Source organism: Pelmatolapia mariae, linkage group LG13 (assembly GCF_036321145.2).
Source record: "Pelmatolapia mariae isolate MD_Pm_ZW linkage group LG13, Pm_UMD_F_2, whole genome shotgun sequence".
In the NCBI taxonomy this organism is placed as follows: domain Eukaryota; kingdom Metazoa; phylum Chordata; class Actinopteri; order Cichliformes; family Cichlidae; genus Pelmatolapia; species Pelmatolapia mariae.
In genome coordinates, this window is record NC_086238.1 from 4,187,627 (window position 1) to 4,259,715 (window position 72,089).

The following is a 72,089-nucleotide window of genomic DNA, read 5'->3' on the forward strand; positions in this document are numbered from 1 at the left end:
TGTAATAATTACCATTTCAGAAACAGATCCTTCTGATCAAACTGATCCCTGGAAACAAGTGGTTTACAAACACTGTCAAGAGCCAGACATCGGACCCCTGTCACTGCCAATATATAGACACAGATCTGACCTGGCCAATCCCACTGCGATGAAGATACTTTGTATATGTAGTCATATTGTCAGTGCTTGTTTAACTCTACTCTGATTTGGCTATGGACATTTCTAATCGTTAACCTATCAAATACACAGTGAATGAGCTGTAACAGGCATTTTAAAAAATAACAAATATCAGTGTGAGCAGGAGCATGTCAAAAACACAAGTGGAACAGTTAGAATATCTGAAAGAATTTTATGTCAAAGATCTGATACCATGTAAACTTATATTGACAGAGATGGGAAATTAGACTGAATACCTGTAAGAAGGTATGATCATATGAAAGTAACACAAAGACTTGTGATAAACTGAACTGAACAGGTGCTCACATGTAGCCTCAGACCTTATTCTCATTAAATCTTCAGTGCTGAAGTTTAAGCTGAGATCAAGACATTTGAGCAAAAAAAAAAAAAAGCGAGAGAGAGAAAATAAAATGAGTTCAGTAGGGAGCATCATCAGCCTATGAGGACAAACTAACAAATTATTTAGCTTCATCACAAATATTTGAGTGTACAGAGTAACTTCTTTGGATTGCTGCCGGTGTAATCGCAGCAGCACATTCGCCACTGGGAGAACCTCGATCATCAAACTCGATTACGGGGCATTTGGGTTTTTGCGTTAGATGAGTTGAGATGATAAGCTTTATCTGAAATCGGTTTAAAATTTCATATCAGTCCAATTTTGTTTACAGGCCTCACAATGATTTTTATTAACAGTCTGAATTAAAAGTGCAAGCGCAGGGTGAAGTTTAAAAAAATATATAAATATAATTATAATTTAAATATAATATATGTAAACTATTATTATTATTATTATTATTATTATTATTATTATTATTATTATTATTATTATTATTATAAGCTTAAATTGCCCTCTTAATTTTCTCACTATCCAGGCGAGCCAGGTTGGTGCCGGTCCCCTGACGATTACTGTCAGTCAGCCTAATGCCGTAATACTCTGAGAACTCGGCTTCAGGCGAAACCAAAGTCAATTTATTAAACTGAGGGAGGACACAGGGCGGAAACAGGAATGAGGTTTCTCTTACAAGAGCCTTCATCTGTGGTGATGAACCAATTTCACAATTACACTATTAATTTAATAATTTATTAATTTAATTTTAAAAAAGAGAAAAAAATAGAAAAACAGCAGCGACTGCGATGCCTCACTGCCTTAGCGAGAAATATTGACAATGGATTGGATGGATGGTGGACTGTGGATTGGGTAACTTACTTAAATGATTTCGACCGATAATGCCATTTTAATTTTACATGCCTGAGATTTGAGGTAACTGCTGTAATTTATTTTCAACCTTTCCAAAATTCTAAATTTCAAGTAGGCCTATGACGAAACTGCTCCTATTAAATCATATTAACAACAACAACATATATAATAATAATAATAATAATAATAATAATAATAATAATAATAATAATAATAATAATAATTCTGTACACTTCATACCATTATTTTACAGCCGTCAGCACCTCATTTCTTTTTGGAATCTCTCCGAGCTTTTTAGTTCTGTACTGATAATATATGATGAGGGCATGATGATGAGCGTGTGTGTGTGTGTGTGTGTGTGTGTGTGTGTGTGTGTGTGTGTGTGTGTGTGTGTGTGTGTGTGTGTGTGTGTGTGTGTGTGTGTCAAGTGATGTGACACCGAGTGTGGGTGTACCTGACAATCGTATCTCTAATGAAGCGGTCCCATGGTGAGGCGATAGAAATCTACCAACTGGTCAATCTTTGGTTCAGCAGTCAGTAACACGCACGCATGTCCTCGTGAACCTGAGTCCAACTACAAACCTGAGTTTTTGCGCACATCGGGCTGCTGCCGGTTTCTTTTAGGTCGTCCTATCATTTCAACAAGTACCTCACATCACTCACTTCTCCTCAGTTAACTATAAAACCTCCTCTCCTTTTACCCTTAAACACCTTTCACTTTCACATAAGCTCCTCTCCTTACAGCCATACTCTGAAAAACAAAAATGTAATCGTCATATTAAAATGATTACTTAGGTCTTGTCTTCAGATCTCATCTGTCAGTCCTTGAGATAATTTACTCGCTGATGCACTAAACCTCGTGAGTCAGATGACTGAAATACAGACGAAAATATTTGTCTCACCGGTGTGCTGATTGAAGCCGTTTTTCTTCTTCGATGTCGCCTGCCAGACTTTCCTTCTTCTCCGCTCTTTGTCCCGCACACTCCACTGCGCACACGACCACCTTATTTCCCCATGAAGCGGCTGCACACCTTGAGATTGTTTGCCAATCTGTGCGCTCCTGCAGCTGCTTCCTCGCCACTCATTTAGATATTCATAATCTTTTTCATCACATGCATAATCCAGTTCAGCTCAACACATACTTCGCAAAACAATTATAAGATTTCTTTAGTTGCTATTAATATAGAAATGTCATGTTTATTGAGGTCTAAAACTGATACGACGTATTCGAGAGTATGACTAGACAAAGTCTGCTTGTAAAACAAATAACTTTTTAAACTTTATTCTAACGTCTTTTTGTTATTTTAAATACCTCTCTATAGAATACCGGTTTGTGAATATTATAATTAACAAATCTGGTGATGGTCCACTGCACTCCCACATCAGCACCTTAGAGTTTAAGTCTCGTTTCAATCCTCGGGAGCAGAAATAGTCTGATTCACTTTTGGTCATATTTATATTTTTTCGTTTACTAGAAGAAAAATATACTTTATAAAGAAGTGGCAGCATTTTCTTTTTCAAACCCCTCTAACAATCTGTCACTTGTTGACAGTTATTTCACGTCTTTGGAATAATGAAGACACTAACTTTAAAGTTCCAAGCATTAAGGAGATCTTGATTGATTTGTGAGAGCTGCCGGGGACATGAAGACAAACTGCAGCAGGCTCCGTGCACTCTGGCGCCATCCTTCCCCGGGCTGTGGGATCAACGCCGCTCTTCTCATCCACGCTCCTCGCAGCTTTACGCTCTTTGGCTGCCTGAGGTGTCTGTCAACGTGAAGGGGAAGAAAAAAGTGTTTTAGAAGGAAAAATCTGAGCAATTCTTCTATTGGTAGGCGGGCTGGTCGTGAAGGGAACAATCAGGTTGATTTTGCCAGGGAGCCACCTCAAAGCATATCGGGTTACTTTGAGTGACAGCGTAACCATGGCAAATAATTTGACTAAGGCTATTGTCTTATCCTCACCATCCGTGGGTCAGATAACCGACCAATCAGAGTTCATATAATCGCTTGTCTTGCCAGCTTAGAATAATATTATTAAAACGAGCCAGCGAGTCCGGTCTCCGGGAGTAGTTTATGTTGAAACGGCATAGAAAAGGTGGAGGACGGTGGAAGGAGTAGCAACTTTCTTTCTTAGCAACTTTATGGAGAATAGTCGCCTGGGGTTTCGCATGGCTGAACGGACTTGAGCTTATTCCATAATACGCAGTTGGACTTTGCCTAACCTTGGGCACTTTTACGTTTTAGGTAACTCTTTTGGGGACTTTTTGCCGCTTATGGACTTAATGCGTTTTGATTTAATGAGACACTGAGAGGAGAGACGTGGAAGTGAGGTACAATATAATCTGTATTGGTTTACTTGTCGCCATGTCCATGCTTCCGACGTTTGGTTTTACGCAAGAACAAGTGGCTTGTGTCTGCGAAGTCCTCCAGCAAGGGGGGAACATCGAGCGTCTTGGGCGCTTTCTGTGGTCCCTCCCGGCGTGCGAGCACCTCCACAAAAATGAGAGTGTTCTCAAAGCGAAAGCCGTAGTTGCTTTTCATCGGGGGAACTTCCGAGAGCTCTACAAGATCCTGGAGAGCCACCAGTTTTCGCCGCACAACCACCCGAAGCTGCAGCAGCTGTGGCTCAAAGCGCACTACATCGAGGCAGAGAAGCTGAGAGGCCGTCCGCTCGGCGCCGTAGGGAAGTACCGCGTCCGGAGAAAGTTCCCCCTGCCCCGCTCTATCTGGGACGGAGAGGAGACGAGCTATTGCTTCAAAGAGAAGAGCAGGAGTATCCTCCGAGAGTGGTACACCCACAACCCTTATCCATCCCCACGGGAGAAAAGAGAGCTGGCCGAGGCCACGGGACTCACGACCACGCAAGTCAGCAACTGGTTCAAAAACCGACGGCAAAGAGATCGAGCGGCTGAGGCAAAGGAAAGGTAGGAGTATATTTACTTCTTAAAACAGACGCTAATCTCAGATTAGATTATCTTATTTTTTTTAATCATTGTCACATCAAGCACAGCATAGGAGGTAGTTCCAAACTGTTGCTGAGTCACGGACTGCCACTGCTGACTCTGTACGCAAAAATAAATTTCTGACCTACATCTGGAAATTTATTTGACTTAGATAGCATGGACATATTCTCAGATCTTATTCAATCGCCACAAACTAAAGTTGCACTGTGTGTATTTCTGTGATAACTGTATAAGCCCCTGTTAAAAGTTGAAACGCACGAAATGAAAGACGTGTTGTCAGGTAAATTACAAGGTTATAAAAGTTGCTTTTACCCCACTTTTATGTTTTAGTAACCACACTGATTATAACATGAAACTTGACTTTCACGTTAAGATCAGAGAAGAAATATATGCAGACTACTGTGAATGACAGACACTGGATGAACACATGGTATATGCAAGGAAACATATCAGAACACGTATGAAAGATGTTTTGCGGTGTAATTGATGTGGCTTGTTGTCTGGCCTTCATATCAGCCAGGCTGACATTTCATTATGAGTCGTTTGCACATTTCAGAGTTTGGAAATTATACAGTCAGGCATGTAGAGAGGTGTGGGAGATGTGTTTTTGTCAGGTGTTCACTGGGTCGGTGTCTTCTTTCACCCCCTGGCCACTAATTCGGGCTGAAAGCTCCACGTAAATCATGTCTTCCCACTGAGAAAAGCCTCACTGCAAACCTATGAACTATGCCATACGCAGTACGTACGCGTTTCAGAATGATTAGGCCTGTCATTTATTTAGAGCTGTGGACAAGCTCTCCTCGAGTGGCCGAGGACTTGCTCAGGTTGAGCTTCTCCACAGGTCACTATGGTTAAATTAACTTGCTCTAAAAGTTTCATGCAAGTTCAGTAGTCAGATGGATTTATTATCTTCCGGTCACTCTCTACTACTGATATTTAACATAGCGCTTCTGTAGTGAATTGAGCCTCTAATTATTTTTGCTGGCTTAGTGATTGCATCTGGGCACACGTGCCTCAACGTATTCTCGTGTGAACATTAATAAATAACCAGACTAAGAACTGATACATTAATGAGATTATTATGGCTGTTGTAAAAGTGTCACAACCCAATAAATATTCTAGTAAACACAACAGAATTGTGTGTGCCACTTTAATTCAAGTGTGTGTTCATGTTCATATTTTTAATGCAACGTTAAACATGTTAAGCTACAATTAGCTGGTGTCTTTGTTCCTGTAGGTTTTACTCCGAGATATGAAAATTTCAGTAAACCTAAATCTTCCTGGTTATTATGCACTTTTTCGCAGATGTGTTGTAATTCCGCATTTGTACCAAACTGATGTGTGACTTTGGTTTCTGTTCGCAGAGAAAACAACGAGAACTCTAACAGCAACAGTCACAACCCATTGACTTCTTCTATTAATGGAAATAAAACTATTTTGGGGAGCTCGGACGACGATAAAACACCTTCTGGGACTCCGGATCACACGTCTCCGAGTCCGGCTCAGCTCCTCGGCGCAAACCCCGGTTTACCGTCCCTGCATGGCCTTGCGCCCCCGCCGGGACCCAGCGCAATCCCGGTACCCAGCGGCCCAGACTCGATGCACCATCACCACTCATTGCATCATGACACCATACTGAACCCTATGTCTTCTAATCTAGTGGACCTCGGCTCTTAAAAGCCGTCACTGAAGGGAGACGGAGAGCGCCATTTTTTGAGGAAAATAATTTACGAGGTGGTGTGAGTTAAGCTTCAAGCACTTGCGGCACGGTGCAAGGCAGACAGACTGGAACACTGCGAAAACAGCCACCGTAACAAATCATTTAGTCTCATATTCAACCTTTAAAATCTTTTTCAACAAGTGGAGAAGGGAAAACCTGCCAGTGAGCGCAACACCTCTTATCCCCAAACTGAACGAGCCCTTGTTTCGGGGATTTTCTAGAATCAAGAGTTCAGAGCAGAGCACTTAAGAACTTTCCAAATATACTTAAACAGGACCCTACCGAACTTTTTTCCCCCGTTAATTCGCTTGAGGAAAATATAATTTGGAAAAAGTAAGTAAAAGTAGTAGTTTTTTGAGATGGCTTGTTTTGCTGCAGGGCTGGGGATAAAAAAATTGATAAAAAGAAAGAACAGAAGAAAAGAAGGAAGGAAGGAAGAAAACTTTACCGGAATGTAAAAACGTAATATGTTATATTGTTGAAAACAATAACAATAAAGTGTCTTAATTCTTGTTACTATTAGCCTACAGTTGTTATTTTAGGGGTTTAGATTAACCTTTATCACCAGACTCTATGGGCACAAAGTTAAGGGTACCCATCGCCTTTCTGTTTACATGGGGTTTTTAAAGAGAGCCATAAACGGTTACTTTTGTTTGTTTGTTTGTTTGTTTGGGGGAGGGTGGGCTGATGGAGTATGCCAGTTAAACGTGTCTCATAGGGGCCGTGATAAGATAAAATATTCTAACCCCTTGATATTATTGTTATAATTATTTGCATTTTAATTTGGGGAGAGACTGCATGTAAACTCTGCGATAAATGATGAAACATAAAACGATTCACCTATAGTTTCATATACCCTTTACAATAAAAAAAAAAAGAAACACGTGGAATAAAGTCGAGAATTTCTTTGATTCTGAATGATTCTTGACATTTTCTTGGCATTTTTTGTCTCTTACGGGTCACCTCCTTATAATATTATAAAACCATATAAGCTGGAGGACAAAATATATAAAACTTTAAGAAACATTTTTAGAGAATCTGCAGGTAAACGTCGATATTTACAGTGTTACAGAAATATTGCTTGAACGATAGTATTTATGATTTATGATAATTTGTAGTTTCAGTTGAGGATACTTAGACATTTTTCCCTCCAGCTCATTTATGTAATTTTAAATGCAGAACAACGCACAAACCATGTATTCAGCCTTATTTCCTCTGGCTTTTTAAATGTGCTCTGAGCCACCACTTCCCAACGTTAGGAAAATACATGATCGGATAGCATTACTGAAAATCAAAAGCTGTTAGCCTCTGACACATATATCTCCTGCAAGAAAGGGGATATTGTGTTCTATGTGTGGGCAGACTGTCGGGTCGATATCCCGGGATTATCTCTCTTCTAATCATAAACGCTGCGAGGGAACCTTAAAGGGGGAAAATGCAAAGCGGCATCTGTTGCTTCCCACGGTTGCAGTTTTAAAAAACAGATAGATAGATAGATAGATAGATAGATAGATAGATAGATAGATAGATAGATAGATAGATTTTTCGATTTTAAGGACATGAGGTCAAAGTTCATCCAAGCGATTATTGCCGATTTTTTTTTCTTTTTAAGAAAAGCTCCACACGCAGTCCAATGTTTTGTAAAAAACAACACTCGAAGCATGTGGCATGTGGCCATGGCAGGCAAAGCTGGGCGAAATTTAGACGTGCTTCTCCAACTGGGAACCCTGACGTTCGAGTGATGACACCTTATCTTTCCGCGCTCAGTCCGGGAGAACAAAAGTACCGTAGTGTTTGGAGTAGGGAAAAAACAGAACTGGAAACGACCGCTGAAAGAAGACACTTTGTTTGAACAGCTTCAGCCGCGCAACACCTCCAGCCTCCCTCCCGCCCCCTCCTCCCCTCTGCTGCCTGATCAGTTCGTGCAGAATAAACCTAAAAAAACATCTTTTCTGCTTTCCACATTTCCATTATGAGGCTTTAGTACCTCCCCTATTTCAGGTTTCGACAGGCCGGCGCGTGCTCGGTGTATTTTCTGGTGTCTTCTGTATCTTCATATTAGAATATAACAGTAGCTTATAGTTTCATAATTTTCTTACATATTGCGTGTTTATATTGATAAATGTTACACATTATGCCTGATATACTATAATATTATTTTACAATATTACTCGCATTTAAAAAAACAAAAAAAAACAAAAAACGATGCCAGCATATAGTTCATAGTTAAGTGGGTGTTTTGGTTCACATGTTAATGGGTTGCAAACATTTTTTTTTTATATTTGAAACAAGGGCGAAACACTCTTTTATTCGTTAATAAGTTATCCTGTAGACCCAGGTGGCTCTAATGGGAGTGCAAATATGAGAAGTGCTCTCAGAGAGTCCGCGAACTGTCTGTAAATGTGAAAGATCGGTCGCACCTTCCTGGGAACAGCTTCCTGCGCCTGAAGGTCAATTACATATTCAACACAAAGCCCACAGGTTGTAATTAACGAGGATTTAAGTACACATGGGTCTATTCACAACAAGCCCAAAACAGCGGCTTTTGAGGAGACATAACACTGAATGTTTGGCCTTTCACCAAACCAACCCTACAACCCTACAAAGAGCTGTGATTTTCGTCTCCTCGTTCTTTCACTCTCTTGTTTCCCATAAGGCTTGAAATGTGAACTTGAACTGGTATTATGAGTGCGCCATGTGTGCCCGGGAAGTGGAGGCTATTAAACGTTTTTTTTTTTTTTGTTTGGGGGGGGGGGGGGGGGGGGGGGTTGATAGAAGATGAAAAATCTGCCAGCATTGAAGAAAACGCCTCACGAGGCGCACTGACTTGATTCTGCTAGGCTGGCTTATGGGGGTAAAGACCCTCCAAAGCAACAGATGAGAGATGAAAAACTGTTAGACAGATGTATCTTGTCCTGGTTTCTTCATCTGTAGGGTATTTAATCGCCTGTCAATTCACCACGCAAACAACGCCGTAAAATAGAAGCGAATGCCACTTTGCCCCAAGACCAAAATCATGAAACAATCAGGAGAGAATGCTGAGTCTTGGCCTCGTAAAGATCACATCCATGCACTTTCACAGCAAAAGGCTTGTACTAAGCAGAGCTGTTCTGACCTGAGATCAGTTTTAGTTGTTATTATTGCATCTGCGCACTGTCATTAGCGCAAAAGGCATTTTACACACGCGTTTTGCCCGATTTAGCGAATAGGGTGGTGAGTTTTATTTATTCAGTTTGGTTTTCTCGATTAAAACAAGAAGTAAAAAACAGAAAAGCCAAAATACGGACTCTTTGGTGTTAAAAACCGCAGACTTTGTATTAAACATTAAATACTTAGTAGCGATTATTTATTTATTATAATCATTGTTTATATGTTTATATATTTTTTAACTCTTTTCCACAACTTTCACTAACTGTGCGATATAAAACAGCACTGATTTTGTTTTCAATTTTCGAATGAAACAGTCTGATTTGAAAGTTTCTCAGCTGTTAAACTAAAATTGAAAAAGTTATTTTCTCTTTTTAAAAACTGATTTATCAGCTCTGTATTCGAGCCGTCCTTTACCTATAATATCACAAAAATAAGTAACGGCGCAAAAAACAACGCGTTACCCTATTAATCAATACGCACTGATTGTTCTTGATGCTGTCACACTCTTTAAAATAACTAAGAGTTTCATTAAAAATATATCATCTCCACCTGTAGATTTTTATGTTTTGCTCGGTTTACAGGCGGTTTGTCTATTATTTTATAGCGCAGATTAGGAGGATACATTTCCATTACATTTTCAGCAATCTGAGAAGAAGCGCTGTCGTCATTTAGGACTTTGAGTGACGATTTCTTTCAAAATTCATCATCGACTGAGATTTTTTAAAGAAATATCCTTCAGATAAACACGCGATAAAGATGTTCTGCTCGTGTATTACCAAACTATTGAGAAGATAAAACCGCTGAATTATTATTGTATGAGTTGTAATTAAATACTGCGAAAATGTATTTTGTTACTATAAAAAAACAGAAGCTTTAAGATTTAGATTTTTGTTCTGCATTTCTGTCTCTTCTCTGTGGATGAGTTAATCAAACCTATTTAATCCACATACTTCACCATATCTGAATATAAAAGGTTTCTTTCAATACACATTTAATCCGGAACCTTTTGTTAAGTGATGTTAACACACTTAATAGAAATGTCAGCTACAGAAACGGTGGTTATAATGTGACACGTTATTGGCCCCAGTGGGGAAATTCTCTTTTCACTTAGACCCCCTTCAGGGAGGTCAGAGGTCAAACTTTTATGGCAGCAGCCTCAGAGCTGGAAGGGATTCACTGTTGTTGCTCAAGGAAACTTCAGCAGAGCAGATAGGCTTAGACTCAGGTCCTCTGAGTCATGAGCACTTTTAAAATGACCCTCAAAAAAATTACGGACAAAATGTGCAGCAAATGATGACCCTTTGATTTTGTTGGCAATTTGAAAGTGTTTGTGTGGCTATGAGGAAGACAAAATACAGAACTAATATATTGAAACAAAGGATCGCATTAATGTAACCAGTTAATAATTCACCCCACTTGTTGACTGCAACGGTTGGTAGCTGTCCTAACAAGTGTGTTAGACAGCTGGGTTTTACATCACTGATACACTGCCACTGTAATGTGGAGTCTAAATCAGACAGCAGAAAGAAATATCAATTGCATACACAATTACATCTTTCTTCTAATATGCACAGAAACAAGAAAAAAAAGTTAAATCTTTAAGCATCCATATGTTTTGAATGAAGTCATAATCATTAAAAGTTATTATTACATTTTGCATACAGGTCTGTATTCTTTTCAGGGTCTAGTCTTTTTGATTGAGTTTAGTATATATATTTTTAGTGGATACATAGTGTACACCATATGGTTCACATCTAACAAGTAAATGATCCCTTTATTGATCCTGAGGAGACACAAATCCCTCGGTGGTTACATAAGGAAGGACATCCTAAGTAAAAATATGTCAAATAAAATATACTGCACTACCTGCTGAGGTGGCGCTTTCTGAATAGGACAAGAGCCGAAAGTAACTTTACTGGATCTAAACTGTCAGACTCAGTTAATAGTTAGAGAAGAGGACATACCCTTCCCTCTCTTCTTGTTATAGATGACATCAGACTGTTCATCAGTGCACACAAAAGAGTCATGTGGAATGGGAAGAACATATTTCAGAATGAAATTCCTCTTTCATAATCTGAAAACCACCATTAAAAAATGAATGCAAACATGTGTCACTGTCAGGAAGAGGAGAAGCTGGAAAAAAAAAGAAAAATAGAAACATTATCCTTCACCTTTGATAAGTTTTACCAAACGATTTTGTGTTTTAAGTATAAATATAATGCATGGCCTGAATATTATTTGTCGGCATTTAAAAATGATATGGATGTCAACATAAATCATTCCCAAAGAAATCTTTGTTATTTTATTAAAATATTTTTAAATTGCATAACTGGTATTATATTTAAAATAAATCTCCAATGTTTTATGAATGAGGGAAGTTTTGGCCTTCTTTTAAATATAACATTGATATTGATAGAATCTGAGATACTTACTGGCATAAATTGTTTTTAGAATACTTGCCCAGGTAGGACACAGAGATTAAAGTTCATCGTCAGTGTGGTGGTGGTTTGTATAAAAACGTCCTCCTTCTTCATTCCTTACCCAAAATAAACATGACTAGTTGCAACAAAATCAAAATGCGAAGATTTTAACTATTTCTGATGTTGGTAATGATTAATATGTAGGAGCATTTGCGAAAAAAAATGCAATGCATATTTGGGATTATAATTAGTTTGGCTGAATACATTATTTTGTGTTGTGAAACTATCTATAACTTCTAAAATACTGAAAAGCATATTTGGACTTTGGAATAAATGCTGAATAAATACTAGTACAAAAAACCCCATCAACACTGATAGAGTGAGACCATTTGATATACTTTGTTTTAGAATGCATCTTTGTGTTTTGTTTAGCTATTTTTCTCTTTTAGTTTACAGCACTTTGAGCTCATCGCAGTGTTAACATTATTGATGAACCCATTGATTTCACCTTCTCCTCAGCCATTATGCATTTTTGGTGTATCAGGTGTGTCCCATAAAACAGGATAAAACTGTAGGGGGTCTGGGGAGTGAGGAGGAGGAGGGGGACGGCGGGGTGCGCGGTGTAGAGTTACGGTCAAAAACGAGAAAGAGAGAGACATGGCGAGGGGAGTACGAGCATTAATGCACTCCCTGTGTGCTGGACGCGTACTGTTACAAAACACACGCTCTCACACACACATAAGCGCACTGCGGGTGCCTTTTGCTCAAGTAAAAGGTCACCTGGCAGACCGAGTCCTGACTTCCATCCTGAGACCTGAGACAAGGAGAGGCATATCAGGAAATAAAGTTCAGTTAGAGTAAACCACTACACTTTTTCACTTCAGTAACACACAATTAAACGGTACAAAGTGAAAACAGGAACACTATACCTTAAATCCCCTTTTCAGCACTTCCAAAAGATATACAGTACAATGGGTTTTAAAGCACTACAGGATTCCTGTTTAATGTAGATTTCTAAGAAAGCGTAAGGGCAATATTTCACTATGTTGTTGATTATGTTGTTGATTATTGTGCAATTACACACGAGTCACCACTAATGCATTAAGTAACATGTCATAAACCAGTTATGCACAGAGGACATGATTTAAAGAGTTGGTTTGAAAACTAAAAGAACTTATTTTAGGAGGTTTCAGTCTCTTTGTTTCACTGAGACAGAGGAAACGGTTGTAGTACTAATGTATATGAGTGTGTACACTACAGGGTTAAAGAAGGCTCACCTGGGCTTTTTGCCCCTACTGTAAATTCCAAGATAGAGGACAGACACAGGCTATTCTGATCGCATTAGGTTCACTCCGATAGCTTTTCCAGCTATTGTCACTTGACACCATTCCATTAAATCTGTCCAGCTAAAAGATTAACAGCACCATTCTTTATGCTTTCACTGGGTGTTCACTCTGAACGCCAAAGGGCAGGTTAAATCATGCACAAGATTTTCATAGTGTGCTGTGTTTTACGTTCAGCCTATCTAGCCTTTTTACTTGATGTTATATCAGCTAGCAGTGCATGGTGACACAGATAAATTATAGTAAAACAAGTTCATTAATCACAGCCCAGCTTTTCTGTTTTGTTAGTAGTAACCAGCTTGTATTATGATCAAACCTGTGTGTGTCTTTTTTAGTCCAGTAATAATTAAATGGTACTTTTGTTCATTATTCATTTAAATTTAAAATACATTTACATTTGTGAGATGAGAACTTCTGTGGGTAGATGCAGGCTATACTGCCAAGTCCATTAGTACACTCTGATTTTAGATAGCCGTTCTCATCATTATGATGCATATGATCACTAAATTTTAATGGTACAAAGTTGAAGACTTTCTTATACATTGCTTTGTTTACTTTATGTAACTGTTATGAATGGCCAAGACATCAGTATAGGACAAATTCTGCATATTATTCTAGTGTATTCGGTCTCATCAGACAGCTAACCGTAAGACAATTGCCATACTGAGAGAACTTTGTATCAACTTAAATAAATGATCTGACTTCAGTAGCTTTGAACTTTACCAGCATGAATGTGGGTTGCACATATCATAAGATAATCTGGCTGACAAGATAGTCCAATTTTTAAAAGTAAAAATGATTGTTAGTTTTCTTTTTGTTGGTGTATTTTAACTGAATTTTGTACATTGCCCAATTTGCTGTAATTTGAATCATGTTTTCCTGAATATTGCACAGAAAAGGATGACAACTAACACAAAAATGAGTGAGTGAAAGAAGTGAAGATGGGTCTTGACACGGGAACAATGTTATGCTTTGTTCAAAAAACTATTTGTTGCTTTAAGGGATTAAAGGTTGTGCAACTTATTCATATCCTGCTCAGAGTCTGTCTGTTCCAAGTCAGGAGCAGGAACTTCCTTCTAATTTCGATCAGTCAGTATTAGTGTTGATTGTGCACACTAGACCTGTATGTCTAAGTGTGTACAGTGCAGGTTTGTCTGTTTCCAATGAAACACAGTAACGGGTTCAACCTGCCAGACTGTTGACTCACCTTACAGTATGCATGAACATGCTTTGATGTTGGCACTGTGCAGAAATATGAAGGAACTTTTCAGAAACTGCTAAAAACAATTTGCATATGAGTAATGGTGCACAGTACATTATAGCATGTAATTTGTAGGTTATAGTTTTAATATTAGTTTAACGATTACACTGTGGCTACTTTCCATGCTCTTACTTCATATCATTTCTGTAAATGTAATCACAAACTTAAGCATGGTTACAAAGAAGAGAGAAAGAAGAAAAAACAAAAGACAGCTTGTTGCTTCTAATATGTCTTCCATGCACCAGAGAAGGGGAGCTTCTCAAAGTTTCACTAAAACACTCATTGCCACAGATTCACTCCACTCAGTACTGTGCAGATTTGTCGGAAGAGTAACAAAACCTCAGAACAGAAGTGATGAAGGATAACTATTTGGCTCTCTTCAAAATTTAGGGGAAACGACTGGAGCAAAAGGCCTGGAAATCATGACCGCTGCTGCCACCTAGCGATCAGTATGTGTAACCGCATACTGATCAACATAATAGACCATAAAACCAGTGCGCAACCTGGATACTCCAGCAGATGGGCTGAAGCGCAATAAGCAGGTAAAAGCATAACAGCAAAATGAGGAGTACTGGGTACTCCTAACAAAGTACCTAGCATGATATAAAAATAAATAATAATAGATATTAATAATAACTAACAGTTAGGTGAAAACTGTGAAAACAATGACACGTCTTCATCAAGGTCGACAGGTGAAATCATTCATCCATCCAACTGTGTTTGCACAGAGTAGGAAAAGTAAGTATCGTTTGCCCTATTTTGCATAACTGTCAAACACACAGGAAACCAAAAGTTGCATGAGTATTGCAAAGCAAACATTAAGACAAACATGATTAAGACAGCATGAATGACCAACAGTAGTTTTACAATGATACCTGTAGTTAACTACACATTTCAATAATATGTTTGTTTGTTTTTTTACTAAGCCTATTTATTTGTGGCTATATTGAACTTTTTTTAGAATATATTTTCAAGCATGCTATGCAGCTAATATGTAACTAGAGCCCAAGTGTGACGTTTACTTTTAGGTTAAGTTAAACAGATTGAGCTCATGGGCGTGGTGTCTTACTGCTGCACAGAGATACACTGTTTTGTGATAACTTAGAGTTATTTTGAAACATGGGCAATGTAATAGTAAGGGGTGATGCTTCACAATGACAGGCACATTTTGACTGGTAGAACAATGGTTTTCAAATCCACATGTCTGTACAAAAAACGGAGGAAGACATAGAACTACAGCTTTCTGATTCTCTATTTAGCCTTCCCCTTGTTTCTCATCTCTCCACTCTCTTCCCCATCTGCCCAGTTCTTCCTAATAACTTACACTAGACTGGTCCCCGAGCTGTGGACTCATCTTGTTGTGATTTTTTTCCCTCACCCACAGCAGTGGCAGCTGCTTGAAGTCGTTTTTGCTTTGTTGCCGTTAACTTGCTGCTTGATTAGCTCCTCTGCTGCACTTCAAACGTCCCTGGGTTTCAGTCAAAGCAATTTTGTAGTGCGAAATGCAGAAAACATGCCACGGGTATAATTTCACTACACAATAAGAGGTAGACGTAGATGGGGGGTATGTGTCAGTGACCTTAAAGCTTCTGTATACATCATTTGTAATTTATTGCACACTTGACTTGACACACACACACGTGTAACTACTGGAATGGATCTGGAAGCCATGAATGCCATTAGCAGCTTGAATAGACCGCAAGAAATGCTGCATGTGCTTTGAAGTAAATGCATAAAGTTTGATGGTGGAAAGCTTTACATGTGATACATTTTTAGTGAAAGTGTGCTGGATCATTTAATACTTTTTGTTTCCATCCCATGGTTTATCTACAATTGTCATCTCATGAATAAAAGGAGCGAGCTCATGATGACACCTTGTGGTTAAAGTTGGCATCTCGTAGCAATTCATTGTCTGCATAATGACTCATATCCATACAACAGCTAATCTGGAGCATCTCATTCCTATCTTATTCCCACAGGTCCATTTAAATCCAAACCAGGAAAGGGAAACAGGACATCCTACTGTAGATATCACCATGTGATTACATGGTACATGGATGCCAACTAACAATTGCAGCAACAGCCATAAGCTTTGGCTTTATGAGGTCACAAACTGACTCTAATACTGCTATTTGCAAAATATATTGATTGAACCTATCCCGCCCATACATTAACTCCCCATAATAAAATCTGGTTTCATGGCAATTTGAGTTTAAGATTTAAAAAAAAATATACTTCCACTTCCTTACACTCAACCAAAGGAAAGAACAGTTTATGTAACAAAATCAACATATAACACTTTAAATGTTTTCGGAAGTATTTTTCCTGTTTGCTTGTTTTTGTCAGGGGTATGATGAAGCTGAATGGAAATCTGACTGCTACAAGACATGCGCCAGTGTTGCATGCTGAAATAGGAAAGATCATGCAGCTCCCTTATAAAGCTATTCCCAGGCAAAGAATCCCTCCGGGCAACTTCATGAATGTTCCCAGTAATGCAAATGGAAGCAGTTTAGAGTTTTCACTCCACTTAACAAGAATGTTTTTTCTGGTGGATGAATCACTAGATGGCAGTATAACATAATGAGACAGCTAGCAAATATATAAAGTTACAAGACGCTGATGCACTCATAGAAGATGGTGTGTATATATTTTTTTTTCTCACTCATTCACATTTGAATGAATGAATGAATGTGAGGAAGTGCTATCTTAATCCCAGAGCAAACACTATCAAACATCTCACACATCTCTCTTCCCTGGGGGCTAACCAAAATGCTAGAGAGGATTACATCAGGGAAATCAGAAGAGTGCACATTTGCGCATCGCCCACTGACACTGTCACACCAAGAACAGACACCACTGGGTTAAGCCAATTGACCATTTACATGGCTCTCAGCCTCTCCCTTTGGCCTCACTCGATTTTCTCCAACTGTTCACGTTCAGTTCTGATGCTGTTTGCAAATGTGTGTGTGCATGTGCATGCATGTGTGTGTGTGTGTGTGTGTGTGTGTGTGTTCCTGTCTAGCTATCTTTGTGAGGACCGAAATCTGCATTCTACTATACTTGCGAGAACCAACAGTCACTTGTGAGGACACACAACCTGGTCCTCACAAATTTGAAGGCATTTTCATTTTTTGAGGCTCAAAATGTGGTTTTAGTGTCAGGGTTACAATTAGGTTATGGTTAGGGTTAGGGTAAGGGGGTAGGGAAAGCATTATGTCAATGAAGGTCCTCACTAAGATAGCTGAACGGGGTTTTGTGTGTGTGTGTGTGTGTGTGTGTGTGTGTGTGTGTGTGTGTGTGTGTGTGTGTGTGTGTGTGTGTGTGTGTGTGTGTGTGTGTGTGTGTGGACGGGTATTAACATCTTCATGGGGACCAAAAATTGGTAGTTTACTATACTTGTGGGGACAAACAGCCCTTGTGGGGACCAAAATCCCGGTCCCCACGAGTTTGAAGGCATTTTTGAGCCTCAAAATGTGGTTTTAGTGTCAGGGTTACAATTAGGTTATGGTTAGGTTTAGGGTAAGGGTCAGGGTTAGGCATTCATTTTTGATGGTTAGGGTTAGGGTAAGGGGCTAGGGAAAGCATTGTGTCAATGAGATGTCCCCACAAGGATATAAATACACACATGTGTGTGTGTGTGTGTGTGTGTGTGTGTGCGTGCATAAAAGCAGACAGAGAGAAGATACAGAAACTAAAGGTAAATATTTGATGATGGAGTAAAGAAGAGAGCATATTGCTATATCTGTTGACAGATCAATACCCAGTCATTTTAAATAGTTTTTTGAATGAATGATTTTGGTTCATTCTTTAGCTGAACCAAAATCACTGAACTTCCTTAAAAATGTGAACTTGTGAAGGGTTTTTGCTGTTTCGAACTGTAACTGCTCCTGCTTCATCCACCTCCACAGACATACATTAGGTCTCTGAGCTCTGAACACTTGGCCATGTTTTTTTTCCTCCTCTCTGTCTCTTATAGGAGCTATGCAGCTGCTGTTGCTTGATGAACTGGACTGAGTGAAGGGAGTGCAGAGGACAAGGCCGGTGTATGCATCAATAATGCATGTGTTTTGGAGGCCACCTCAGGACAGAGGCCATTTTTAAAAAGGGCGCTTTAAAGGTGCTCCACAACCGAGTCATGTACAGGAACTTATTAAAAATAGAAAAAGTGGTCGAACAAAACAGCCAGCTTCAGTTGAGGGCCTCTACCACATGAGCCAGTTATTAACAAGCAAGGTTCATGTTACACGAACATCTTAACTAAATGCTCTCTTAGATGATAAACTGTGAAGGATAAATTTGAAACAGGAATTTAAATGAAATTTAATTTCTTCTTTTTTGTTTTTGTTTTTGTTTGCAGATGCTTAATCTCCCCCCCCCCCCCCCCCCCCCCCCCCCAAGAGCATCTGTACCAAGTAAAACCTTTCAGCTGGAATCCCAATGTGTGTTACAGAAGGTGGAGAGTGTAAAATGATAAGTATACATGCAGTCATGCAGTATGTAGTTAGATTATTTGAAAACAGAATGTAGTTTTGTTTGTTTGCCTAAATTTATGTATGTTACATTTTTTTATTCACATTTCAATTAATATTCTATGGACTCTCTGATATAGACGAAGTACATGCTCTTAAAAGGTAACTTTTAAGAGTCCACTGATCCAAAGTGCATTTTTTACCTCCAGGCTCTATTTGCTAATATGTCTATAAATGTTGGATGTATCTCCATCTAACTGGTTGAACTATAAATCAACTCTAGTGACCCCAGATAAAGGTTGCTTATACACTCACGTCAACTTGAAATCCAGCCGAAACCGCTTTAGGATATATGAGTGAGTGCAAAATGGGAAAGTGAAAGCGATTGCTTATGGCATGCAACATGGTGGGATGCCCTTCTCCTCTTGCAATGATTTAATGGCAGATTCAGGCCTGGTTGCCGTAAGCATTTCACTGTCCATTTACAGTGAACCCTTCTCTGTTGCATACTTTCTGTCCACCCCCCACCCCCCAGCTCCTGCTCTCCACAATAGGGGAGTTAAACTCTAAAAGGCCTCGCTCCAGCGGACACCATTATTCTCCCTTCTCTGTGACCACCACTACCAGTTCCCCTATTTCTCACAGACTGGTCAGTCATTTGGCTCCTTGCCAGTCTCTGTAAAATTCTGGGTATCAGTTTTGAAAAATTAACTAGGGATTGGTGGTTCCATTACAGTCCCTGGCATCCGTATCCTTGAGCATTAAATGCAGTGTTCCAACATTGTTTGACTTTCATGCTATTAAACTTTAATGACTGCATCCTGTACAGTGTATATACACTATGTGTGGGGATGATGTGACTTCACTGGCCTGCAGGGATGTTCATGCCTACTATGACATCAACTAGAGCACAAGGAAGGTGCACTGATGGGGCAGTTTGCCTTTCTGATGTACACTGATAATAAAATTGTTGTAACAAGAGACATCTTGTTACAACAATTCCTTGGAACTCTGGTGGCTTTAATACAAACTTGGGCAATCAAAGATTCCAACACAACATTTACATCAACAATTAAGGCATTCTAGATTTTAAAGAAATCTAGACTGTCTCTATATAAAGCACTGCAGCAGTTGTGATAAACTTTGTTTAAATTCAAGAGAACCTTGAATTTTGGTGCCTTTTTTCTTCTTCTTTGGAGGTGCTTGACAAAAAGGTAACCAAAGCTTGGGGTTTTATTTTATTTTTTTTTATTTCACACGATTCCTCTAGATGGCAGTCAAGGAACACGTTTGGCCCTCCGCTCAGCTCTTCCTGGCCACCGCTTTCCACTCACAGTATGGACTTTTCCTCTGGTCGGCTGTTTGAGAGGGGGTCGTTGGCATCCAGGGTAAACCTTTCCAAAGCTTTGTAAATGGAGGTTAAATTGATAAGGACACCCAGGCATCAGTCAATCCCCGACCTTTTGTTCGGTACATGGGCACAAAAAGGAGGCGTGTCAGCGGGCAAGCTTTACTAAAGCTGATGCTTTTATCGTGTTTCACATATTAGTCACATATGCTAATCATTTATTGCTCAATATATATTTGTATAACTATAGCCTCTTTGCGCAGACTCTTGTGAGCTGATGTCTCTGTTTCAAAAACAGATATAGGTTATATAGGACACGGTATAGTCGGGTCAGCGTTACCATTTTATTCTTTTAGCTTTATTTCGTCAGAAATACCCCAAACACTTTGAGCTCATCAGAGTAGACCCAGCATCTTTAACTTAGATATCAGCTTTTAGATATACAGTGTCCCTTTGACTAAATTGCTTTCTCGTCATTGCTGGTTTTGGAGCACTAAACAAAAACACATGCCAGAATTGTTTTTGTTTTGATTAGCTTTTGAGAGATGTGCGTCAAAAAGACAAACCGTTTAGTTTAGCCTATGATGCAAAGTGCCTTGTGTGGCATTAGGCCGAAATAGAACCTCGTTTACGGTTAAAAGGGACAGATATTTTTTCATGCATTGCCATCCCAAAACCTTAGTGGTTAAAGAAAAGGTTGGGAGTGTCGGCCTATGAGGTGTCTAAGCACAGCGGAACCGGGTGTCTGTGTCCAGGTTCATTCAGTGCTTTCAGCGGCCGACCAGTGGGCAGGAGCTCCAGCTGACAGACAATAGCCTTCAGCATCAGACCAGGGAACAATCACCAATTCATGGAAGGAAAGGGGTGGGGGGGAGTAAAGAGGGATGTGTCACCGAAATGTACCAAGACCGAGAGTACATACGGGAGGGAGTGTGTTTCACAAGTTTCTTGCGAAACAAAAATAAAAAATAAAAATCCAGTATTATCATTATTATGATTTTAACCAAGTACGAATGAGGAGGAATTTAACCCTTCGGTGTGCTGAAAGACAAAATAAACCAACTCACCCCCCTCTTTAATTTGTGGCACATGATGTGTATAATGTCTGTACGTTCACGGCGCATTTCCCATTGCATGCATCAGTGCCGTGTAGTACCGTGCCATGCTAAGAAGGCCTGAGAACGGCGGTAGAAAACACAGGTGCTGGGGCTCCATTTAAGCTGCTCAGCCCTCTGTCCACTCGGTGTGCACAAGCCGAGAGATCACAGCCTGCACCCAGCGCCCCCACCCCAACACGCACATACAAACAGCTCCATACGTGCCGGGCGTATATACACGCGCGAGAGGGGTGGGGGGCTCATATTCGCTTGAGTAAGCTAGATTTGGGTTGCTTTCATGTTATGCTTGTTTTAAAAAGATGAGGCTTGTGCTATAGAAGTCCACACTAATAAGCATTAGACTGGAGTATTTCTTGACACCCCCTCGCCTCACATGCACACTCACTCCTCCCAACCTGACTGTGAAAGAGAGAGTATGAGCCCATCTGCCCCTCAGTAGCCTTCAAATTTAAAAAAAGAAAAGAAAAGAAAGAAAGGGGTGGGGGTGGGGGGTGGGCAGTATACTCACCGACGACCTTTTATCATTGCTTCTACCTTGTGTGACCTCCAATTTACAATTTAATGCTCAAAAACTTTTTTCCTTTTAATGTTGCTCTCAATTAAAAAGTGTGTGCGTGTAATAAATGACTTGCATGAAGGAAACTGTGTGTGTGTGTGTGTGTGTGTGTGTGTGTGTGTGTGTGTGTGTGTGTGTGTGTGTGTGTGTGTGTGTGTGTGTGTGTAATGAGGTTTGGGGGTCGATCAGTTTGCAACAAGCAGCAGGTGCATGGCGCCGGCATTGGTGAAATCAGCACAATTTACACACCTCGTGCACAGACGCATTTTATCAAAACTACACCATATTAAAATGTCTCGTCAGACCTGCCTGCTTTTAACCACGCAAAATTATAAAACCGTCAATCTCATTCACCTATAACCTAATATCAATACAACTGAATTAGCTGGTTTTTTATTGTACTTACATAACACATTTATTAATGCTTACATGTATAGGTATTTCTTGTAATCTGTCTATTAAAATGTTTGGAAGGATAGTTGTGTTGAACTGTGATGGTAAGGTGAAAAAACAACGTGTAATCAATGCAGACTCAAAGCATTTGGCCTTTGCAGAGATGGCTAATTGCAGCTAATATTTCACATAAAGCCCCGGAAAAAAAAAGAACAGTAGTTCCCCGTCTAAAATACTGAATGGCAGGTCACGGTCATACAACTATAAATTACCACTCGGTCAAGAGGAATGCTGGGAGCCCTGCTTCTTACCTACTGAAGAAAGGAGGCACAGAAAGTTTAGTCCAAAGGCCCCGTTCATTCCTGCACTGACAGCCGTGCGGCTGAGGCTATAGGAAAACTGGTGCTCTTTGGCTGCTGCATGAATACACACCAATAGAAAAGTTGTGTTCAGTTAACCGGTGAAATCCGAGAAAAAACGGGGCAGGGCAAGTATTTCTCACCGCCAACTCCGGTCTAATAGCCCCCTCCTTCCTCTGGTCCCCTATAGTTGCGTTGACAGTGTCTGCATTAACTTATTTGTACATGATGTTATAGTTGAGAACGAAGGGAAAGTTCAACTCTGACCTCTAAGCGGATCATCGCGACGCAAACAACCATCAGTTCAAACACGAATCAATTGTATTTTGTTCAGAAGAGAACCCGCTTTGCTTTTCTCCCTGTAAAGGCACTTCAAATCTGGAAGCGATCAAAAATAATCGTCTTTACGTTGTCGACGTTCATGCCAATCTTTTCTATTTCCTTTTTTTTTTTTTTTTTTTTTTTTTTTTTTTTGACAGACGCAGTATTTTTCCCCACATAAATGCAAATCGACTCCAGGAAGCGAAAAGAAAGGGGGGAAAACATGTGAATCTCCATTGTTGCCGCACTTGTCTCACATTCTCGTTTACTCTCATGTAAGTATCACACACAGAGATTACTCCTCGCTAAGTTCTTTTGTCTTGTGATCCATATTTGAGTTGACAGATCACGAACAAGAGCTCCCCCACTGTTAATGACCCCAGTGAGCAACAGATAGACTCGCACTTCCAGATCTTTTTTTTTCTTTTTTTTCTGCCGCTCCTCTGGCCTACATATGTTTGCAGCTAGAACAATTCTGTATCTGTTTACATGGCTCTCATTTACATTGTTTAACATGCTCTAATGGAAAACTCACGGAGATTTAATTAATATTGACTTGTTTGTCTGTTGCTCCTATAACACTATACCGTTCAATTACGATGATAGGTCTCTAACACACGATTTGCTGGAGTATTTACTGCAAACCCTTATAAATATTCTCGTGGTGATTAAAACTGCAAGTATAAGGGCTACGAAGGAGTGTAACTGGCGACTGTAAAGTTTGCATCCTTAGCTCACTTAAAAAAAAAGAAAAAAGAAAAAAACACTACTTCAAAAAACGCTTGTATTTCTTTTTAAGTAAGTTAAGTTTATGTGCATAAAACAGCGTTTTCCAGGGCCGTGGGTTTAATGAACGTAATGTTGCGCAAATGAAGCCCATTCATCGCTTGTTTTATATTCATGTGTCCCTATCTGTGGCTCCATCTCTCAGATACAGCCCTAATCCTCGTGTCCTCCTTTGCCGATAAAAATGCTCTTCAGTTTACGATTAATTTAATCTCAATCATAGCCGGGACTTGTCGCAGCCAATAAAACTTGTGGAGTGCGTAAATGGAGAGGCGGGGGGTGCGTGATAAGGTCTGGTGGAGCGGCGGTGCCATGTCCCCACGGTGCTCTTGATAGGGCCTATCTGTCTCTTGCAGGCCGGTTTAAGAACCGGAATGGGTTTAAAATATGATACAGATTTACTTCATCTACGATCGACTGCCAGTGAGTGCGGCTGGAGATGCTTTGTTTTAGCCAAGCGGGGAGCTGAGCCTTGCGTTTGTCTGCGTCATGGCCTCGGTTACTTCAGGATCACAGACCTATTGAGTCGAATGGCGGAGGCTTTTGACACTACACTTGTTTTTAGGTCCTGCTTGGTTTCTGTCTGGTGGGGACTTTTGCATGTAGATAGCTTTATGTGGTCACTTCATCCAGTGGTCTGATTACATTTACTCAGTGTGTAAAAAAAACAAAACAAAAAAAACATAACATAGCCCATAACTTTTTTCAAGCCAAATTTCACATTTAGTGGAGAGAATTTCATTAAGTCCAACAAATATCTCAAAAAACTGCTTTTATGTTTTTTACAATCCCCCTGTCATTGCTTTTCTAAATAAAGTCATTAGAAAAACACATTGAAGTAGTTCCATTGGGGGCGTTTTGTGGTGTCTTGGTCTGTATTCAAAATTTAAATACCTCCTCACATTTTCCGTGGGCACACTCATGATCATTTGTATCTAGGCTTTCACTTTTTCTTTTTCTTTTCTTTTCTTTTCTTTCTTTTCTTTTTTTTACAAAAAAAGAAATAAAAACGGAAAGAAGTAAAATATCCTGGTAGTGATCTGCGAATCATCTGTAACACCACAGGTAATAACGGGTGCTGGAAACAGGAAACTTTAGTTCTCTTATTAAAATCAGAGAGAAATCTGTCATGATTAAATAAATGGAAGTTCACACTGCTGGAGTCCTCTTCGCAGGTTTTATGCCAGTGTTCAGTTTCTGAAAGTCCTGCGGTTTCTCCGTACCAAACAGTGGCTACTGTCATACTTTCTGTTACTAAAGACACCACCGCAGCACTCACAGACTCGATTCGTATCACAGAGTTGCGTGTAGCACATTTACATGGGGAGAGCCTGAGCGCTGCTTCTAGGAAACAAATCTCTGAGAAAGTGTTTCCACCAAAACTGCAGTTCGTGCAACAGTGTCCTGTGGCAAATCTGCTCTAGTCTGCAGAATAATTGGTTGGGGATTTGGATGCAAAGGGACTGCAGGAGAGAAAGCCTTTTTTTGGAGGGGGAAATGGTTCTCGTCCGAGGAAGAAAAGCTCTTTTCAGGGGCCACAATGGGAGATTGGGACAGGGGAGGAGTCCCATCGTGATTAGCCCATTTAATGGCGCGTTTACTTAATTTCTGTATTCACTAGCAACGGTAAACAAAAGGGGAAATAGCACTCACATTTTTAAGTGCTGCATGACGTTGACATTTGCCAGAATTTGGAGACTGAGGCAGTCATATAGGCGATTTTGCCTGCATCATATACGTTTGAGCCAGGGGTGTAATCATAAAATAAAGCAGACGTCTTCTTTTGGAAAATAAAATTACAAACTTAAAATTGAATTACAGCGTTGTGCCGCTTTTGTCGCTGCACACGACCAAGCTGTCTACGCCAGGACGATACATATAATTAAATCCTGAGTTAACACTGTACTTGAAATGAAATCAAACTAATTTTAGGTGAGACCAGCCCCCTGACTGCATAACCTGCTCCGAGGCTGGATAAGCCACGATGAGCATTAATGCTTCCACAATCCAATAATGATCCAATATGAACATGTGTTTAGCCACTTATCACTGTCCTTATCCGTAATCGGATGGAAATACAGACATCAACATGCAAAGAGGTATAGCAAAATGAATAGTGCGTTTGATCTTTAGAGTCGTAACTACAAGACACATAATAACTACGCGAGGAAAGGAAAATGACATTGGCAAAGGCAAATAAGCGCTCAGAGTGACCCCGGTGGACGGAAGAGTATATATATGTTTTTGCTTTTGTTTTTTGTTTTTTGCCATTAACAACCCACCAAAAATCAAAGAAAACCAACAAAAACGCCTACAGCACTTCAGTTTTAAGTTTTGACAAATATTTTATGTAGGAACACCAAGTCAAGAAAAGTGAGGAAGGGATAGAAAAGAGGATGACACGGGGGAGAGCAATAATTATGTACAAGCATATTTCTACACGTATATTACAGACCGGGAGAATGATCGCATTATTTGAGATATACATAATTCAATATAAAATTTCGAAAATAAAAATAAAATTCTGATACAGTCATAAACGGTTCTGTTCGACATTTTTTGACCATGTACCCCACAGGCAGTGACAGAAGTGTATTAAAAAAAGGTGCTTACGACTTAAAATGATTGTCTGATGAACACAAAGTAAAAACAGGATTGCATCTTGTCTGCATGGCGGCTGCTTCACCGTCATATCATCATCATCACTTGGACTAGAACCGGAGATGGGAAAAGGTGCGACGAAAACACCAAGACGATCTGTTTTATTCCCTCTGATCGATGTTCCTGATGGAAAATCTTGCATTCAGGATTATTTCCCTGATTACAAAATCAAAAATAAAATAATAAAAAAAAAACCATCATGCAAGTAGTCTAGTAGTATGGTGGTGGTGGTGTGGGGGGATGAAGAGGAGGGGGAGGCGTGGGTCCTTTGAAAGCGCTTTTTAATAATAAAAAAAAAACAAAAACAAAAAAAAACCCGACGTGCTTTTAACTCTTTTTATTTTAATATTTATATCAATCGGTCCTTTTTTCATCCGCGATATTTCATAGTCTTTTTTCTTCCTCTCAGGTCCATTTTCCCTGTAAATATTTCTCTTTTTGTTTGTTTTTGTGTGTTTTTTCTCCGTATCATACATCGCACTCCGAGTCACTGGATGTGACGGACAGGATGGACGTCCCAGTATCAACTCTCTCTGTCATACTGGAAACGCTGGTGGTGGGACTTGCCGCGGTTGAAGGCGACTCTGCCGAGCTGTGAGGGGTGAGACCGGCCTCTGAGAGGGACCTCATACCGGCTGGTCCTATTGCTTGGTGCTGGAGCCTGGAGAAGAAAAGAAACGAGGAGGGGGGGAAAAAAGAGAAAAAATGAGAGAAATGGCAATTAGACCTGAGAATGTCCCCCTTCCCCTCCTCCTCCTGCAAAATAGGGGTTCAAACTCGCCTTTCTTTCCCCCTGCCGGCCCCAGCCATGCATGCGTGCTTTTATCAAATAGCCAGCTTTCAGGGGACAAAACACATCACTATTTAGACTACCAAATGTTGGAGGAAATGTACTAGAGCTGTGTTGTTGTTGTTGTTTTTTAACTTTTTTTTCTTTCTTAGAGATCAACGTCCTAGTCAACACTCTGGAATATAACTGATCCATGTTGCCAGTGCAGGAAAGCTTCAAATCCAACTTGCTGTCTTTGATATAGGCAGTTTGAAGACATTTTCCATTTGGAAATCTATGTTACTGCTCTGAGTTTGTTCAGTGTTTATTATTGTTTCTTCATTCTGCACACGTGTATTCATGCTCATCAACAGGACTTTGCACGCCTAAAACCCCAAAATAATTATATATCATTGTTTGAAATAAAATATGGGTATTCTCACAACGACAAACTGCCGTGAGCCTTTGGCACAGATGTGTTTTAGTCTGATGGTAGGGGACGTGTATGAATGAGTGACGTCGAGATCCAGGTTACTCCAATCATCCTAAATGTTTATCTCCAATCCACTCATGATAATAACTCCATCGCGTGGGGATAATGTCAGCCTGGAAATATATCTATTCATTTAGCAAAAATATTAGAGTACTGTTCATATGGCTTAGTGCTCTCCAAAGTATTTTCTAATCAATTATGGCATTTCAATGGAATGATACCACACTTAATGTTATGAATACAGCCTATGTCTTCAGATGTTTTTTCTCTACGCATGCTCAGATATCAATAATATCGTTATTATCCTTTGAGATAATCGTTGAGTTCAACAACACTAAGCAACATTTGATGTTAAAACGCTTAATGCTTGAATTAAGAACTTACATTGATCAATACACATAAATAAATAAATACATTTACTAAATTTAACAATTTAATATGTGTTTAAATGTAAAGATAAGACGATTTAACTTTAGAATAATTATTTGAAAACAAAACACTGTTCTGTTTTTATTTCAGCTGATTGAAATAATTCACTTGGTTGTTTACAATTTTACAAGCGAAATAGTTGTGAAATTAAACAAATCCTGCAGCCAATGGTTTTTCTAAATATAAATTCAATAATCTTCATGTGTTGCTAGAATACTTCCACTCTTGTAAAAATACAAACAAGGTGTTTCTGTTTAAAAAGAACTCGGCTCAATTATCTCTTATCAAGATTGACAACAAATGTAGTTTGTGTTTGTATTATTTTATTAGTCAGTTTTTTAAAATTCCAAACTTTAGATTAATTGTATTTTTCATTCTTAAATACAATTTGCATTCAATTTAAAATACATTAAAAATTATCAATCTGCAAAAAAATGTTTAAAAGCTCATTTTTAATAATAATAATGATAAAGCATAAGTTTTTATGCTTAGGAGAACTCTGGAGATCTACAAAAGGAATATTTTCGACGTTTATCCGGATTTGATAACAAAATGTCGCCGCAGCGCACTCCCTCCACCTGACAGCCAGACTTATCTTTTTCCTAGACAGTCTCCAATCGCAATATAAGGCTTTAAAAAGCTCGTATTTTCTTTTGAATGTGCGTTAAAGACAAACTTGTGTGCATACTCGTGTTTCGACGGTATACAGAAAAGTCACTAACCTGTTTTTGGCAGCCGCAGCTCTGTCTCTTTGCCTCCGGTTTTTAAACCAGTTTCCGACCTGTGTGGGAGTGAGTCCAGTGGCTTGAGCCAGTTCCCTTTTCTTGCTGGGATTTGGATATGGGTCCTGAAGGTACCACTCCCTCAACAGGCTCCGTGTCCGCTCTTTGAAACAGTGCGTCTTCTGCTCGCCGTCCCAGATGGTTCGAGGCAGCGGAAACTTCTTCCGTACCCGGTACTTATCGACAGGTCCGAGGGGACGACCGCGGAGCTTCTCGGCCTCCTGGTAGTGAGCTTCCAGCCACATGGCCTGCAGTTTGCCATGAGAGTCCTTGGTGAACTTGTGGTTCTCCAGGATGTGGTAGAGGTCTCTGAAATTCCCCGTGTGGAACGCCACCACGGCCCGAGCGCGCAGGATGGACTCATGCTTGTTGATCGCCTCGCACGCTCCCGGAGCCACAGGCAGGGACCAGAGGAAGCGGCCCAGCCGTTCGATGTCCCCGGTCTCTTCCAGCGTCTCACAGACGCTTGCCACCTGCTCCGGGGAAAAGTTGAGGGTCGGTAGTTGAAACATGGACAAGTCTTCTGGAGACCTGGTGGTGGGAGCGCTGTTCGCCAGGAGCAGAGGGCGATCAGCGAAGTTTGGCAGGAAGAAATGGGAGGGATAAAGCTCTAAAGGGGATCTGAAAACCATGGAAATGACCTGAGAGAGAAAGAAAATTATCGAGAAAAAGGGAAAAACCGAAAAATACGGCAAGTAAAAAAGATTGAATGATTCAATGGCTATCGCCTAATGACACCAGCCTCATAATATCTCCCCCCTAAATCCGCCGTTGAGTGTAGCATTGAAACATTTTGTTTCCCTTTTCTATTGGTCTTCTTGGTGTCGTTGTAGCGTTGTCATGGCAGCCCTGCCAATCACTGTCAAGCGTGCCAATCATTAGCCAGTACGTAGCGCGAGGCTTTCACCACTTGTGCAGCACGCACGGGGGGTTATCAGAGTCTCCGATCTCCACAGCAACCCTCCCACCGCATCGCGCGCATCAGGCACAAGCCAATGCTCGCCTATCTGCTGAATGGAATGAGCAATTAGAGGGTGGAATATTATTGCGATCTTAACGAGGCTCGTTAAAGCTAAAGAAGATATGTAGACTGGAGATGCTTAGCAGAGACGGGAAGGGAGGGAGGGAGGCAGAGGGAGCTTTAAATGGGTGACAAATGGACAACCAATGACTGCAACTCGGGAATACACGTTTTGAATAGAAGCGAGTCAATTTGCACATTGTTTTTGTATAGTTTTTCCTGTAGTAGCTACTTTTTAGAATCTTTTGATCACTCCATTCATTTTTGTGCGACGGAAATGAAGCGTTAGTCTTCTGGGTTACATTTTCCTTTTCATAGATACATGTGATCGCTTTACATTTTCTTGTTGTTTTGAAAAAACAAAAAAAATATGGTGTAGTCCCTTAAGCCTTTGAGGGTTTTTGTTTTTTGTCTTTTGTTTCTGTTTTTGTTTGTTTGTTTGTTGCCCTGGATCCGTCGATGGTTTAAAAAACTGCATGTTTGCAATTTTATGACATAATCTGCGCATGACTTTACTCGGCCTAGCTGTTCTGTGTGGTCACTTTGTGATGGGTGGGTACTTGTCCGGGGGTATACTGCAGTGATGCCGCTCCCCCTCCTGCTGTCCCCGGCCCTGCCTCTGGGACGCTGGGTGCAGTCCTGGCCCCCTGCCCGTTGCCTTCTCTCCAACCAACAGAATTTATTGTTACAAATTAAAATCGACGCGCAGCATTGTGTTGATTGAACAAAGATCACGGCATTGTAGTGCGAAAACTAATTTGCCAGTGGCATCGCCCTTTTAACAGTTTATCGCGTTTTTTATGGCCCGGCCCTCTAATTAAAACTATTAGGCTAGTATTGGAATTACAATCAAATGGCAACATGAAAGCTTCTTGGGGACATAAAAGCTATTTCATTTATTTGATCTAGTGGTAAGGACATGATCAATGTCCACATTCAGTCATAGGACTCGGCTTATAGTGGTAGCCACGGCGGTGTGATTTTCATGTTTATGGCTAAACCGGCTTCATATTTAGACAGAGCTTATAGGGTGTTAAAATAGTGTGAATTCAGTCTAACACGAACAGTGCTCACATTGTGAAAGAGCCGTATACAGGGCATAGAATCTAGACTTCGCTTAATCCACCCTCAGCAAAGCTGACATAATGATCCTAAGCCGCCTTTCTACAAAATCATTCAGGAATTCAAAACGTTCCCTTTCCTCTCTCCGAGTTGCACATTCTCCCGGCTGACCAACGACTTCAAGCTTGGAGGGACAGTGAGTACCTCAGTGTGCATGTATAGTCAGTGCTGCCTGTTTATGTCCACCACAAACCTGACCTGACGCGCTTAAACAACGTGATTGCCGCCGAGCAATTAGCCAACACTGGCGCACTATTACGCGTTTTAGGTAAAGCAGTGCTTTAACTCGTGCGAACATGTGCGTGCAGGAGTGGGCTGCGAGTGTCTGTGTCTGGAGGTGTATGTGATGCAGAGTGGGCGTTGTGATGATCTTGCAGCAGGGTCAGGCGTTTGGTTCATGTGTTACTTCTGGAGTTTGCGCGCGTGTTTGTGCGTGTGGGGGCAGGGTAGAGTATGGGATCAAACCTGTCCACTGCTGTCCTATACGAACCTCGGGAGGACTAATTCCAAGTGGCACTTGAATTGGTCCCGTTGGAAAGCTCTGTGGACTGGAAGTAAAGGCTGGTATTTTCATGCTGGTGTTAAAACTAACCTCCTAGCCTATACCCCCTCCTCTTTCTCTTTCTCTCTCACACACATATACACACATGCATGACCCCAACATGAAGTTGAGAGTGCGGGCTTAGCAGCATTTCTCCAAATATGCAAAGCCTCCTACCTGACCGGGTTCCTGGTGTACCAATTTAGCTGATCACCATTCAACCCAAGGCTGCAGGTATTATGTAGCATTATGTTTTGGAGGAGCCTTGTTTGGGAGTAGCCCTCGCAGGCAATTCGGAAATCACTCTTAGAAAAGACTAGAGGTGAAATGTAAAACCTGAATGGGGATTGAGGGAGAAAAGCCACTGGTAATTCACATTCTTTTACATGGCTTTTGTTTACGTTAAGCATGTAATTAACACCTCCCAAACAAGTTTATTCACCTGCCGTAATTGTGTGTTTATCCGAGAGCTTGCTGAATGTTCCTAGCAGCGGGGGACGAGAGCTCTGAATGCACATTGAGCATTTAGCGTCTTCTCCGTTTACTTACAGCCTAAACCTCCAAACAAGACAACACAAACAGCATTTTGCATGCTAAAAAACTGGAAATATGCTGGTCAAGCAGGAACAGGCGTCCGTGTCTGTTAAGCAGCCGGATCTCGCTTCCCATTGCTTTTGGCTGAGCGTTAAATGGAATGTCAAACTTTGTGTAGAAAAGTTTTGTATAAATAAAACAAGTTACTACTGTGGGGTTTTTTTTGTTTGTTTTTTTGTTTTTTTGAAGTTCTTAATATAATAGGGTAATACTGTTCATTGACCACGATATGTTAGTCTTATCGGAACATATTGCGTCTAAAAGTGTTCGTTAATCTCCAATAAGTAGTTATTTTTCTTTTTCTGTCTGTTCCAATAAGGGGAGCAAATAAACAAAGCTGATGTTACGTCACGTTTGGGAGTGAGAGAGGGAGAAGGGGACCGGATGAGAGAAAGAAAGAAAAGGTGTTGACTGTAAAAGGTAAGAGGGAAAGAGAAGGCACGAAAGAAAGGGTCTTGTTTTATTTTTTGCTCCCTCGTTGACCCCGGTTTGGCAGAAGCTTCCCAGAAAAGGCAGCACACCCCTCCCTGGCAAACACAGGAGAGGCACATGTGCCTACTGCTCCATCCTGGATTCATCTCAACATTACACAGACACATTGGAGAAATGACTGGTACGTACAAAAAAAAGGTTTTCTCTTTTGCTTTTCTCTTAGAACAAGGCAGTCTAGTTTCTGCTGAATTTATTTTCGCACGCGCCAGAGGATGCATTTATTATTATCCTGCCAACAGAGAAATGCAATTTTATTTTAATCACGTGGAAACTCAACGCTTGTGTTTTTCTCTCAGAATATTAGGAATTACCTTTCCCCCCCACCTTGCTCGTTCTTGTCTCCTGCAGGGCTGTAAGCTGGCTCCAGTCCACGAGCGGTTACCATTTGAGCTTGGAAGCTGTCGTTGGAGATGGCACCGCTTCACGGTTATTTCACTGGTCAGTTTGTCCAAAAGTAGGATGGAAATCGAGCTGCAACGTCTGTAAGTTCCGTCTGCGACGTTGTCGACTCGTTATTTTTGCGGACAATTCATTTATTTAAACAAAAATATGGAATTAAACAGAAAAACTTTAACAGACCTTGATATGAGGTTAATCTATCCTTTAGATCAGAAAAGTTACATTTGGTGTTATCTGACTTTTCTCTCACCGAGAATCGGGGAGATCTGTCTTTGCAGAGCTGATGTGTGATGCTGTCGGGACGGGGCGCACAATCGCCTCCATCCCATTGCTGGCTAGTCCAGGGTACGGAGTCGCTGCTTTCTCCCCACACTGTAAAAAGTATCAGTCTAAAGGTGTCATTTAATGTAGCACTGAGTTTTAAAAATACGGGGTTATTTTTGGGAAAATGAATGTCTCTATCATACATTTGGGAGAAGGATGTAGAAGGAGACATCTCGATCTGATATAACTTTGTCTGCCTCTGTTTAAAGTTTCTCGTGAAAATTTTGAGTTAGTACAAGAAATGCAAAACTCCGCTTTCTTTAGAAATATTATACCGCTTTCTTTAAAAAAAAAATGCTACGCATAAAATTTGTGTCACTGGATTTTTTTTTTTTACCTCATCTGAGGAAATTTTTATGAAATGAAAACAAATTGGATATTTTTTGCAGTGCAAAAATACGATTAAAGCATATAGTCAGCAGCTTTAACAACTGCATTCCATTTTTTAAAACCATTAAAAAAATTAATATTAGACCTGCATATGTGACGCTGTTACGATTTGGTTCATTCCATAGTGAACTCAAGCGCCAAAACAATTAAGTCGGTTGCAATATCTTAAAACAGCCACTGAATAACAACTTGTGATCACATCAGCAATAGGCAAAACCTCTGTTTACGTTTGCAGATGCATGCACGACGCACAATAGTGTCTAACTTTAAACTTAAAGAAACAGAAAAACGCCATGATTGAATTTAAAACATTTTTTCACCGCAAATGTCACTGATCTGTAAACGTGGCTCCAACTTTAATAGTAAAGCTTTTACAAAAGTTTTAACATCTCTCTCTCTCTCCCTCTCTCTCTCTCCCTCCTTTCTTTTATTGTTTTTATTGTGTGGTCTCATTAGGGGGACTTCCTGGCAGGGCTGGGAGCTTGTATCGGAGCTGTCCAATCAGTGTATTTACACGGGTTGTTAGCGACAGTTAATGAGGGCTCCTCCCCGGGCCGGTAGAGAAAGGCGCCTCAACATTAAGATTTACCTTGTGTCAACTCGTTACTTCTAATGAACCTCCATGCAAAAGCCTCCTCGTTCTCAATGGAGCCGTGCGCCCGGATCTTGTGTGTGAGACCCTGGAAGAGTGGAGCTGCAAGCCGGCCTCCCTCTCCCCCACCTCCTTTTCTTCCGCTCACTCAGGGAGTGTTGCTTTTTCTCTGCAGGCCCGGTTCTATGATGCATGCATGCAGTGTGTATGTGCGTGTGCACATGTTTGTGTGTGGGTACATATAGCCTCCTCTTCATTGAATATGACGTTAGGAATCCAAATGTTTTCATTATATATTTAAATTTGTGCAAAAAGGCTTTTCTCCATGTAGATTAACACATATTGGACTACAGCGTAAAATTATACGTAGGCTATATATTTATTTAAAATGTTTTTAATCGATAAAGAAAAAAACAGTCATTAGAAGTGTGTTCTGAGACAAGACATAGGCGTAAGAGGGTGTTTGTGTTTGCGTGCACGTATCACAAACCATATGTCTTCTATTGTTTGGTGAATGAGGCTTGACATGTCAGCTTATTGCCCCTGCAGAAGTAAGTTCATTTATAATCACCCTCCATCCCCCACGAGAGCACCGAGCACAGATCGGGCTCTGGCCCCTCTGTCCACCCCTCGTCTGGCCCCTAGTGAGGCTTGTTGAGCCGCATCAGCAACACATCACTGCCCCTCAATTCAGGTACAAACTAGAGGAGTTTGGCAGCTCCCTGAAGTGGACTCCCCTCTTGCTCTTCTAGACCACAGAGACACCACTTAAAAATCAATTAGACTCGTCTAGTCTCTCCCTCCTCGCCAGTCATTATTAAAAAGAGAGAGAGAAAGAAGGAAAGAAAGAAAAAAAAACAGGTGGGAACACCAAATTTTAGGAAGGACTAAAACCAAAATCCAACTTTTGATTCTTCGTTTGCGAAAGAAAATTTGCATTTGTACCCTCTAGCTTTGAGAAGTGGTTATCTGACAGACTGTAAGATAAAATAAACAGAAAAGTAAAGTAAAATATGTTTGCACACGATAATGTACACCTTTTTTTCTTTTAGCCAAATCTACATCCACCAGCAGCCAGCATGTGATAAAGTTGCCCAAACTATATTTTCACGGTTGTTGGCACTTTGTCACCTGCTGGCAAAAGTGACAGAAAACAGTTTGATTTCCATATCTGTTATAAAGGGAAAAGAAGGGTTTTAAGTAATGCCATTACTTACACAATCCCTTTCTTCATACCGTCAACATCGTATTTAATGCGCATTTTCTCATGGCGCCCTTTCTAGCAGCGGTTTAACCGCTCAGGCGCCTGGTCCTCCGTGTTACAGATGTGCGGCAATATGACACAGCGCAGCAACGCTGGAGGAGGCCTCGTGTTCACTCTTCCAGGTGGATAGGCTGATTTGGAGACAGAGACACAGAGAAATAAATATAATGGCTGCATATCGAATGCATTGCCCCAAGCGCTACATATGATGCTCACCTTGCCTTATACGTTTTCCTATTTTTTTTTTTAAACAGCTGAACAATTTTTTAAAGCAAAGCAAGCCCCTACTCTCACAGCACTCTTATCTCCCAGCACCTAACCCCTGAAGAATCTTCATTAATCTGCATGTGTAGATCTCAAACTGTATTCGGTCCTGTATAGAGCTAACGGTATAACCAGATTGATACTTTAAAAAAAAATATGTACAGAATTACATTTAAAAAAAAAATCTGACTGTTTTGGATTTGCCTGTCTAGACTGATTAAGCGCTCAGTCTCTGAGATGCAGATAGGAGTTGCGGAGATGGCCCTTTAGCCCGGTGTCACAGGAGCTGACAAGCTGTAATTACTGTGGCTGACAGGTCGCTCTCAAAGCTTACTAATGTGAGAGATGTGGATACCACAGACAGCATGCACACAGTCGAGGCTACTCAACACTTTGGCCACGTAGTGCCTTTTTAACCCCTGTTCAGATGCTGCTGGGCTGGCCACATGCTCCGCAGATGACCTTTTCCATTTTAACATTTCAGTAATGAAATAGCCACTTATTTGCGAGCTAGTGATATGGTAGTAGAGATGTGAATGAGAAAAAAATACACATAAGACGGGTGAAAAGTTCTTTAACTTTCATGCAGTTATTTTGTTTTCAATTAAGTTACACTGATTTGACAACTATAGCTATGTAGCACTCCTAAAGAAGAATATTTTACACCCAAATACATGATCATTTGAAGATATTATGTAATGATGCAGCTTTCACCTCCAGCCCCCAGTTAATTTTTCATTGACGTAATACAGGTAAACTCAGTACATCCATAACAGAAAGTTTAAATACTCACATACTGAACACGTGGTACTTTTGCTTTAATACTTTCATTTTGTGCTGGTTTTTTTAAAAAAAAATTAATCTTTCATTTTAGAGGGAAATCATGCATGTTTTATGTTTTTATGTTTTACTTCCACAGCAGTTATACAGCAATAAAATCCCAGTACATCAGTGATAAGTGTAATCTAAATAACTGCAGTATTACTTTTGATAGTTAAAACATTGTGCTAAAACCTCTTTTCCACTTTTACAGAATAAAACTGTAACCACAAGATTTTTTACTCAGTGAAGTACATTTACATTGTGGCTGCTTGAGAGCCTGGTTAGGGTTCTTTATCTATTTTATAAGACAAGCTTTATAAATACAGACAGGTGACATATTAAAGAAAAAAAACATGAACTCTTGACCCTTCAGTGAGGGGACTGGCAGCTCTGGTATGCTGTGGGGTGCGCTTTACTGGCACGATCTGGTTCCACTTGTCCCCTTAGAGGGAACATTTGCAGTATATTAATACAGAGTTGTTTTGAGTGAACACTTTTATCTTTATGACACAGTTCTGTCTTGATGCAAGTGGACCATTCCAGGATGATGATGCCCCCATCCAAAGTTCATGAGAGCTCCCTGGATGGCTTGCAGAGTATGAAAATCATACGAATCATATGCAGTTGCTTTCACAGACATCGACTGACAAAACATCAAATGAGCAAAGAACTTTTGGAAGAACTGTGGCCCGTCCTTCCAGTGACTTTAGACTTTAGATGTCAAGAACCTGAAATTGTTCTGGCAGCACATCGTGGTTTAACAATCTAAATTTTGTATTTTCCTTTAACCTGTCATCTACCTACATTGCATTCCACAATATAAGATGCTGGATTTTGCCATACGTTTAACCAGTATGCAGTGCTCCAGTACATGTAGTTGCTGCCTCTCTTACAATAGAATAGCCCTTCATCATCAACAAAACCTACAGAGCCTAATTTCCTCAGTGGATAAATACTCTAATGCTTCAGTTTGTAATAGAGTAATGTAAGAAATCTATAGATCCACACTGAGTAATCCACCCTCCCCTTTCGCGTGACTATGTGAAGGTCACAGTCACCGTTTAACCCATATTTCCGTGTCAAATGCCGATTGTTTGGATGATTGTGTGATAGCGAAGCATGCATCTTTCTCGCTCACATTTTAATTTTAATTTATAACTTGTTAAACTAAATTTTCCATTTTCCATGAATTCTTTTACAGTTTAGGAGAACGATCATCTTCGTGTCAAGCTCACCTTTAGAACAATGAACACATATCCTGTTTCCTTTGGACTGTCATAGGTTTTTGTGTTTTGTGTGGAGTTTTTTTGAATGTTTATTGTGACTGAGCTTGCACTTGGTTCGGTTTCTGTGTGTGTGTTTTTTTTGTTTTTATATCTAGATAAATTTCCCGTTTATTCTTAATCTTTTGTTAGGATCAAATAACATGTTAATATCCTTTGGCTTTTTCCGTTGTTTCAAATAGGCTTCCTTAGCTTGCGGCATTATTTGGTTTACTCGCTCTCCCCCCCTCTCTCTCCCCTGTCCTCTCCTCTCCTTGACTGCAGCTTTTGACATTACTCCTCTCGATTGCCCGTTTACCCCCAAGTCAAGTTTGAGGTAGGCATGAAGTGTAAAAGAGGTGGGCCATGTCATATCCGCTCAGTGTGCATGGGATTGTCTGCTTCCACGGCTGTAATTATTGTTGGGGAGAACAATTCGTGCACAGAGTGCCCGGGCAAGCAGGAAGGTAGCATATCAGAGAAAGAACAGTCACAAAGTTGGCTCATGAAGGTTTTTTTCTTGGCAGAAGTAGAAATATGGGTTGGTTTTTATGTGAGGCACAATCGCATTTAGAAGTTTACCTACTTTGCTTGTATATTTGGGTAGATTTGGCTTGCATTAAAATCATTTCGCCAACTATAGCGTTTACTTTGCTTGACTTTAAGGGATTTTGTGAAACTAATCTAAGGGTACTCTCCCACCTGGACTCCACTTCAAGGATATTAATATTAATGTGAAATAACTACGTTAACAACACAGCTGCTTCGACAGCCCCAGGTGCATATTAAAGTTTATTTGAATGAATTAAACGAATAAAAAGTCTCTGAGAAACAGACTTGCCTTATATAAGTTCATGATAAGGCTACTAGACGACTCTTAAATATAATTATTTCACTTGGAGAACATAAATCGTCCAAAATATTTACCCCGAAGTAACTTATATTTATGCAAAGTCTAGTAAGTACAGTCTGCAATATATATAGATATTTTTTGTCCACTCAGCCTTTGAAGAAGTTTAATGGAATACCCAGTAGACAAAACTGCAGCTACATGGTGTTTTAAGTTACCTGCATTCATCTGAGTGTGCAGGGGGAAAGAAGAAGAAAAAAAGTTGCTGAACTATTTACCTAATTGTTCCCGAAACTTAGCTACATAAATCTATTGCTAGGCAACAGATTAGGCGTAGGTGTAGTGACTTTTGTTTTTACGCAGTCTCAGGTGTGTGTTTATCGAATACGTCACCGTAGCAGCCAATCAGAAACGGGGAACGGAACTAACCGTCCTATAACTAGATATTAGTTTACAAGATAATAACGGAGGGATGCTGCGACCGATGAGCCGGTTACTCACGGGTGAACAGAGCCAGTCCAATCTGATTTGTGTAGGCTACCCATCTCCATTTGACTCCCAGGATCAATAGCTGATGTCTGAGAGCTAGGAGGGGGAGGGGGAGAAAGGAAAGGAAAGGAAAGGTGCAACAGGTTAAATAGAAAATGCCCATAATTAGACACACAACTTCTATCATACCGTTAATATATAATCTCATCAATATTTTATTTTCTCAATTTTTATTTTTTTACTTTTCAGCCTGCCATTAAAATTAGTTTAACTTATTAATGCTCAAATACATTATTATTATTATTATTATTATTATTATTATTATTATTATTATTATTATTATTATTATTATTATTATTATTATTCCTAAAATCGAATTATTTCCTATCCGAGTGTGTGGGGGGTATATTTTGCCTCCACACAAGGCTGATTGGCTTTTGCAGTATCAGTAGTTTGTATCAGGTTAGTGGGCTGTGCACTCACCCACTCCTTACTACTGAAACCATAATGTTTTCATGCACTGGGCTCATACACACGCTGCTGAAATCAGTGGAGCCTGCATATGACCTGCAATCTTTTCTGTGCAGCTTACTTGCGCATATACAAAAACCCTGAAGTGACACCCAGGCCACAAAGCGACAGTCACCGCAAGTATTGTAATAGCACATACATACTAACATAAACCGAACAAAACAAACTTGACCTATATCCGCCTTCCTTTATAGCGCATTGAGATATTTCAGCGTTTTTGTTGTTGTTCATTCATTATTCAGGTTTAGATTATTATGGATGGCAGATGTCAGAGCGTGATGGAGATGTTTATGTTTGACTGATTTAAGGAGCCATTATCCCGCCCGCTTATCAAACATTCATGTGTGGCAGCTGTAGTTGTGGATCTGCCCTCCGTCGTGTCTCCTGTGGCCGCTTCATTTCTCTTCTTAAGCAACCACGACCTTTCCACTCAGTTAACCTATTATCTTTTAACATTTAGAGGCAGCTTTACTCCATCAGAAGACGAAATAATCTAAAAGCATTAGACACAGACTATATATCAGAGAAAAAGAAATATATGTGAAAAAATATACATCTAACAGAAAAGAACCTAACCCTTTATGGCACAGCCATGTAGAAGAAAACACTATAGATTGAAATTGCGAGCTCGACACAGTAGCGTATCAGCTGGCCTTTCAGCAGATAGGATAAAGCTGTCTAATGTCCAATAGACTGTAAGTGTCGCAAAACAACGTGTGATAAACCCGGAATAGCACAGGAACAGTAAGTAAAAATGCGCAACAGAACGTCTTAATATTATATAGTCCAAATTAGATGAATATTAAATTTACAATTGCTTAAAGTTATTGATACTTTACCCATAATTAGTCTTTACAGCTAATGACAGATTTGTAAACATCCTAATGAAACAGTCTGGCAGTATGCAGAGCAATTAATTCTGACGGGAGTCGTCAAAGGCGTCACTATTTTATTGCTTTAATACGACTTTTAGTTGTTAAGCAAAATAAGATCCAAACGAGCTTTTTTCTTTGCATAATATTCACTCAGATAAGTTCACACTGGGGCACTAGTACAGCACGCTCATAACGAGCCTTAAGTTAGATTGATTGGATTGGGAAATAGTGACGCTTTTCTTTTTGATAAATTTCTTGTTATGCAGCAATAATATCTAGATTATAATGAGGTTTGAGACAGGCTATTTGCGTTATCATAAAATTTAAAATTAGACGTTAAGAAAAGAAAAGAAAAGAAAAGAAAAGAAAAAAAGAAAGTTTTTTTCCAAATTTCAGAACGGGTTGTTTTTGTTTTGTTTGTTTTTTACTCAATGTTGATTTTACCCATTTAATCCACCATCAAATGAGATAAAAAGAGATTTAACTTTAAGTTTAATATTGGCCAAAAGAGAGAAAAAAAATATTTTTAAGAAATCCTTTTGCTTCAGCCTAATATTTTCTCTCCCTGTCGGCTGAGGCTGCACAGACCATCCAGCGTCCGCACTTTGTAATTGCCCTGTGAACACGGTAGTTTTCATTCTTTTGACCCTTCCATGAACAGCACGCCGCCGCCCTCGCTTGCTCCCCTCCACCCCATCCAAACAGACCCACACAATGCTGCGTGTGCGCGCGCGCTCTGCGGTATGTGGGCTAAATGTCGTGCAGAGGTAATGGGAAGTAGTCGGACGGTAGGGTCGCGAGTTCACGGCGGGGTTAAAGAGACCCGTCCGTGGCTCCTGTTTGCTTTTTTTCCACAACTCCGCTTCCTTCCTACAGGAGGATGTGTCCAGTGTGCCACCGTCCTCACCTCGCAACAACCCCGTCACTGCACAGACCGTGTTTGTTTTTCTGCGTTTATTAAATCTTCCCCCGGCAGGAAAACGACCAGTATCACCACGTCACTGGGTGCTGGTGAGTTTAGCACTTTGCATCCCTCCTCTGCTCCCTGAGAACGCTTTTGTGTTTGGACTTGTGAAGTCTCGCGTCTATTTATATCCCCACATGCAGGCTGTCTGTTCAGCCCTTTTTCCCTTCAGTTTATCATATTTCTTCAAGATTTTTTCAAGGTTTTTTTGTTCCAGAATCACAGCTGACACATTTTTAAATAAAATCAAAAACAAAAAAAATAACTTTTATTGTACACCAAGAATCAGATTAATAATAACAAAAAATAAAGGATAACTTCAGCTGTTTCACCTAATAAAGAGGTTCCCATGCACTCTTTGTACTTTATTTAAAAAACATTTGATCATTAATAAATTTTGTCATCAAAAAAAGACAGCGACCTCCCTCATAATGAACAAAACAGTCTCCCACCTATGCCCCTTATCAAGGTTTTTTCTTTTTCTTTTTGATGAATCCGGAGCATAAACCATATTTAAGCAGCATGACAATGATGTAAGTTGTTAAAAGAGAAAAAAAGAGCAGAGATTATTATTATCTCATTAAGGATAACTGCCTGCAGGTCCGCTGGGTTATCCGCCATTTTAATTGCCGCTGCATCATTATTCAGGCCTTTAACCATTTTATAGAGTTTTCCTCTAATGAAATGAGGATGTGTGCATTATGGAAATTGCATCTCTATATGATGTAGATTATTCTCTTGAGAAACCACGTAAAATATTAATCATTGAAGCCGTATATGATAAAATTTCCTCCTCTATTGTATTTGCCATTCTAGCTCTCTATTCTTGTGTGTCTTCTGTCTCTGCAGGTGGCAGGTAGGTGCTATTTCAGCTTACTTTACAGCTTCTTTTTTCTAGTTTGTGAAGTTTAACAAGGGGATCTGAATTGAAAATAGTTTTTTATACAAGACAAGGAAAATATTTAATGTCCATATTGAAAAAGTTTTTTCTTTTGCAGTTAGTTTTCTATTACAGCTTTGTTAATAAAACAACAATAAAAACGTGTTTTAAAACCAGTTTGGTGTCACATTTGCTTTAAATAATTGATTTATACATGGTTTGGGAAACTAGCAGGGTACTTAAGTAAACTAGCACAAAAAAGACATGTACACATGGAAAATACTATCACATGATCAACAATATTTTTACTATGTAAAGAAATGGAAACTAACCTTGTCCCTTTATAATAGAATACATCAGTTGAATGTAGAGTAAATCTAATTTACTGTAACACATTAAAATACATTAATACAACATTTACAATTACTCTTTACAAACCAAAATAAAGGTAATTTAATCTTTGTGTTCATATATTACAAATTTTCAGCTGCACATATTGCTAAAAAAAAAAACCCATGTAGTCAATAATTTCACATAGAGGATAACCCGTGAGATTAAATATGTAAAAACATACATTAACAAAGAGAACAGCTACATATAGATGAATCTAAAAAGCAAAATAAATAAACAAATGCATAAAACTGCTCATATACCCTTTTTTAGGGGAAGAAAAGATGGTGGGATAAAAAGATGGACAACAAAGGGGTTAATAGAGAAATGGGATAAAAGAGAAAATACTTAAGAAATAGAGAGACTGTAAGAACAGAAAGAGCTGAGAAGTCATATATCCTCAAAGCAGGGGATTGAGATTCATCTGACAGAAACAAGACAAAAACAGAAGGAGAGACCAACAGAGGTACAGTGGGGTTTTGCATTGGCATGGAGAGGGTCTGTTTTGTTGTTACCTTCCCTCTGTTTTTCTCTTTCTCTGTGTCTCTCATCCTCTCTCTTTCGCTTTGTGTTCATATAGAGACATCTATACTGGAGACAGGAGAGTGAGAGAGACAGAGAGAGAATTTGGTCGTCTGCCTATCTCCTCCTCACCATGGCGCCCCTGAGACCAAGCAAGCAAGGAGAGTACACATACACACACATACTTTTACCCGCCGCTGAGGAGAACAGCTTGGCTCTGTGTTACACTGAAAACCCCACTTTCCCTCAGTCAGACAGACAGGTAGACAGCTGGGTGTTACACTAAATCCTCTCCCCCATGTGTTCCTCCTAACACTGGCTCTGCTCTTTCTGTCACTTCTCTGTGTCTGCTCCTTTCTTTATCTCATGGCTCGTGCTTTAAAGCAGAAGAAAAGAGTCAGCCCTGGAAAAAATAAAACTATGATATGATTGTAAAATGTGGAGTAGTTTATGAATAGTTTAGAGGAGATGTCAGGGTTTAAAATTGCAGGATTAGTCAATGGAAACAGCCATTTATGAAGCACTGAAAATAAAACATAGTGTCTCCCACAGAAGTGTTATCTGTCCCTTCTCTTGTCTCTCTCTCTACCCTGACCCCAAGTTCGCTTCTTCTAAGCACCACTTCACCCCAAGCCTACATTTTGTGTGCGTATGTGTGTGTGTGTGTGCTGAGAGCTTTTTGATTTCTTGTGTATGTGTGTGACAGAGAAAAGGAGATGAGAGAGGATGATGGTCAGGCTTGGCCTACTGACTCATCCACAGAGAGAACTGTGTTGATACAGGAATGAAGCCATCACACACTTGCACACACACACACACACACACACACACACACACACACACACACACACACACACACACACACACACACATAGACAGCCTCTTCCCATCAGTCTTTTGTTGCACTTGCCAGTGATGATGATCTCACCACATAGCAGGACTGAGCCTCAATAGTCATCCAGTTTGTCAGTATGGCAGACAGACAGGCAGCCAGTCAATATGGCCGTCAGTCATGCAGCCAGGCAGTCAGTCAGTAAGCAACAGCTAATTATCAAAATTGTAAGTTATTCAGGCACTTAGGTGGGGCGTTAGATATCAAATGAGATAGTGTAATCTCAGCCAGCTGACTGTATTTGAGTGTTATTACGTCAGCCTTCAAATTTGTTTTCTCTTTAGAAGAAAACTGACATCATACACAACAGAAAGACAGAAGAAAGAGGCACAAACTCATCTCTGTCATCAAACTCTGGCTTTGAATTTCCTGCCCAAGGCTCAGATTGAAATCCTAATAACCATGCCAGGTCAATAAAAAAGTGTTGAAAACTGGGAGAACTGGAGCATTCAAGTTCAGGCAAGATCTTTAAAAAATCTATCCCCACTTTCATTTCCATCGGGATCAACTGTAAGAGACCGTTTATAAAGTCTCCCCTCCAAAAAGACTTGGAGGCTGCAAATGATTTGATTGTTCTAACAAAGAAGAAGAAAACAGAACTTGTAAAATTAACAATGGCACTGCATCTCTGAAAATCCCCACATGGTAATAGACCCAAAACAATTTTTTTTGGTGTAGCTCTTACTGTATTTGCACTCTTTAGCTCTCATGTCATGCGATAGTAGTGTGTTAACTGTTCCTACAAAACATGCAGATGCAGCATTTAGTTGCACTGCATACAACTAACATGCATTTCCAACTGACTGATGTTCATTCACCAAACAAACACTTTATAATTTGCTTCGTCGCACGCTTAATTTTCTATGTAATATGTATTAAAATGTATTGCATTGCATTTCGTATTTGGCTGTTTTATGGGTTATGTAACTTGTCTTTGTATAAGGCATGTCCCTTATGAATAAACATCATTTGTATTCTCTGCCTTCACTGTATTCAAATCTGAGCTTTGTTATGTTTCTTTAGTTAAAAATAAAAATATATTATAAAGTTGTATCTACTCGTTTTGTTACTAGTTATGCCCCCCTGACACCTCTCAGGCACCATAAAATATTCTCAGTATGTCAGCCATCGGCTAAAACCAGCATTTGTTATTTTCAACCAGGGAAATTCAGTTCCTGAAAAACATAAAAGTTCCTTCCTTTTTTTTAAATCCAAAGCTTTAAAATGGTGTGTATTAAAGAAAAGAAACAGTCTCCATTGTTGGCATCTGTAAAAAGACACTCTGAACACACCATAGAAATCTGTAAAAGAGAATAATGTGGTCTAATCGATTGTTTACCCGATAAAAGCCTTGTTGTTACTTATCTAACAGTACCTGGCTGATTGAGTTTCACTTCCCTCAGGCTTTCCCATAACTCTAGTCTGAGAAAAAGAAAGTGCAGACTAAAATAAAAAAAAAGGCTTATTTATTAATTTATTCCGTTATTTTAAATGAGAGTCAGAGTTGATATGCAAGTGGTGTACCTGATGAGCATGAACAAAACAGAGAGCTGGAGTTGGAATATTCTAAGAACAACTGTATCCGTTGTTGTGCTAATCCTAAATGAAATATGTATTCAGTAAAAGGATTAGGGCGTCCAGTGTCATAAAAGAAACCACTTACCAGCACCAAAGGTAATTTGTAACCTTAGCAACTGCTTGGTGGAAATGAATGGGGGATTAGGATTGGCTGCAGCCAGCGTTGTCCTCATGCAGTCAAAACAACCTACACACATTCGCACACACTGTATTTGTTCATACTAAAGTCAAGCATAAAGCGCTTGTGCATGCACAGAAAAGTTGTGCATGGAGACAAAATGAGGTTTCATACTTAATATAAAACTTCAAATAAGAGCAAGGAAAATAAGGATTGCACATGGAAGAGAAACAGAAAAAAGAAGCACAAATAAGAAAGCTGAACCTTCTGCTTCTAGTTTTTGATCACAGAAGAACTCAAAGCAACAGGTAAAAGGTTAGTCAGCAGCCTCACAATGATAACCTGCCAACTAACAGCAATTAGTGTGCTTTACCTTTATTGATTTAACCGACACATTCAAGGTGACTGAGTGTGTTTATCCCGTCTTGTTGTGTGACAGTTCTCAGGAAGCAGAGGCCTCAACTGTACTTGCAGGTTCTCACATTACACTTAATGATGCCAGCTCTCGCTTGAACAGACAAGGGTGAGTGTGTGCCTGTGCTTGTATATGTATGTGCGTACACGCAGAGAAAGAGAAAAGCAGACAGAAATAAATACATTGCAAAATACATCAATAAGCAGAAGGATGCGCAGGTGAAAAGACACACGCAGATGAGGAGATAAGTCCAACGACGAGAGAGAAAAGAGGGAACGAGAAAGCGAGAGGGATTAAGTTCTAAATAGCCACTTCTGTCTGGTTCCACCACCTTGTTGGAGACATCTCAAATAGCTAATTGCTTAATCATGTGGAAGTGACAAAAGCCCAACCTTGTTCTCATCTGTTCTCTTTCTCCTTCTCCCTGCCTTAATCCGTTCGTTTTGTGCCGTGCCTTGCCGTGCATATGTGCATTTGTTTGTCCCCTGACTTTATCTGTCTCTCACTCAATGTGACTCATCATTTTCCTTTGCTCACCTCACCTTCTTACTTTCTGTCACTCCCTCGGTAAGTCTAGGGAAGCTATTAAAACGGTGGCAAATGGCTTCTCGGGTGACATTTGCTGACATTCAAGGAAGTGCATTTATCAGTGTACTATAGTTCACCTTGGTGAATGAAATCCATTTGTGCTGCTGAGATGGCCTGGTGGCCCCTCTCTCTCTCTCTCTCACTCTCTCTCTCTCTCTCTCCATCCCTGTCCCTAAATGGATGCCCAGTGTACAGGGAAATGGCAAGGTGGCGCGCGGCTTCACAGCTGCTCTCAAATGTCATGCTGGAGAAAAAATCTTTAATGGGCTAAGTGTAGCCTTTCCAGCCCTAACTTGTCAGGTAATCAGAAATCTCTCTCTCACTCTCCCCGTCTCTTTCTTCACCCACCTTTTCCTTGTTCCTAAGCTCCCCAGGGCCATGACACACCACTAATTACCTGTTATACCAATCGGAGAGTGGGATGGCATGAAAGAGGAAGACTGCTTTTAAGACGGGAGGATATCACATCTTCCTTCTCATAGCCTTCAGTCAGACAGGCTGCATATTTTTAGCTTGGTTATGTTTTTTTTTTTTTTTTTTACTTTTATCAAGCCAGGTCATAACTCTTTGGCACTAGAGTCATCTGAATCATGACACCTCCTTTTATAAGTGGCTGATTTTCATGTAAGTGAGGGGATTTCTTTCACTATAGCTGCAGGAACCTGCATCTTCCTCTTGCCAAATGTCAGTGTTTCTTTCAGGAGGGTTTACATTATGACATGGCAAGACAAAACACATAAATTTCTGTGTAAACAACTTCCCAGCTACCTTGTTTCTGCTTGAACCATGACCAAATGCTTTTAGACCCCTCAGTATAAGTAGCTAAGCAGACACTGTGTGAAATGAAATAGAATCCTAAAAAATAAGTAAAATATATAAAATGTAATGCTTGCTTAAAACAGCGCTAATATTTTTATATTAACAATGGGTCCAGTGGCATGTACACGACACGCTTGCAGTGAACGACAATTATTATTATAAGTTCTGACAAGCCTTTCAGCACCTTAACTGACTCTCATCACCTTCACTTACAGGCAAAATCATAAAAGTGCTACGTAAGTCAACACATAACTTCTTAACACCTAAAAACAGACAAAGTTACTGGCTGGTGAACACAGAGGAGCATTTTTTTAGATAAAGATCCAGACATTTGTTACAGGAAACAGTGAATGTTGAATTTACATTTGCCACAAACATGCTTTAAGTCGCCCTGAATGCTTGTGTTGGTCATATTTGCCATTTAAGCATAATGCAAAAAGTTTCATCATACATGATCATACCAACCAAGCTATAAGCTAGTATAGGCATCTGAAGTTAGTATTTATTCAATTTATGTACAATTTGTCTCAGTGAGACAAATTTAACGTCTATAATTTATATGTTTAGTAATACCATTTACAGTTAAAATTCCTGTTATAAAAGTAAAAGTTTTAACATTTGCTTTTAATATGTAAAAAACAAACAAACCGAGCCTAAAGTAAATAAATGGAAGTTTACATTCTGGCTCCAGATACATGACAAACATGGATGTGAAGCAGACATATATCTCTGCCAGAGATTTCCATTTCTCCCCGTGGGTGTCAGGTGATTGACAGTAAGCAGTCTCGTGTGGAGCCCACATAGAAACACACACACAGCAATACAACACAAGCCCTACACATAAGAGAATTTAGGCTTTTTTGAATTGTTTCCTGTGCTACTGTTACTAATTCATCTTAAATGACTTACTGAATTACTTGATATAAAAGAGTTAAAATAAAGTTATCTTAGGAAGAAAAACTATGGCATGGCCATAAGAATTAAGTGTTACTAGTTAGTGTGGATAAACATTTTGTTGGAAAGCCTGTAGAGGAACTAGAAAGGTAGTCAAATTAATGTTAGAAAGATAAGGCAGGCGAGCTGAAGCAGGAAGTATAGTAAAATATAATGTTTATTAACCGAGAAGAACACTGTTATCATATTGTCCGGGTGGATGTTCTCTGTTTTTTGGTCTCCATTGTGATGGATTTTTTTTTTTTTTTAGAAAAATAGCATCATTTTTTATGACACATTCTCTCTTTGTCGACAAGCTTCACACTCATGTCACACTGCATTGTTTACATGCATATTGTGATTAAAATGCTAATGCTTGGTGAGGTGCTGCACTCCATAGTGGCTTGTAGCTGGACAATAGCTCAGGTCAGTGTGGTGAGACAGGAAGGGGAAGGTTGATTGAGGATGAGGTGCGGCCCCAATCAACCAAACTCCTCCACACCTGCACATATGCACAAGCACATACTCATAAACACGCACACATGAGCATGTTCACATAGACATGGAAAATAACTGCGCATGAATGGAATTGGTTACAAGCACGCACAGCCACATACCCAACCGTTGCTTACCCGCTGGCATCTGAGCATACGCGTGCACGTTCACATGCAAAAAGTTCATTCAGTAGCAGGGTGTAATGTTATTTTCCTCTAGGCAAACTGTTAAGAACAAGCAGCAGAAGGAAGAGCTGAGGGATATATGACACAAATGGAGACATGAAGAAATACAGAGTGACAGGAGGAGGGTGTTCTCCAAGAAAGGAGCGAGAGGCACTGATTTTTGGGTTTCACAATTTGAAATATTCAAGATTATTTCTATAGTATTTTTAGATAAATAAATTGAATGGTTGAGGTATACATTTTTTCGCCTGCATATTTCACAACATAAACCAAGAGATACTCAGTCTGAGTTAAATTTTGGCAGTCATAAAACATCCTTTTAAAGTGGAAACTCAGTAACTACAGAACCTTGTTTGCATTTCTAACACACGTAAATACAAGTTTTCAAAAATGTAGTTTAAATCTAGTCTTTCTAGCAATTGATTGCTTTGCTTGAAATTTGTATCAAAGAAGTACAGTGGAGTAGATTTTCTTGTGGTGCCCACAGGACTAAAAAATCAAAAAATCAACCATAAAGGGTCTTTTCAGAATCAGTCTAGCTAAACAACAGAGTTTTGGAAAATGCTGGAACTGAAGGAACATTCCTCATGAATTCTCTGCATGTTTAAATGCCTTCAGTTAAGAGAGGAAGTATGCTGTTTTGTACTTTCAGTGACCTAAATTTCACATGTTATTTCTATTTTAAAGAGGGAAGTAGTTTTCTGTGACATATGTGATTTATAATTTATATCCCCGTTGTCATTACCTCATTGTCGAAGCTAAACTACTGTAGACCACACGTTGTACTCCATGTATTCCCACTTCACAAAGAACAAAACACAGGCCTTAAGAAACACAAGACTTAAGAAAAATCTTGCATCATTTTTTTCACTGTTCAACTTTAACTCACACATTTAACTCAACATGGAAATTTATTTGCACAGAATGCATTCACCCTTTCAAAATCATACATTTCTGCACCAAGTCCATTCTCACGCAGATCTAAATTAAACACAAACACACAGCCTCCATAGTCTTCAGTTTGCTGGTACTTATTGTTGTTTTCAATTCTGCCGTTGAGCTGAATAAGTAAAGATTTCTGTCAGCTCTGGTCTGCCGCCTTTCCAGAGGACCGGACCTTTTAAAAGTCCGTCTCCACATTCTGGCCTTTCATAGTGCTTGGCCTCTTTATTGATAAGCAGGTTTTCCATTCAGGGAAACATGGACTGCCACACAAAGACTTGAGAACAGGGAATGACCTTTGGGGTCACACATCATTTGAGAAAAATAATTCAATTTTTGCTGCTTGGCTATATACAGATGCAGGTCTTGCACTGCTGATGTGTTGCACAACAGCAAGACGAGGCAAAACACAGGCACAACTTTATCTCTCTTCCCGGCTTCACTCTCACTGGTTTCTGTCTCTCCTGCCTCCCTTTGGGTGGCAGAAATGGGGGTCTCTTACTGTGCGGCATGATGCTGTCAGGGATTCATCTCCTCGCCGCAGAGTGAGACCTGTCTCTCAAAGCCCTGTGTGCGTGTGTGTTTGTGTGCATGCAGAACTATTAGCCTAGCCCAGCAGCTCCAAGAAAGGGCACAAAATATCTTGTTCGCACCTTTCCCCAGACAGCCTGTCCATGAAGTGCTTTTCTGTGTTAGAATCTGGGATGCGTGCATGTGTGTGTGCATATGTGAGCATGCCCCCTGCAGATTTTGCTATGCTACCGACAGTGAGTTGACGTGAACATGACTGAGTGCGTGTCTCAGTTATGATAGGGGAGTCCTGTCTGCTAAAACCACCTCTCCGTCCACTCAGGAGAAACAATGATATTTATGTCAGTGGACAGTTGTTATGCTCTTATTGCACAAATTCTCTTTTCTGCAGTTTTGTTCATCAGATTAACCTATCAAAAAAAGAAAAAAAAAAGATCATCATTTTTAAAAACAAAAAGTAATCCTAAAACTACAATTAATTTATGAATAATGAATGTATCTTAGCTCAGTTTTAGAATATCTAATATGCCCTAGTTCTTACCTGCTTACCACCATTAACATTTAATTTTTTAAAATGTTGGATTAATAAATGATATAGTATGCTGCCCTTTCTTTTGCAGATAATTAAGACATTAATAGCACTTTTTTCTAAGCAAAGCAGTGTTGCTGCTATAGTTTTTTTTAACAACATAAATGTTTATGATGAATATATTTGAAACCAGTTCACTGGAAGTGTATCTCATTTGGTGCTTTTCAGCAACTTCTGCTTCTGAGGCCTACTTCAAAAATGTTTTTTTTTTAGCACTGTTTACAGGCACATTACAAGAACTGCGGTTTTTAATTCTTATTCTAATGCATTGGTCACAAATATGGGTTTAGTTCGGAAAGATTAGCATGATTAGCATTTTCATGGTCATATTTAGTCAAACCAAAGGCAGCAATTATAATTTCCCCATAATAGGCAAACTAGGAATAGTTGACTCACTTAATATTTTTAGAGGTTGCTCAGTTGCACAGTTACGCACAGCAAACATACACCAAAGCCCGCACAAGACTCCACACACAGAGAGAAATGATCATGTACCTCCTTCTTAATGAGAAAAAAGCCTATCTGCTGTTAGATTTGGTAATTATTAAATATTAGAGGGTACTTTGCCTCAGAGTTCTTCTGCAGTTGATGGGGCCATGGTGATAAGTTGCAGTGCCACACTAATAGTGCCATCCACCAGCACGACACTTCAAAGAGGCTGGGAGTGGCAGCCATGACACTTTGAGGCTCCGCAGAGGAGGCCGTGCTGTAATCATAATTGTTTCTAGATCAAGAAGTCCATAATTAATTTGCCTGTCTTGAAGTTCAGCAAAGAGGAATAATAGCTGCTGGTAAAGCGGAGTGAGTGTGTATGTGGGGGCATTGTGGGAATGAGTAATAGCAAAAACTGTGCAGAAGAAGCACTAAGGACATAAAAGTGAAATAAAAAAATGTGCCGTGGCGTTTAGATGTTTAACTGTGCGCTGTCTGTCCATAACAGAGGCGGAGGTGGTGTGTGCGTGTTTATATTGTATTTGTGTGTCTTAACGCCATCCCATTGTGATGGATTTGACATGCCATAACGACGACAGTTTGTCCAACAGCTTCACGCCACTTAATAGTTCTACTCCAGCGGTATTTAATGCAAGGGGCCCTGGCTTTTTAAAAACTATTTAAAAGAATGCACACAAATCACAGTGTGCAGAAAATGACCGTCTTAATGAAAACAGTGTTCCCTCAACACTGCCCCGCAGGAGGTCCAGGACCTGAGGGACTACTTGGGAATTCAGGGACCACAGGGTGCAGAATAATGGCCATGGAACCTTGACTGCAGAGTGTGCACTTGTTATGCAAAAAGGCAGGACTAGTAGCCTAAGGGCTGAGATGGGAGGGCAGAAACATACATACATAAACATAGGGAGGAGACAGCTGTTCCTTAATAATCTCCAGTAAATAGTGCCTGAGGTAATTAAGGTGCCCAGTAGGAAGAGAAAACACAAACACTTTTAGCAAGCTTTGGCTTTGGAAAGTTGCTTTAACAAACAAGTTTAGAGATCCAGAAGAAAATTTACATTGACTGTCAATTGTTATTTGTTAAAATAAGATTTTTACATTTTCATATATTTGTCCAGCAAAAAAGATGTGGCAGTCGTGACATCTGTGAATGGGAAAAGCACACATAACTTGATCTGTGACTTTGACATCTCTACCTAACAGCATTCAGTGCTCATGCAACCATTAAGGCCTCAAGCAGCTAATTTCACAGACACTTTGGTATAATTACTGTTCATATATAATTATAATTAATTTATATTTGGACAAAATATTTCTTTAATGTTTTTCCTGCTCATGGTGCTTGCTAAATATATAACCTCATCATGGAAATGAATATATTACGGAGGTTTATGACAATTCAACACAGTGACTTTCTATGTCTGTGTATGTGTGTGTGTGTGTGAGAGAGAGTTTGTGCACACAAATGGATTATGTTTTACAAGCACTTAAAAAATAATAAACAAAGATTGCTGCCAACAGCATGCAACGATGAAGGTGATGATGATAGTGATGATGGTGACAGATTTGATGATAAGACAACAGCCGTCACTGATGATGACTATGATGACAGTGATGCCTCCTTAGTGAGTGAGTGGGTCTGAGTCTGTGTGTGTGTGTATGAGTGTGTGAACCTGACTTATTTTCTTCATCCTCAGATTTGGATTCCAGAGCAAAGAGGTGTGTTGCTAATCTTTGCAAGAATGTCAGGTGTGTGCGTATGCGTGTTTGTGAGCGTTGATTACACCCTCCTCTCCAGCACAGAGAGCCGACATTTCTCAAGTGTGTGTAATTATAGTGAGCGCACAGCCTTCTAAGCATCCTGTCAATCTGAATCAGAAAGAACGCACACATGTACACATGCACACAAACACACAAAATCTATTGTGTTTTGAGACTGTGCTTTCGAGTGTGTGTAATTAGCCTGTATGTGTATGCATGTACGTTTATCTTCCTTAACACGCTTATCTGTGCATCTGATTTTAGCCCTGCTACTCTATGCCCAATGCGAAAATTTGGCTCCAAAGATTGTCTACATGTCTGCGCAGATCCTGCTCCTGGCTTCTCCTGTCACTTGATGGCAAGACTCTGGTTTCAGACACACACATGCAAACACACAGACTGACAGTTAGGTGCTAAACAGAGGGTATACCGATTACCCTTTTAGCTTATAGCTCAATTATGGTCTCAATGAGTATCTAGGCCCCAAGGCCAAAACTGTCAAAATGCCCTGCTGCCTGTGAATTCAAGTGTTGGAAAGAAAGGTGTGTTCACCAACCACCTGTCAACAGTGTCACACTGGAGTTTTCTGTTAACCCTGGATTAGGTTCAGTGACAAAGTTTGCTGAACTTCATCCTCAACATTTTTGTGTAACAAAAAAAAAAAAAAGGAGTTCGGCAGCAAAAAAATACACACTTACTGGAAACATGCTACTATTTCCACACTGTCTTTGGAGCCCTGAATGGCACGGTCCACTACTGGTTCATGCATATTGTCGCTGCAATTTTGTTAAATATGGAAGAAAGTGCTGAGCTGGTTGTAACACTTAAAAAGCCAGCAGGAGCAAAAAACTAATAACCTATCAGAGTTTAACTGAGAAAATACGGAAAATTATGTAATACTTAGATCTGTCAAATGAAATGCATATACCTCTAAAATGTCTCATTTTGCAAAAATTAGCAGTCAAATAAAAAATCTTGAAAGTATGGCACTGTGGTGGTTAGTCATCTCATAGCAAGAAAGTCCTAGGTTTGAATCCAGTCTTGAGTCTTTCTGTGTTGAGTTTGCATGTTTTCCCCATGTCTGCGTGGGTTCTCAACAGGTTCTCTGGCTTCCTCCAACATGGGGCTATGTTTAGATATCCTCTTTTAAAGATTTGGTGTAAGATGACAAGCATTGTTTGTTGGTTTTTGTCTGCTTTTCAGTCTCTACTCCATTCCTTTATGATGTTTCATGTGTTAAGCATATTCATGATGGAAATCCCAGCGGCTGCTTGAGTTTCCTCACCTCACTTTCTCCCTCTTCCTATGAATTTAACAGAGAGATAGCAAGAGGAGGGTGGCAGAGACAGATAGAGTGGGAGAGAGTTAGCAGAGGATAGCGAGAGAGACGTGGTAAATTACATTGTCAATTCAAATCCTGCCACTAATGCATCTCATTGAGTCTGTGTCGCTATCATCCCGGATGCTCAGTTATCTGTGTCACTGCAGCCAGCAATGGAAGGCTGCCATGTTAACAGCCCAGTGAAAAACCAGCACTAAGTTTAGCTAGCCAACACGCCCTGAGCCAGGACGAGAGAGGAGAGACGGCAGAGATGAAGTAAACGTGCTAGCCATGAAAAATTCATCTTCTCTACATGAGTGTGTGTGTGCCTGCAGAGCTGTATCAGTTTAATTACAGCTAGTGCCCTGGCCTCCATTCCGACACGGCCTCTTTCCTGCGTGAATTAAAATATCCCTGTAACTTCTCTCTCACTCACTACACACACGTAATTGACATGCACACACTCAGAAGTGCCAGTGTTACACATGCAGACTACCCTGTTGTAGCTCCCCCCCCCCCCCCCCCCCCCCACTAACCAGGCCCCCTCCCCAGTATCCCTCCCCCAGCCCCCGTCCCCATTCCTCGTCCTCAAAACTATTTGAAAATCAATTATCTCAACAAACCAGCTGTAAGGAGTGGGTGCCAGCCACTTACTCCTGAAGTGAATAACTTATTTGAAATTCATTATTGTGTTGAGCGGTGCGACGGGGCCCTCCAAGACTGTGTTTCCCCATTCCTATCTCACTCACTCCCTCTCTCACTCAGTATCTCTTTTTCTTTACATAAACTACTGTGCTGGACTGATCTTTTTTTTCTTCTGTCACAGTCCCTCTTGCCTTCCTCCTGTCAAGCAATTTTAACCAGCTGAGCGCTATGGACATAAGCAGACAGCAATTCACACACATACACATGCAGAGCTCCCTTGATTGGTTCATCTCATTTATTTATCACATGCAATTCATGGGATGCCTAGAAATGGATTTTTTTTCTCCTGCCTGCGTCTACAGGCATGAATACGGATGTTGGGACCAAAGCAAGGTTGAAAAGGGAGGGCGAGCATATTCTCTATTTAGTTTTCTTTATTCATTAACATTTGTGACCTTATTGATATTATTGTAATAGCAATGCATTAGATTGTCTATATTGCCACTCCTACTGTTATGGAGTTGTTTTTCTTTTCTCATTTGGCCCTAATCATGCAATATTTTAGACAATACTACTCTTCTAATAGGAAGATTGATGATGACAACACCCAAGTTCACAAATCAACATCCACATTGAAACAATTTCCTGAATTTTGCATGGAATTTGATCTCAACCATACAACAAAAATTGGTGTTTGTGGTAAATAATTCTCTTTGCATTGTGTAGAAAATCTACACAAGCTGTGCGCTGTGGTTCAGCAACTATAACTCTTTAATGCTGTATTCTGACCATCATTAGTATTGTGAGAAAGCAAACAAACAAAAAATCCTGCTGCCTCTCGTTTACTTCAATGAAGTTTATGTGTTGACGCAGTTGGGATGACGCTGAGATCTCAAAAAAAAAAAAGTTATTGCTTGTCTGGTGAAATAATTGAACTTGGCTGAAATTCTGCCACAGTGCAAACTCAAACAATGGCCATGCAAACAATCCTGGTAGAAAAGGCCACTAATGGTTCAATTACTCAAACAAGCCTTCTGGGATCATATCTTTGTGTCTCACTGCGCTATTATGTGCTGACGTATTATTTTACGTACTTCAGTTTTAGACTGAACACTCGGTAATGCTCTTGGGAGTGGGAACAAATCCCTGCAGCCAGTTTCCAAACTTGCAAAATACCATCTCAGTAGACAGGTAGAAGTAGAAGGTAATACCCACAGTTTAGAGTAGGAAAGGAACATGGCGTTAAGTTGCATTGACATACTTCTAGATGATACTACAACTGCTTCTGCCACAAAAAAAAGAAAGAAAAATGCTATTTCCTACATTCTTTTTCATCCTGTGAGAACTTTGAAAACAACAACAACAACAGCAACAACAACAACAGATGTGTACTTGCCAAAAAGCACTACAGAACCCAATCAGAGTAAAATGAGTGTGTGTGCAGGGCAGCTGCTCTTTTGGTAATTAAACCTTTTGTTGAAGGTTAAAAACTAATTTGACAGGGATGCTCATAAGTTACATTTTCTGAAAACAAGCTGCGTAAAAGTTTAAAGAAAAGAAATGATCTTTTCTTTTTGCTTTGTGAGAATAAGAACCACACACAGAGACAGACTAGTGGTATGCCAAGGACATTAGTACTATAGCAGGCTGAGAGAAATCTGTGCAGAAGTGAGTAAATGTAGCACCAACATTTCCTGTAATCTTTCTTTCTTTCTTTTTTCTTTCTTTCCTTTTCTGTGTCTTGTCTGTCCTTCTCTTGCCTACTGTGTATGACCCTCTTACGCACTCCATATACCTCGATGGAGGGAGCGAAAGTAAGTGAGTGTGACAAGGCTGTCATGTATGTTCCCGCAAAGGCCAGCAAAGGCCAGTGCAGAGACAGGAGGTGTCATATCCTTACATCTCTCTCTGTTTCTGCCACCAGCTGGACTCTCCTTCTCTCTCCTTTTCTGTCACACTCTATCTCTCTCCCATCCTTTTCTGTCCTCTCTGTCTCGCCTCACTTCCTGTGTTACATTCTCACTGTCACACTTCTCAACTTCTCAGCTCTTTACCACTACAGATCTCGGTTAATCCTTCTACTCTTTCTCAGAATGCCTGTATAAGTCTTGTAAAGAAAAAAAAACTTTCAGAGTTGTCATTTCTGTTTTCAGGTCATTTTTGTAAAAGTGTATCTACGTCTACACAGAATTATGTAAATATTTAATAAATATACATTTTAATATAAAGTATTTATATATTATCCTGCCTTTTCTTTTGAATAGCAAGCAACAGGGCAGCTAAACTCCACCGTTCCATAAGGACAGCTAGAATTAGTGATTATGGAGAAGTTTAGAGGTGACAGAAATTATTTGTTATGACAGCAAGTTTTTATATTATAGAAAAATGTCAGCTGATTGCAGCCAAAAACAATAAGAAAAGATATTAATTTTAGTAAATAGACATTTTCTAGTCTTACTGTATGCACCCACGCAGCACATTTATATGGTACATATAGTTCTTTGTCTATCGCACAGTTTGAGCTTCAGTATCTCATCCAGATTCATGCTGTCCCACAGCTTAGTGTGGGTATACAGTCACTATATCTGTAAAGGGTTTGGGATGAAAAGAGGATGCCAGCAGTCCAGCTCCAATAGTGACTTTAGTTCTCTGTCAGTCTATAGAGTACATGATGTGATCAGCCACAGTACATATGAGTGGCCAATTATGTTTTTTTCTTTCAGAGACTAAAAGGATGCAGCTAGTAGCTGTTATGCAGGTTTGTACAGACAGCTGCATTTTTATAATAGAAAAGTGTCATTCTGTCAGGTGTTTGAGATTGACATCTAACAAACTTGCTGAAGTATATGCTCTCATACACATCCCTGACAAAGAAGAGCGTCTTTCTGTTACTTCTTCACAGTATTTCTGCCCCCCAAAAAGAACTTAAAAACACATGTAAGCAGAAAAATAACTGGTAAAGGGTGGGCACTCGATCAGATTTTATGATCAACACCTAACACTATTGTAACTGTTGTTGACTCGCTCTGCTTCAGATGTTCAATTGTGTCTTTTCTTTCCTTTTTTTCAAATGTTTCTCAATGTTAAAGAAACTGTAACAACTCTAGCTGAAAAGTGTGAATATATATCCATGTGCACATGCAAGCGTGTGCTCTCAGGTATATTTTTGTATACGCGTGCAAACACTGGTGCCGAACACATAAATGAGAACACCTACTGTAAATGTGTACGTGTGTGACACCTGCCTCGGGGCTGCAGCAAATCGGTCAGCTGAGCCATCAAAGTAGAAACGGGGTCAAATTGGCTTTTCAACCACTCTTAATCTTCCAGTCATTTGTAAAACCTGCATGCCCACGAGGCAACTCTATTCTGCAACTCACAGCAAATAGATAATTTCATCACCTGACGAGCACACAAATATCCAAAAGGACACAGAATGAAAGTGTGTGTGTGTGTGTGTGTGTGCGTGTTCTAGTTTGTGGAAGTGTCAGTCTCCGTATGTGGCATTAGCTGCTCAACTGGCAGTGTGTGTGCATGTGTGATTTGTGTTTGACCATATTCGCATACCCTTTTGAATGGGGTTTGTTTGCATTGGGAGTGAGCGAGGGAGAGTCACAATCAATGCCAAAACCATTATGGGACACACTTTAAGTAGAGCAGCCCCATTTTAGCAATTTGGCAGTAGCCGAGGCCCACATATGGAATTATTTAATCAATACCCTTGTAGCTTGATAGAGAGGAGTAAATTATATGATCAATGTTGTGTACAATGTCAGTATCTCCTCACTTTGAGAGTTTCTATTTGTATGTGTGATTCCCTCTGTGTGTGTGAACGAGCGTTTGTGTGCAGGCATACCAATACATGTGTAAGTACAGATATGTAATTCCTGAATACTATTGTCCATACATTGTTGTCGTGCTGCTGCACCATTTAGTTTCTCACTTATTGGTATAAAAGGCTTGTTTCCTGAGGCTCTTTTTATATTTCTTTCTCGCTTTCTGGGCATGATATGCTCTCTTTGAGAGTGGAAACAGAGAGGGATATCAAATGGCAGAGATGAAAATAGAATGAATGGGGAGTAGGGGAGACGGGCTAAATTATTGATGTGTATCATAGTGCCTATGAACACACAACATACTGAGCCATCTTCTTGACTATTCACCTCAAATAACACACTATCACTCCACCAACAAGTACATCTCTCACCTGAACATGTATAATACATTTGTGTATAATACATGCCTATGCACATATTCATATCACTAACAATAACACACGTGAGCATGCATAGAAAAGACTATTGGGGTTATGGCTGCAGAAAGAGCCTTCTCAGAGGTATCTCATGCGCTGAAGTGGCTCATGTATAGGGGGTGACATCTTATGCACAAATATACAAAAGGACATACACACACCTCTATTCTGAGTCAGTGTCTGTCTCTGTGGATGAGATCACTACCCCAACTGTCACTATGAAATGCTGCCTGTGTGTCTATGTCTGACCATGAGTGGCATACATCAGCGCGAAGCGATACCTCTCCTCATTGTAGGTTCATGGTCGTGTACATGTCATAGAACTCACAGAGAGACAGAGAGAGACAGCCTGATAGCCTGGCAAAGCGACCTCGGTTTGAGTCTGATTTGTTTTTGTTTTTTTCCGTCTCTGTCTGTCTCTCTCCTGTCACATGGTAAAAGTTGAACCGTCGGGGGAACGATAAGCAAACGACACGAGGAGGCTGGGGCTGGGAAAGAGAGTGCTGGGTGGGTGGGTGGGTGGATGGATGGAGGTAGGGACAGAAGAAGCAGTGAGGTGGGGGTGGGGGGGGACACAAAGGAGAGGCTGTCACACTCACTTAGATGCTGAAATATTAAAGTGAGCAGTCAGGTTGTAATTTTCCTGAGAAAGCTGAGGGAAGAGGGGGGATAAGTGAAGCGAAAGAAGGAGGGAGGCGGGAGGACAAGTGATAGAGATGCAGAGAGAGGAAAGGTATCACCGCTGATCTCTCTTTCCTCTCTTCTTGGAAGAGACACGGGCACACATTTAATACTGCTACTTTAATTAGCTTGGCTTTTTACGGGCTGTCTTTCTCGGCTCCTCTTCTCCACAAGATGTGAATAATTCAGCAGAAATGGTGTACCGCTGCCTCAAAAAGACAGCAGGCCAACTGATGTGCAATGTATCTGTGGGAAGTACAGGGAGAGAGTGAGGACAGAAAAGATAGTCTTCAGATCTGACAATAGGCATTGCCAGTCAAAAACCTCAAGAGTTTTTGTTCCATTCCAGCACACCATATACCACAGCTTGTGGCAGTCATCTCCACATATACTGTCGTTAGTTAGCTAATTTTTTGTTTGTGTGGAATGTTGGATATTTGGTCCACCCTGCACAGGACAACAAAACACTTCTCTAAATTAAAGTGACATTTAAATTTAAATCATTTAAATTTTCATTGCTGTTTTGCTTGCAAATGTGCACACAGCTTGTATGTGGTTACATGTGAGTGTTTACTTCTCTGCGTAATAGACCCCATGCCTGTAAGCATCTTTCAGTGTTTGAGTATCTGGGTGTATGTGCTGGTGTGCATGTATGTCAGACACTGCTTAGCTCACCAGCTGGGGTTATTGAGGATGATATGGCAGGACACTGCAGGTTGATGGGTTTGGTGGTAAGTGAGGAAAGACAAGGTAATGAGAGAAGTAGCGATACAGTTTTTCTCACGTATCATCATATTGATATAGTACTATCTCTCGGTATGTGTGTGTATTTGCCATGACAGCCTGTCAGCTTGCACCATAACTTCCCAAACCACTCCTGTCTCAGGCTCCCCAGCTAAGCAGCATCGCTGTCTGGATGTGTACGCTCAGTGACTGAGGGAACTGCTGTGTGCTTAGTGGCCCAGACAAGGTGAGGGTTTCTGTGCCAGGCTGAGGTCGGCTGTCCCCTGTGTCAGCCCTGGAGGTTTCTCTGCTGCTGCTGGAGGGAGACAAGAGAGGACTGAGACACTTTCTGTCTCACACTCATGCACAAAATGATATAAACACTAGTCTGCCTCAAGTCATCTTTCAGCTTTTGAAAAAGTTTTAATGAGTTGAAAATACCCTTCCCACCCCCACCCCCATGCTGCCCCCTTTCTATCTTTGCCTCTGTCTCCCCTTTGTGTGTCTTGTCTCCATTCCAATCATAACTCGCTTCAGTGATTGCTGAGTAACGTCTGAAATAGAATCGACATGGCAGCCTGAGTCAGCCAGGACAGCGAGCCGAACACAGATTAGTCATCCTGGTGAGGTGCTTTTGTCCAGGGACGATGACAGATCTATGAAATGAACGGGAGAGTGATGCACCAAGGGTGTCTGCCTGTCTCAACTAGGATTACAGATACTTCTGAGTGTGTGTGACCATGGCTATGTACTTGTACGTGGGTATATGTCATGCTCTATAAAAAGACATGACTATACAGTTTAAGCTCAAATTTAAAGGGTTTTAGAGTAATTCTGCTGTTTGTAGCTTTTCAAAGGGAGCTGGACAGATCTGCAAGAATCTAAAACAGTTTGCGATATAATGTCTAGAGATAGCTGGTCAGAGGATGTAAGGTATAAAAGAGAAGAGATCATATTCTTGTAATTATTTGTTTGCTTGTGTGTTTCATGACTTCTTTTCTGTTTGCTACAAGCTGGACAACAACTTGTGTCACAGTTCTGAGAGCTGTTTTGTAGCTTCCCAATCAAACACGATCGGCTACCACTAATCTTGTTTGTGACTAGATCGCTCACCATAATCCTTTCCACAACAAATAGGCTTCCCCAACACACAGTGAAACCTACCCCCAGCTAGGTTGGGAAAGGCTCTCGGTATCCTGTGGATTTAGAACCACTAAAAATCTGTCAACAAAAGTTGCCTCCTTTAGCTGACTCCTACAACTTTGCCAAAAAAGGAGCATCACAAGATCAGCTCTCCATCTATCATCCACTGTTATCTTTCATTATGAAGCATTTAAGACACAATCCATGATGTCTACCATCACATTACTTTAAGTACGTGAAGCTACAAAAACACATTAATTCTTCCCTCAGGGAAATGGAAAATAAGCTGTTGTTGTGAGCTTTTTTGTTATTCTTTATTTTGAAATGAAAACTAATTACCAGAGCTATATCACAAATAAATGTATTTAGTGAAAAAGCAGTAAACAAACTCACATTAGAACTAGAAATCAGCTACTTCTGCTATTTCATATTATTAAATTATTGAATTATATTTTGAGATAACTAAATTGTGTTTGTAATATGAGGACCAAGCAGTTATGAAGGCCCTTTATTTGTGATTTTGTGTAGGGTTTCTTTAGTACAGGGAACAATAAGCCTCATTTATTAACAGTTTGTACACATGAAATCTGTGCATAAAACATGCGTACAAATGCTTCATGCAGTGATTTATCAAGATCTTTGTACCTGAATTTGTTCGTACTTTATAAAGAAGTCTAGAACTCTGACCATGTGTACAAACAGTCCTAGGCCTGGCTTAGAAAACATAAACATAAGTAACAAAATTACAATTAAATTAAAAAAAACCTAAACATTAAAGTCGAGCTCTATTTGAAGAAAATTAAACATATTTAAATATTTCTTGTCTTATCTTATCTTAAACTGTCTCATCTTTCAATAAATTACTTCTATCATTGTTGAATTTCATCACTTACAGCCTAATTTCTTGGTACTATCCCATGAATGTCATAGAATCTAAAAAAAAGTTTCTCATCTTCCTCTGCTCTACCTGTTTTCTGCTAATCTGTTTCTTTTTTTTAAATATCAACTTTTATTTAACTTGAGCCACAGTGAGTGTACCAGGAGGAGATGCAATTCAGATTCGGTTATTTCAGCTGTGCCTTACCTGACTTCCTCTTTGGACAAGGTTCTTTCAGTTCCTTCAGTCAGGCTTTTCTCTTGCAACACTGTCACTACTTTCTCCACTTCATCTAGAGGTAAATGTTTTTTCCTATATGGCAAAATGGGGATGTGGCAGTATGCCAGTGACAGTAGATTGCATGCAATAGTACACAGTGGTAAAAACAAAATAGGATGGTTGCATATTTTAAAAATCTGATGGTAGTTTTGCACATGAATAGGCGGAGCTTTTCTTGTGCATATTAGCCATGAGGCCAAATTGAAGTTTAAAAGTTTAAATTCTATGCAAACTCAAACTTACACATGGTATCTTATTCCAACAGTTTTATATTTTGTACACCAACTTTTTATTTCTTATGGAGTTCTTATGAGAATATTTTAAAGGAACTTCAGATAATAATAAATGGAAATCTGGCTATCAGGCTGGTTACAGTATATGACATTTTAAAAAATTATTATATGACAGCTACACTGGTACTGTGTTTTACATATAAAATAGGTTAATATTTAATGATTAGGGAGCTTATAATGATAATGCACAAGTTAAATCACTCTGCTTGCCTTGCTGCTATTCATCTAATCAGACACCCACACATTAGCGCAGTACTTCTTATTTTCTGTCCCACAGACTCACCAAAAAAGGCTGTGACACTAAACAGATCAAATATCCTGCCTGTACAAGTAAGGTTTGTGGAGTCGATACCAGTTTTCATTTTCATTATGTACTAATTTCAACTTAACGTGAAGTTCTTTAGGTTTTTCTTTGTATTGATTTTGTTATTGGTTTTATTTCCATTTTTTTTTTATTGTTGAGTATTTTTAAATCCCTTGTACTTTCCTTTAGTTTTGCATTGATTTTAATTCCAGTTTTCTAAGTTGTATGTTAACTTTTGTGAAGCACTTTTGCATGTGGAAAACAGCTATATGCATAAAAAATATTGTTTGTTTGCTTCTTTTCAGAAAACAAAATACTGATACAAATAGAATAAATATATTTATAAAAGCTTGATTTGTTTTAAAACTCCTGATAATGTACAGTAGAAGAAACAACATGTTTATATGACTGAACAGGTTGTAAAGCTGCTTGTTGGACAGTTTCCCATGGAAAACAGATGGCCTCAGCGTTGCAGTTAGTGTTGACAATAAAAATGTCCCGGCTGATTTAAGAAGTGAGCCAGTGTGTTTTGATGACACACACACACACACATGCACACACACGTGCACTCGCAGAACCTTGTCCCCCTGTAACCTGAATCGAGGAGGTGTATGTGAGTGGACAACTGATTAAATCAACTTTCATTTCTAATTCTCCTCAGACCTCCGGGGTTATCCTGCTCTATCACCACTGAGGAAGAAGTAGAGGGCGTGTGGCAGGAGGGCTATAGCATGACAAAAAGCAGGAGATGGAAATAACAAGATATACATGCAACGTATCACAAACAGAGCATGACGGGGAGCTTCAGTCACGATAGAGGTTGTCTTTAATTTCCTGTATAATGTTTTCTTTCTTCACTGGCACTCTTCTGCTGAAAGGTCACGCAGCTCATGTCTGTGTTCCTTTGGTTGTGGCTTCAGGGAGGAAAGCCGACTGAGTGTAGGAGATGAATTATGAATCTTAATATATACATAAACCTTTGATGTGTTGTTAGTTTGTGCTGCTCTGCTGTAGAGCTGGCCATTCTCTTAAAAGCCTCAGCATTCAGATCGCTTTAGTCCTACGGACTTGTAGGTCAGCTAAAACTATTTAAATGCCAAGACACTTTGGAGGATTCACACTGTTTTACATTGGGGTATAGACTAAGGTCACTAAAAGCAAACAGTACTGTTTTCACAACAGGAGCCTCTGTTGAAGCTTGTTGAGTGGGATGCCAGTCAAAGCTGATGTAGGTGTATGCAGGATTTGCACAGTCACTGAGTTTACAGGCAATGTCATATTTCTGATTCTTATAACAGCAAAGAAATGCTCTTTACTCAGATTCATTTACATTTGCAAATGTGTTTTTTTTTAACTACATATGGTTGTAACAAAACTAGATTAAAACACTTTATAACTGTCACTGTTGTTTAGTCTTATCTTGTGAATGATCCATAAATCACAAAGCATACAGAATGACTGAGAAGTGAAAAGAAGTCAGAAGAAGCAAACTGTTGAACACACTTGAAATTCTAACTCCTGAGTTAGAGAAATTTTAGATTAGTTGGTTTAGTGTAGTTATTACTCGATCAGTCTTTGGAGACATCGTCAGGCATCTTACAGAGTTTGCAGAAAATATGAACCGGAAGACCGTAAGGAAGTCACTAACTCAGGACCTTTTCTGGCCCTTTATTTAGAGATGAAGCAAAAAGCGAGAGCATACAAAACGTTTGATGAAATCTGTCTTTATTTAAAAGGCAGTGTACCCATATACCTATATACCTACACAAACATGGAAGGTGTGTCGGTCAAAGTCACCGTTTAAGCCAGAAGAAATCTGTCTGATTAACACCTGCTTCATAACCTGGATGCTCATGTTTTCTTTGACTTATTTTTAACTCTGCAGCTTTCAAAAATGACTGGGAATGGTGATCAAAATTAAGAACAGGAACTTTTTAAAATTAATCAAAATTATTTTTGTAACAATTTAGCTGCAGTTTGATAAAGTTACTGGCGTTAAAAGTTGCACTATTAACATTAAAACCTGTTTCACTTTTTCAAGTTTAAAGTGCGCCTTGAGGCAACTGTTGTGTTTTACCACTACAGATATTAAACTGAACTGATTTCTTTTTTTGTTGTCTGTTTAATATATTTATTTACGTAAAGGAGAAAAACATAGTTTGACATGGTGAAGAGTCTTAGTCACAAACCAAGCAATTACAATTAAAGAACCATTAACAGAGCAGATTAATATTTCCTCCCTTGTTTTGGTTTCACTTTATTTTGGTGTTACTCTACTAAAACAAAACAACCCCCCCCCCCCCCCCCCCCCCCCCCCCAAAAAAAAAAAAAAAACAAAAACAAACCAGTAGCACACATACATACTGTCCCGAAAGATAATTAACTATTTTAAAAAGGGATGGATACCATGAAATCGGGTTATGATGAACTAAAATAGATCAGGAATGGGTGCCATGACCGATAACTTTTGGGATTTTCCTCGGAGAGAATAAGTGATCTTATCAAGTTTAAGAGAAAACATTACATTGTGGAGTCATTGAGTGTGGGAGGGATGAATAGTGTACTTCTAAGCCTGAGATTCTTCTGCAAAATGTCATCAAAGTGTGAAAATTTACAAGTGGACACATCAAGATATAGTTAAAGTAAAATTGTAGCTCTAATATGCCATCTGTTCACAGCAAATCCATACTAAAGTTACCACCAAGCTGACTGTGGCAAAGAAAAAGAAAAACTAGGTGTAGGAGTTTTAACAGTAATAAATGTAATTAAACAAACTATTTGAAGGAACCTATAGAGTTTCAAATAGACTCTGACTATGTATGGAAAATTAATTCACTGCACAATACTCTTGCATACATAAATGTAGACTAGCAAATCCTAGGCTGAATGACAGGGGAGGCACGGGGGAGGTGAGTTTTTATAAGCAACCAATTTTATCAGATGTGCACTTCTCCTCCATCTATCGTGCATTAGTCCTTTTCTCCTTCCCCTTCCGCCCCTCTATCCTCCACCTCCTCCTCGCCCCCTCCTCCCTTCCCTTTTCATTGTGGACGGGGGTAAAATATCAGTATTGTTTACGGTGAAGATTAGGGCAGAATTGGGCAGAAGGCGGTTGTTCTGTGACGATGGAGATAAGATAGTGGATGATGGTGTGTGTGTGTGTGTCTTTGTGAATGCAGTTGGGTGTGTATGCCACGCAACCACGCCTTATCTCAGAAGCAGGAGAAGCAGACATATGAAGTTGTTCATTGTAATTACCAGTGGCAAGTGTAGATTTCATAGGGAGATTTAGGGGAGAGTGTGACAGAATAAAAGCAAAAGGAGAGAAAAGGAAATAAAAGGTGAGAAAAAAGAGAAAGAGGGAAGTTTCAGAATGCAAGTGGACAGTCACAAAAAAAGCACAAATGCCATCATGTACACACCTCACTTTCTTTTGTACCGTCTGCACATCATTCCCAGTATTTTACCGCTCTCATCTGCGATATCTTAATGCCGCCATATCTTAACGACCTTTTGTAAGTCTAACATCTTAGCCACTGTTCTAATAATCAGCTTCTCATGACTCATCCCCATCTTTCCTCTGTTATTCAATCAGTGATCTTTTCTCTCGCTACCCGTCTATTGCTCTCCACTGTAATTATCAGACTGGATGAGAATGTCAGGTGCAGTCAACCAGATATTCATCTTCAAATGGTAAATCAATTCAGTTTCTACTGAAAGTTATTTATTTTTTTAAAGGTTCTTAAAACTTAACATATCTTTACATATATGAACACAACAACAATGTTGTTGCTTTAAAGCTTATGAGAAACACTTTAGTCATTTTTACCAAAACATTTTTAAAGTTTTGGTATTACAAATTTTGCAGTGTCAGTCTTTAAAAACATCATCAGGTTTCAAATGTAAAAAATCATTGCAAAGGTTGCTTAAAGGCTGCTTGATTTGCAGTGAGTAACATTTTTATTTATATTTACTAATAAATAAAACAGCTAAATGCAAATAAACTGGAATTTAAAATGGGCTTTTTAGTGTTTTCTTACAGAACGTACATTCAATCTAAAAAGATAAAGTTAAACTTTCAGTGAAAGGATGCATCCTTCTTTCATGATTCATCAAAGTTTCCCAACTTGTTCCTGAGCTGCCAGCTAAGCAGTGAGTGAACTATTCATAACTCAAAGACAAGGAGTTGCACTTAAATCTGGCCTCAGGCTCACAAGCTAGTTTGTAGCCTAAAGTCACCCTATGGTCATTTGCTCATTGTGCATTTCTTTGTAGCTTACAGTTAGCTATTAATGGAGATTGCAGGTGGCAGTTGTATAGGTAACCCTCTAATTTATTTGCCACTGTGTCATATGCCAGTGTTATGGTTTACTCACTGGTCAGTACTTCAGTCAGTCAACTTAAAGTTATGATAAGAGTAACTTGGGATCTTTGGGCTTTGTGATGCTTCACCTGTATTTGCTGCAAGTCGCTGAATTTCATTGACATTTTATGATGAGCTGCTTGCTGCATTGCTGCTAGTCTCTGCCCGTGTGGACACCCCTTCATTTCATCACTCTGGTTTTTCTCCCATGAAAGATTACTCTTTCCGCCTTACAGCAATGGATCAAAATGATAAAGTCCCACGAAACACAAAGGTGCAATAGCTTGAAATTCTCCATCTTTCATCGTTAAATCTGACTTTCATAAGCACATCAATATTAGACACATCCCCCAGCTCTAATTAATTTCCTATATTTCACTTCTCTTCCCATAAACCGCGTAATGCTGAAGAAAACACATGCAGTCTTAGTCTACGTCTGCCTTTTGCTGTAAATGTCACACAGAAAAATAATGGCAGTTGATTGTATGCAGTGATAAAGGCCATGGGATCTGTGAAGTTATTATGGTTTTTTCCCCCCCCATCAACTACTATAATTCAAGTACTATAATTCAGATTATAAATAATCTCTGAATTTATATGTTCCACATCAAGCCAAAGGTCTTCTCTTCTCTGCCCTTCGGTGTAGAAAGTGCAAGTCATGAGATCTTTGAGATCTCTTAATATTGCCCATTGTCATTATGACAGTAATCACAGTAGTTTTACTGCATTTAAACATTTCTTTTCAGTGTTTTGTTGGTATTTTAACACATTTGAGGCAACGTTCATAGTGTATTTTATTGATAGTTGCTTCTTCTCAAAGAATAAAGTTGTTTCTAAAGTTAAAAGACAAATAGCAATAAGAAAAATGTGTTTTAGTTTTTTAAAACTTTTATGATATGTGTTATTTATCAATATTTTTTCACATTTATTCTACAGAAGATTATAAGTAATAATTGTAAAGTTAAAGTTTTTTCTCTTTCTCTGAGCTTGATACAACACAAACAATATTACACTGTGAGAGAAATGCCATAAAATGACATCTGAAAAAACTCAGCACATCAAACTAAAAATATCATCCCTGCCTAACATTTCCACAGAGAAGTAAAACATGGCTCTGATTCTAATATTTCTCATTCTTTCCTAATATACACTCACTAACCACTTCATCGGCTTCACTTTTTCAACTGCTTATTACCAGAAATATCTGATGCATCTAGATATGTAGACACAGTAGAGACAAGTTGCTCAAGCTCAAACTGAGCGACAAAATGGGGAAGAAAGCTGGCTTAAATTACTTTGAACATGGCACTGTTTAATTGTGATTTTCTCCAAACAATCATCTCTACGGTTTACTGAGATACATATAGAAAATATCAAGTGATTGGCAGTTCTTTGGACAAAATGCCTTGTTGATATGAGAGGTCAGAGGAGAATGACCAGACTGCTTCAACAGACATTCAAATAGCTACTTGTAACAACCAAGTTATCCAGAGGAGCATTTCTGAATACGTGACCTGATGTGGAACCTTGGAGCTGATGGTTGACAGTAGCAAGAGATGAGATAATCTCAAACTGATTTCTAGAGTATGATAACGTGTAGCCTCGACAGCCACCAGATCTCAATCTAATAAAGTATCTTTAGGATGTGGTGCAATGGGAGATTGGGCATTGTGAATACGTAGCTGGCAAATCTGCAGCAACTGTGACATTGTCATACAACCAAAAACAGTGAAAGGTGGCAAAAAATCTGTTATGGACTCCTTACCATCTTAAAAGAAAATGTATATGATTTAAGAAAAGTGCTTTCATTTTGCTCAAGACATTGGAAACATCGTATAAAACATTTTTTTGTCATTCTAAAGTAAAATGTTGGAAAAATATATGGAATTGAAAAAAAGTATATGCATGAAAAGTATTTAAGGATAAGTAATATTTCCGACATTGATAAAACATTTTATTTTAGACAAAGTGGCTGTTTAGTCGGAAGTTGCTAATGTGTTAGCTCGTCTTATCAGAGCTGTTACCTACAGTGTCAACAGTATGTAACTTACAGACGCACACACACACTTACACACACAGCAGACACAGTTTACCACTCAGTTCCTCATTAGCCCTACCCAAAGACATGCTAATGTTAAGCTAACATAACAAAGGCATTTAAACCTAACTACTGCTTTGCAGGTGTGTTTGGTTCTCTCTTTCTGTGTGTGTGTGTGTGTGTGTGTGTGTGTGTGTGTGTGTGTGTGTGTGTGTGTGTGTGTGTGTGTAGCCTGAGGTTTCTTTGACGACATCCTTACCTGAGGGAGAATTTAAGCTTTTTTGCAGCTGATCGAGCAGCGCTGTGCAAACTGGCAGTGTTTTGAAGAGGGTGAAGGGTAGAGCAGAAGGAAATTAATTCATCGCTTGAACTGAACTTATTCACCATTGTATCACCAGTAATGAAGCTCATTTTGATGCTTGGGAGTGTTGGGGAATGTTTGACATTATTTTTATCAGTACTATCTCAATATAGCTTTTTGTAGTACTCCATAAATAATTACATTTAAAGGCTCAATGTAGTTTCTCGACTCCTTAGGAAAAGCTACAAGCTTCAGCTGAAGGTCAAATTCCTTTAACAAATCATGGTTGAGTGGCGGTGTAGCTTTGCTGGCTTTGTAATGGTATATAAGGCCTGAAAAAATACTTTAGACTGAATTCAAATGGTTAGCAAAAGCACACAGAAAAACACATGAAAGGCTATTGCAGCAGCTTGAAAGTTTGAATTAAGTGTACACAAAAAGTAAATCTCCTTATTGAACATTTTCTTTGATTAACTAGTGGAAGAGCCATTTGTTATATGACTTGAATATTTTAATTGCCAGTTTTTAATTTAAGTTTTCAGGACGTCTTTGTAATATGAAACACCTATACACAGAGATGCTTCAAAGCCATACTCAGACCCTAAAACTCACTAACCTTAATAAATATAGAATAAGATATAACAGAATTTAGTTCATTTGCAAAATAAATAAATAATACATTTTTTCTTGTGCCACTGAGAGAGATGACAGTACTATGTGCCTTAGAAAAAGACATAGACCTGAAAAAGAATGTAACTCCAACAATATATAAGTAGGGTGGTTAATAATTCATCTACAGTTTTCAAGGTTGGAAATTTATGATCATACAAAAAGAACTGAAAAAATTGCAAAGATGCTGAAAATACAGCAGCAAACTATTCCTTTCATTGGATGATGTGACATTATTACTGTAAAGTGCTGCTTTGATGTCACCGCAGGAATGTCATCATTTCTTCGCCCTGAGAGATGCATCCCTGCCTTTGTGACCGTGTAATAGAAAGAGTTGAGGTCCACAGTCTTGTTAAGAATTGATAATATTTTGCTAAGAAGTGGAAAATGAAAGTCATTGTGTGCAGGCTATCAGTGAATAGGGCTTTGTGTTGTCCTCTCTCGTGCTCTCACCACCTTGACGCGGGAGCACAGTGTGTGTTTTTGTGCATCCCTGTGTAAAGCAACCTTGCCGTGTGGGGAGGAAAAAAAAAAAAAGCCCAGTCAAACTTTTGCTCACTCTCTTTTGCTGTTTCACCCTCACTCATTCATACTTA

General features: G+C 39.6%; 2 protein-coding genes and 1 long non-coding RNA gene across 3 annotated transcripts; 2 read left to right on the plus strand and 1 right to left on the minus strand.

The window, feature by feature from the left end:
- Positions 1-3,740: 3,740 nt before the first annotated feature.
- On the plus strand, positions 3,741-6,501 carry six2a (SIX homeobox 2a). The gene is made up of 2 exons (XM_063491730.1): positions 3,741-4,300; positions 5,704-6,501. The coding sequence occupies exons 1-2, from the start codon at positions 3,741-3,743 to the stop codon at positions 6,014-6,016; spliced, it is 873 nt and encodes a 290-aa protein (XP_063347800.1). The 3' UTR covers positions 6,017-6,501.
- Positions 6,502-26,592: 20,091 nt separating this feature from the next.
- On the minus strand, positions 26,593-29,482 carry six3a (SIX homeobox 3a). The gene is made up of 2 exons (XM_063491713.1): positions 28,658-29,482; positions 26,593-26,905 (listed from the first exon to the last, which is right to left on the minus strand). Exons 1-2 carry the CDS (start codon positions 29,347-29,349, stop codon positions 26,713-26,715), a joined length of 885 nt encoding a protein of 294 aa, XP_063347783.1. The 5' UTR covers positions 29,350-29,482; the 3' UTR covers positions 26,593-26,712.
- A 174-nt stretch (positions 29,483-29,656) lies between these two features.
- Positions 29,657-42,569, plus strand: LOC134640107 (uncharacterized). Its single transcript, XR_010095403.1, has 4 exons — positions 29,657-30,996; positions 32,315-32,608; positions 32,836-32,969; positions 34,057-42,569. It is a non-coding gene; the product is annotated as an uncharacterized LOC134640107 (long non-coding RNA).
- The last annotated feature ends 29,520 nt before the right edge of the window (positions 42,570-72,089 follow it).

Bases quoted from the DNA above. Each gene is read 5' to 3' on its own strand.
- six2a (XM_063491730.1), top strand. From the start codon at position 3,741: ATGTCCATGCTTCCGACGTTTGGTTTTACGCAAGAACAAGTGGCTTGT. The intron at 4,301-5,703 runs GTAGGAGTATAT...TTCTGTTCGCAG, and splicing joins GCGGCTGAGGCAAAGGAAAG to AGAAAACAACGAGAACTCTA.
- six3a (XM_063491713.1), bottom strand. From the start codon at position 29,349: ATGGTTTTCAGATCCCCTTTAGAGCTTTATCCCTCCCATTTCTTCCTG. The intron at 26,906-28,657 runs GTTAGTGACTTT...TTTCTTCTCCAG, and splicing joins GCTGCGGCTGCCAAAAACAG to GCTCCAGCACCAAGCAATAG.